This window comes from Polyodon spathula, chromosome 6 (genome assembly GCF_017654505.1).
Source record: "Polyodon spathula isolate WHYD16114869_AA chromosome 6, ASM1765450v1, whole genome shotgun sequence".
NCBI lineage: Eukaryota > Metazoa > Chordata > Actinopteri > Acipenseriformes > Polyodontidae > Polyodon > Polyodon spathula.
In genome coordinates this window covers 60,626,530-60,698,618 of record NC_054539.1, presented here as the reverse complement: position 1 = coordinate 60,698,618, position 72,089 = coordinate 60,626,530, and the positions used below count along the sequence as shown (strand labels likewise).

Genomic DNA, 72,089 nt, shown 5'->3' with positions numbered 1-72,089 from the left:
TCGTGATGTAACAAAAGACACACAAGTACAATAAACACAATGGGTGGGGCAGTTCAGCAATGCAGAACCCTAAAACCGAAAGACAATTTCATCACAAGGGGTTGGTGCGGACAATGATGGCAACATTTCTGTGTTGCTTTATTGTACAGTAAATATTTTGTATTTATTTTTACCATCAGCTGTATCGATAGGGCAACTAGAGAATGTTGTTGTCAATGTAGATTCATATTTGTATATCCTGCTACGTTAGAGCTACAATATAGAATATACAATAGAATCCTTCAATATAAGCCTTCATGTTGAAATCTTTTTTCTTTAATTTATCAATACAAGCTTTAGCAAAACTATTACTAGTTTCCTGCATTTAAGGTAAGATATTTTGGTATGGTACAGTACTTGATTTTTTCAGTAGATGGTTATTAACAGCTACTTTCCAATGCTACCTATGTAAAGCTATGGTTGAAACTTGTTTCAATAAGTACCTCGGTTATATTGGCTCACAGATTACAAGTTTGCCCATTTCCATTGATATGAATGACTCCTCGCTGACAATCATTAATTATGTGGGGGATATGAAAAAAAATAATGTGTGCTTCAGATTTTATGGAGCACCGAATTGCTACAACTAAAGAAATGAATGAGACAGCTGATGACAGGGGGAGTTACTCACTACTCAGGTGTTGGGACTGGCCAGTACAATCAAGGTGCATACTGAGGTGCTAGCATTGAAATCTGGTTTGAGTTATACATTAAAATGTTAAGCCTTAAAGAAATGTATTTTAAAAGCCCTTGGAAGATCATTATTTTTAATTATCAGGCTTCATTACCACAGAATGTCTGCCATCTATTTAATTAAAGTCTTAAACAGATTAGTTTAAATGTCAATTATGTATTTATCCTAAATTAAAAATATTTTTGAGAACATGCAAACTATCTATTCATCGCTTATTCAAATATTCTATAAGTCCCATTTATCAATTGGAAATTAAGTAATATTATATCCTAATGCGATCGATAAACATGACACATCCCTTTATCACATTAATTTGTAATGATTTAAAATGTAGTAGGCAATAACTAAAATACCAGCAAAAAATTATTTTTGTAAAGGCCTTCATCAATTTCAAGGTTATTATTAATTTGTTTGCTACTAGAGCAATCTTTGTTTTATACAATATAATGTTAATTTCCCTTTCAACTGCGAAATGTAACCATGTGGCAAAGTGGCTGGTGATTGTGAACAGGTGTAGAGGCGACGCAGCACAGAAGAAATCACAAACAATTGTAATCCAGTAGGAAAAGGGGGTTTTAATTATAATCCAGGTCTGGTAAACAAAAAGAAAACGCTCCGGCAATATACAACAATGTGTAACGCACTGAGCCAAACAAATGGGTTTACAGTCCCAAACAATAAACGTTATCCTCCCCACAATACTTAAACATGGTCACCAGTCCAGGGTGTGTGTATTAGTGCTCGTGGTGGGTGAAAACAGGCTATTTTGTGACAGTTTGTAAAGTGCAGTTCCGGCTTGTGCTGGCCCAAAAGCAACAGCTCTGGAACGTGATTAGCCGTCTGGTGATTCAATAAACAAGACAATTAATAACAACATGTACAACAAAGATACACTCACGAATATTCTTCTCACAATCCAGTTTCTCAGGCAGTTACTACTGTGGCTCTCAGTCCTTCCAGGTTTATGCACACAACCCAAGTGAAGGAAAAGATTAGCGTTTCTCTGGCCCTTTTTATGCTACCCCACATGATCCCTTGGTAAACGATTCCAGCTGCATCTATTGCTTGTAGCTGCTACCTCATTTACCTTCCAGGTCAATACATTCCTGCAACAGAGTCTCGCTTCCATCCAGGCTGACCGACTTCCCGACCTCGGAAATGAACTGTCAGGCCAGCCCGTCCAGATAATTCTCCTTTCGCTATTTAGCACCCTTAAAGGTCGAGAGGGAGATTTACAACCAGAACTCATTGTATTTCTGTCACAAACCATTACCGAATGGATAAGTGTAACAAAGTCGTTGCAAGGGCAATATTGCAGAACGACTGTAATGCTGCAAGGCTAAGCCAAGAGGCTGCCTTGTGTGTTACCATACAGAACCCCAGTAACAAGAAGCTAGGGTGGAAATTGGAAAGCCGCCCTTAACACTGGTTGAGGATCCACGATATTCAGTCTGTAGAACCCAGTAAAGGTATGGGGAGTAGCCTACACCTCTGCATTGCATCTGTCCTTGATAGATGCACCCTTGAATTAAGCCCACTAAGTTGCAGGGCCATGGTGGAATAGGCTGTGAGCATTCCTGGATGGGGTAAGTTGGCCAGCTCATAGGCAGTCCTGTCCTGATCTGCTATCCACTTGGACAGCAACTGTTAGACAGGACTTGACCATAGCAGACAAAAAATAGTTTGGGTTGCTTCCAGCTTTTGGTCCTGTCAACATAATACGCCAGGGCCCGAACTGAGCAGAGCATATGGAGCTGTTGCTGTCTTTCAGACTGTAAAGGATGTGGATGGAAAACCTCCAATTCCACAGACTGGTTGACATTGAATGCCAAGATAGCCTTCGACAAGAAGGCAGGATTGGTGTGTAGCGTGATCTTTGTCCTGGCCATGTAAAAATGAAACAGGTTTTCTCAATAGATAATGCCTGCATCTCACTCATCTGCTTTGCGGAGGTAATAGCTAGCAAGAACACCGCTTTAAATTATAAAAAAATCTGCTCAGCTGAATTCAGGGGCTCAAATGGAGGCTTCATGACTGCATGTGGCAAAGTGGTTGGTAAGGGGAACAGGTGTAGCGGTGATGCGATGCAGGTGTGATGAACAGACAACAGTGATTCAGTGAACAAGTGTTTATTTGTGCTGTTTCCAGGTCTGGCGACCGTCAAATTATAAATCCCCGGCAGTACACAACAATGTGTAAAGCGCGGGGATGGTGAAGAACACAGTACAGTCTCACACACAAACAAAGGCACGGTCACCAGTCCTGGGTGATATTCAAACGTGCAGGTGCTCTGTGCAGTGGTGCTCCGGATAGTGCTTTACGTGGCGACAGCTCCGGAGGTGTGTGTTAACTGTCTAGTGGTGCGAAAAAGACAGACAATTATAAACAAACAAAGACAACACACAACAAGTAATACGCTCTGAGAGCTCCTCTCTCAGTCCTTCTCTCCTCACGTTACCCAAACGAAGGAAAAGATCAGCGTTACCCTGGCCCCTATATGTAATCCCGCATGATATCTAGGTAAACGGTTGCAGCTGCCTTATTACTTGCAGCTGCCTCTCGTTTACCTTTCAAATCAATACGGTCTTACAACAGAGTCTCGCTTCTGTCCAGGCTGACCCACTTCCCTGACCCGGAAACGAACTGTCAGGCCAGCCCTTCCAGATACTTCTCTCGTTCTTTAGCGCCCTCACAGGTCGGGAGGAAGATTTATCACCAGAACTCATGTTTCCGTCACATATCCCACCGCTCAGAGTGGATCCGAAGGAACACTCGGCTAAATCTACCTTCCCCATTACTACCCCCTCCCGGGAAAAATAATCCGCATTTTGGTACCCGCACCTTGCTTTTCCCAGTCTGTCAAAGTTCGTCGACCCGAGGCATGAGATATGCATCGAACTTAGCAATAGCGTTCACCTTTCTGAAATCCACGCAGAAGCGGTTGGTGCCGTCTTTCTTAGCCACTATGACGATCGGACTGCACCACTCGCTCCTGGAAGGTTCAATCACCCCAAGCTCGAGCATATCCCATACCTCTTTGCGAACGCCACTTCGTCGACTTTCTGGGATCCGGTACGGTCTCTCTCGCACTGTGACACCTGGTGGAGAGATAATGTCATATTCAACTAAGTTTGTCCTGCCGGGCACATCAGAAAAAACATCGCTGAACTCCTCAATAAGTTTCCGTAGCCCTCTTTGCTGATCCAGAGCCAATTTTTCCCTCATTGCAATCGCTCTGGTGCTCCGGGTCTCCGGACAGGGACCTAAATCATCCTCCATATTGCCTGGGGCGATAAATAAGACCTCCCTTGCCTGCCAGGGCTTTAACAAATTAACATGGTAAATTTCACATTCATTCCAGCGATCGGGCTGTCTAATTTCATAATTTACTTTCCCTATAGCCCGAATCACCTCATACGGCCCCTGACATTTAGCACACAGTTTCGATTCAGATGAGGGAAGTAGCAGCATTACCTTGTCCCCTGGTCGAAAGGTTCGAATCCGTGCATTTTTGTTGTAATGCTGCTGTTGTTAGTGCTGAGCCGATCTGAGGTTGTCTTGGGCCAAACGACTGATCAAATCCAGCCGATCTCGTAGTAGGAGCACATACTTCATTACATTTTTAGACGAGCCTTTGTGCTCCTCCCACCCCTCTCTCAGCAGGTCGAGAATGCCACGAGGCTGCCGGCTGTACAGGAGCTCAAAGGGGGAGAACCCCGTTGAACTCTGTGGCACTTCTCTTACTGCAAAAAGTAGGTAGGGAAGAAGCGATGCCCAATGTTTCTGCTCCTGTGTTACGAATCGCCTCAGCATCGACTTTAAAGTCTGATTAAAGCGTTCAACCAAACCGTCCGATTGTGGATGATAAACGGACGTCCTGATGGGACGTATTTTCAATATTTTGTACACCTGCTGTAACGTATTGGACAAAAAATTGGTTCCGTGATCAGTCAAAATCTCCTTGGGGATCCCTACTCTAGCCATAATCTGCGCTAACTCGGTGGCTATTGCAGCTGCACTAGTGGACCTCAATGGAACTGCCTCCGGGTATCGCGTTGCGTAATCCACCACTACTAATATATGCGTGTACCCGGAGTCAGAAGGTAGCAAAAGGCCCATTATGTCCATTGCAATGCGCTCAAAAGGAGTGGAAATAATGGGCAGTGGGACCAAAGGGGCGGGGCGCACTCGACCCAGCGCTACTCGCTGGCAGTCTGGGGATGTGGCTACATATCTCGACACATCAGTATGAAGACCGAGCCAATAGAATCGAGCCAATATCCGTTCCCTCGTCTTCTCGGCTCCGAGGTGCCCCGCAAAAGGGATATCATGCGCCAGCCTCATGACCACGGTCCGACAAGACGGGGGAACCAATAATTGTGTTACAGGCTGTCCTGTGCCCACGGCTAGGTTTACCTTATACAGTAATCGCCCCTTGATACTGAAATGTGGATATACTAGCGTCCCAGCGCCATCAACATCCTAACCGTCAATGCACCGGACCTGCCCCCAAGCGTGCACTAGTGACGGGTTGTTATGTCGGCCCCACAATATGTACGCACTTGAGTACCACAGGTCCGGTACATCGAGAGGGGCTGGTCTAGCCTCTGCCCTAGTCGGTCCAGTAACCTCGCTCTCTTGGTCACACTGCGTTCCCACTCCCTTTGACTGGCATTTGCTACCATTACAGCACTCTCCAACCAGACTCCAGCCGTGTCTCAAAGACGCTCCCTCCCATTTCGCGATCCGTCTCTCCTTATTTGTTTTTCTAGGACGGAAAAGAGGGGAAAACATTTCAGGATGAAAAGGGAACAGATCTACCCCAGCTGGGGGCAAACCTCAGTCTCCATGGGGCAGAGGCAAGGGGGCCCAACGGGGTCGGTGGTCTAGGATGTCTGGGTGCCGGGAACGAGGGTGGTGGTGGTGTTGGAGGAGAGGGAGGGAGAGGTTGGTGACTGTGAAGGGCAGGGTCTGACAATATTCCGACCCGGGCCGACTTCAGGGAGTCCTCAAAGTTTTTGGCCAGTTCGACCGCCTCCTCCAGGATGTCGGGGTTGTGGTGCCGGATCCACGCCTGCGTTTCGGTGCCGACCACATGGCAGAATTTTTCTACCACAATGGCTTCCCCCATCTGCTGCGCGGTCTTTTTGTTGGGGGTCAGGCAATGGACCATGTGGTCTCACAACCGGAATTCCCGGAACCGCGTCCGATGAGTCTCTGTTGTAATGTTGAGGCGGCGGAGAATAGCTTGCTTGACTAGGTCATAATCGGTGGCGTACTGGTTGCTCAGGGCTTGGTAAGCTGCCTGAGCCTCCCCAATCAAGCAGAGTCCCACCTGGCTCGCCCAGAACTCCTGCGGCCATCCTGCCGCAGTGGCCAGTCACTCAAATGCCACCAAGAATGCCTCCGGGTCATCCTCCGCCATCATTTTCATCGCCCTAGCCTTCGGGGGCGACATCGGTGATGTTACGGTAGGGGTTGTTACTGCCGCCATGGCCAGCCCTACCCGTTCAATGAGCGCCGTGTAGCACTCCTCCCTCCTTCTTTCCTCTGCATCCCTTCTGCTCTCCAGCGCCTGCAGCAGCTCCGCCAGTGTGTTGCGATCCATAATCCCACTGACACCACTTGTGGCAAAGTGGTTGGTAAGGGGAACAGGTGTAGCGGTGATGCGATGCAGGTGTGATGAACAGACAACAGTGATTCAGTGAACAAGTGTTTATTTGTGCTGTTTCCAGGTTCCTGGCGACCGTCAAATTATAAATCCCCGGCGCTACACAACAATGTGCAAAGCGCGGGGATGGTGAAGAACACAGTACAGTCTCACACACAAACAAAGGCACGGTCACCAGTCCTGGGTGATATTCAAACGTGCAGGTGCTCTGTGCAGTGGTGCTCCGGATAGTGCTTTACGTGGCGACAGCTCCGGAGGTGTGTGTTAACTGTCTAGTGGTGCGAAAAAGACAGACAATTATAAACAAACAAAGACAACACACAACATGTAATACGCTCTGAAAGCTCCTCTCTCAGTCCTTCTCTCCTCACGTTACCCAAACGAAGGAAAAGATCCCGCATGATATCTAGGTGAACGGTTGCAGCTGCCTTATTACTTGCAGCTGCCTCTCGTTTACCTTTCAAATCAATACGGTCTTACAACAGAGTCTCGCTTCTTTCCAGACTGACCCACTTCCCTGACCCAGAAACGAACTGTCAGGCCAGCCCTTCCAGATACTTCTGCTCTCATTCTTTAGCACCCTCACAGGTCGGGAGGAAGATTTATCACCAGAACTCATGTTTCCGTCACGGTGCATTAAGCACCACATTTAACCTCCAGTGAGGGACAACGTCCTTCATCGGTGGCCAAAGCCACCGAGCCCCTTAAAAAAATTGCCCTGCCAGAAAGTGAGCTCCTGGGGAGACTGAGTCAATCTTAACATGGCAAGCTGAAATAGCTGCCAGATAAACCTTTAATGTGGAGGTGGATTTCCCCTCGTCAAAAATAGAGGGATAAGTCATGGGGTCGAACCCATGAGGCAGACAACTCATCTGGAAGACGTCCCTCTTGTACCCATACTGGGAACACATGGACTCTGCCCTGGCATTCTGTAGGGTGTCAGTAACCCGTTCAGGGGCCAATATGGGTCTACTAGAAGCACCTTGACCCGCTCCTGCCTGATTTTCTCCAGACACAGTGGGAGCAGTGCGAGTGATAGGAAGGCATATAACAGCTGCCTCGGTGTGCCAAAGCATCTGTTCCCTATGGTTCCCCATCTCTTATTATGGATACCTAGAAGGGACAGTGGATTGATTCCTGGGAGGCAAAGAGGTCTATCACTGCTCTCCCAATTCTCTCCCGGATGAGGCTCCACACCTTGGGGTGAAGCCTACCACTGAGCTGCTGGGGACTGCACTTGAGAGGAGGTCCGACAGACCCCAGATAGGAGACTGTCTGGGAAGATGTCAGCTGGCTCTTCGCATGATTCATCTTAAGGCCTAACCGATGGAGGTGGCCGATGACAAGTTCCGTGTGGGCCTCTGCCTGTGCTGGAGACTTGGCACATATCAGCTATCATCCAGATAATTGAGTACTCTGATGCCTTTGTCTCAATGGAGCTAAAATAGCTTCCATGCACTTGGTGAAGGCACGTGGAGCTAGGGAGAGGCCAAATGGCAAGGCATGGAACTCATATGCTGTTCTCTGAAAGACGAATCACATACAGGTTGACCTGTTTGAGGTCAAGGATTGGTCTGAGGCCACCATCCTGCTTTGGTACTAAGAAGTACCTGGAGTAGAACCATTCCACCAACTTGAGGGGTCTATCATGCAAATAGCTCGTTTTTTGTTCTTGCTACTGTGGGTCCATGACTGATGTTGTATTCATGTCCCGAAAGGGACCGGGACCTTGCTTGCATGGAAGAGAATAGCCGTTCTGAACTGTAGTAAGCACTAACTGTGGTGCACTAACACCAATAGTCCAGATGACTCCCTGAGAAGGGGCCCTGGGCCTGTGGCAACTAATTCCTAGGGCTGCTGCTTGGCCTGTAGCTTGGCCTGCACCTTCTGTCACTGCACAGGGCGGCAGAACCTATTATGGCCTCTGCGGCAAGGAGCCGTGGGCCGGTTCCAAAACTCGCCTCTTGTGCCGGTCTTTGATTCTGCTAGTCCCTAGGGTGACAGTTTGCTGCTAGTTTACATACCAGAGGTGGTCTCTTGCCATAACGTATGCCCCAGTGTGATTGGTGCATCCAAAAGTGGTGCTTGAGAAAGCCAAAGTTGCCTGTGGGCAGCTATCAGCACAACCATGTTTCTGTCTACAGCCTGTCCATTGAGCTTAGACAATTGGAGCAGGTTTTTGTTCACCAGGCGTACCTCATCCAGCTATTGTGGCAAGGGCCTGTGGCTTGTGTAAAGGGACTGCAGCATGCGACTAATAGGCTATCAAGATACTGTTGTAGTTCCCTAACCTTGCGCCAAACGCCCAGGCTAAATAGGCCTTTTGAAGATCACCTCACAATCCTGGCATTGCTCGTTAGGGCAGGAAGCGTCCTTGGACAGCAGAACCAAATTAGGTGCCTGGACCAAGGCAGCAATGGACGCCTCAATCAGCAGAAAATGGGCCAGGCCCAGTCTTTCCACATCATGCACCCTGTATAGGGTGTCCATCGTACGAGAAACAGCAGAAGCTGTTGTCGGATGATCCCAGGAGGATTGGATCTCATGGAGGAAATCAAGGTGAACTGGAGGATTTATAGGAGAGGTGGTAGGCTCCTGCGACAGAGAGCAAATTAATCCGAGTCAACAATCTCCTTCCTGAACTGTGAGGTAATGGTATAACAGGAACAGTGTGCCCCAGACTGGATGGTTTGTTGGAAGTTTGCCATCCAAAATGAGGGCGATGCTAGAAATCAGAGCCTTACTGCGGTAGGAGACATATCAGTCATGGATTGGAGGAGATGTAACTGCACTCGTTACCAAAGGGGGCGGGACTGAAGGTATATCAGGGAATGTGGGCAAACGATCTGTTTCTTTTGTTATGGATATGAGTGGACTAATAAGGAAAACCAGTGTACTAACCGTGAGTGTTTGTTTTGTTAGGTCTAGTAATTGTTTTGTTTATCCGGTTTACAAACGGAGAGATACACATTGTTGTGTAGAGCCCGCTCTTTATTATTTAACTGTTACAGGCAAGCAAGCCAGCCTATTAAAGAGCTGTTTTTCACTTTGAACTGGCTTTGTGTCCATTATTACTAAGCACCGCATCATCTCTACACCTGCATACTGCAAATCACTTTGCCACAGCTCCTCATCAAAGATGGATTGCCTTGTTTCCCCTCCTGTAGGCCAGGGCACTTGCAAAGTTGCGGTGGCCCTCCTAAGTAGTAGTATGAGCTCTGCCGGCAAGGAGAGTAGCACCACTGGTAGCATGCTATCTGACACCACCTCCTTAGACGGGAACATTAGCTCCTGTTAGCTCCGTCTCTTCAGAGCCGGCAATGGACAGTATGTCCTCCTGTGGCTAATTTGCGCCTTCAGCCCTGAGGGGTAAACTGGGCTGGTGCTGCCAAGTGCTCCTGCAGCAACTGTGGGAGGATTGCTCCCTGTTTGGAAACAGCTGCCCAGATTTTCCCCATTTGCTCAGAGTCTGTCGATCGTCTGGAATGGCGACTCTTCTTGATCTTCCAGGGGGGAGAGGAAGGAGAGCCAGAGCTCGAGAAGGATGATGAAGACCATGAAGATGGATTTGGGGTGAGGGTGCAGCAACCTCTCTATGAGAGGCTGATGGAAAAGAGTGGTGTGCAGGAGTCAGAGATGCAAAGCGCTCTCTAGAGCTGCAGGACAACCTCATGCTTGTCCTCATTAGGCAGATTAGTCTTGCATGTCACACAGGGATGGAACCTAGGCATGATACAGATGATGTTGCTTCAATCTATATATATCTCAATCAACCGCTCAGGTGAAGACCCGAGCAAGATTGGTTCAGCAGGTCGGAACCGGGTTGGTAGCAGGACATTATCAGGTCGGTTCGGTACCGATTCAGTTACTTTAGCACTGGGTGGGTTTGGTACCTGTTTGTTGGCTTTAGCATCAGGTCGGTACAGGGACGGTACTGGTTCCAGTGTGGTAATCACAGTCCCAGTTTGGTACCATTATAGTACCAGGTCAGGAACAGAAGTGGCCGTTTGGTTGCAGTTACCATGGTTGGCAATGTACAGCAATGTACAGTAAAAGCCACCGGCAAAACCACTCAGTACCAACACGAGACTGAGGAAAGCCTGCTTGTCAGAATAAACTAACAGCCTTTGCAATGGTGATTATAATAGCTGTTCACCAAAATGGCATTGAGGTACTGTGGTTATAATACAACCAACAAAAACCCGAAGCTAGTATCTCAGTCCAGTGCATCGATGCTGAGCCCAGAATCTGCTTTTGCTGTACACGTGTCAAGCACCACGTTACAGATAGGCCTGCACGTGATATCTGTAAAACAAATAAAACAAGGAGAAAAAAGGTCTCTCTTTTGATCCCTCAGGGGTGGCGTCACTACTGCGTCACAGGTTCAAAGAGCAGCTTTGGTATAAAGTATACAAGATTCAGTGATTTTTAGGAGATAAATACCCATTCGTTAATGGTTACAATTTGTACTTGAGTTAGGTAAATGTAGTTCTAAGAATAGATTAAAACTGATGAATTGATTAAACTCTTAATTTAAACATAAATGTTTATTGTGGTGTAATCGTGGAGTTCATGGGAGGGGGTCATGGCCGAAGGCCTAAAAATTACTGAATGGGAAACACCTGGGTGTATTTAATGAGAGCGTTTTTTTTTATTTCTTTGGAGTCCAGTACGAGTGTTTAAAAATATCAACAACTGCAAGAATACACCAATCCGATGATCCAGCAAGAGTAGGTGATGAGCTGATTGAAAAACTACATGTAGGTGTGTTCTTTGCGCTAACTTTGTGAGCACATACGGTGGTATAAATGGGGAAATGATGGTGCATGGGGTTAAGGGACTTTTGGATAATAACAGTGTGCCTGCTTGCTACGTGTTCAAAAAAAGTCATTGTTTCTCCTTCCTGCTTTCTCCTTTGTGTTTTATCATTTTGTTGAATTACTATAGTTAGAGCTTTTCTGTCTGACTAAACCCACAACAACCTGAAATTCCTAGCAAACAGGCTCTTGCCAGTGCCACTGCTTTACCTGTTAAAAGGAAACCAATTCAACTCAAAGAACTCCTTTTCTGTGAGCATGAAATCACCACCTTCAATCTCATTAGAAATACTTGTACACTGTCAGGGAAACAACAGGGCCTAACAAAAGAAATACAACTTTAGATAAAATTGTTTTAAAGACATTGGCAAGCTTCACTTCAGTATGTCAAATATTAAAACAACAGCAACAAAGTCATTATATTATGGTTGAACAAGGGCTTACAATAGCATGAGTCATTAATAGATTTGTGCCACAGCAACATTTTCATATTTTGACATGCGTTTGGTATCACAGTGGTATGAAAATGAGAGTCCTGTGATACATTACACTGTAAATACCGGTGTGTTCGTTGATCAATACCCAATTAAAGATATCACTAAATGCTCATTCTACACCTAAAATATACTGTAGACCTTTGTTAACAGCGACAAAATAACCTTGATTCTCCCTTTAATCAGGGATGCAACTATTAACATGGTTAAACCTGATTTACCATAGTTAACCAGTGCCAGGCCCTATATGGGACCACAACAAAAACATGATCAGTTTATAAAATTGGCATTGCAATCACTGCTATTCCATGATATTCAAACAATCATGATCAATAATAGAGGTTTACCTTTAGCCTTTAGTGACACTCTCAGACAGCAGCTACTAAAGTTAATGTATAGCTAAGAAGTAATCAATAGCTTATGTAATTGAATCTGCATGTACAATATGTTGGTATGCAGTGATAACACTGTGGAGGTAATGTGTATGATAGGCCTGTAGTAATATGCTTATGCTCTACCTTTAACAACTCTTACTATTAAAAGGTGCTCAGGTGTTAGACATCCATTACAGAGAATGTCAAAACTCTCCAGTTGCAGTCCTACTGTTTTAGTCTTACTCTTCCAACAGTATCCCTGTGTTCAGACACTGACCTTCACACCATGCTCATTCTGAACTTGTCACTGATTGAATATGCAGCTCTTTGTGTGTGGATACGTGCTGTTTTTGAAGTACTATGTTAAGTGTATTTGCTACCGCAGTGAAGCATGCCTGGTTATAAAAGTGGAACTCCAATATACGTGGACATTTGGTCCATCATGGTATGTTGGTCATAAGCTATGTATTGTATATTACTTATTGATGTAAGGCAACTTGCATGTCTCCCATTCCTGGCTGTTTTCCAAGTTGTTTTTCAACTTGCCCACCATGTTCAATAAGGCGATTATATATATATATATATATATATATATTCATATAATATATATATATATATATATACAATATATATATATATATATATATATATATATATATATATAGTATATATATATATATATATATATATCTTTATATATATATTATATATATATATACTATGTATATATATATATATATATATATATATTATATATATACTATATATATATATCTATATATATATATATATTATATATGTGTGGTGTGTGTGACACACACACACACAATTACTTTGTATATTATATTAGCTTTAATAAACAAAAAATTATTTAAAAAAAATCAAAATGAACCAAAAAAGATGCATCTCCTCTCATTTACACAAACATACTGGCAATATCTGTCAGGAACAAATGGCCAGTCTCTTTTAAATATATGCAACCTAATGCAGTGGTTCAGGCGCTGTTGAGTTATGGTGGACCTCAAGTGGGTCTTGTTGCGCCTTAGAGTGCTTTTAATGCCAAAGCTAAACAAGGTTTGTCATGTGTAAAATTATATCATTACACATAGTTTAGAAAATGTAATGATCAACCCGATTACATTTTTAAAATTTGTTTCATGCATTTAATATCGAAATTAGTACAGAAAAAAAATAGAAAGAAAAATAAGAAAAATATGCTTACGGGTGCGTAATAATTGTAATGCTTGAAAAACCCTGGAAGTCGCCATGGATAAAGGCGCGATAATATTCATAATAATGATGACTTTCTTAGCTAGAAAAAAACTAAGGAAATCTGCGGGGACAGTTAGTAAGCAAAACTGCTTTTGTGACACCGTATCTCATCTGCGGTGACACTAACCTGATTCATAAATTAGGATTATAACATCTTCTGAAATATCACCCAAAAAGAGAAATATATATTATATTGCAGTCATTTAAAATGAAACATTCTCAGAGCTATTTACTGTTCGTCTGCAAGGGGCTGACATGTAGGCTAATGCGCATTAGTAGTCTAAATATTCTCCTCTTAAGAAAAATAGTAAAATACATACCTTAGCTCTTCATTGAACTGTTGCCAGGCAACCATCTTTAAAAAGACTTGTGAAAACAAGTGAAAAAAAGGCGTGTTGTAATTTCTGGTCTTCTTGTTTCTTGGTCTGGTTGTTCATAAGCTGTGCATCAGCAAATTACCGTTATTTCCCTGGGACTAGCAAAATGTAAAAAAAAAATAAAATAAATTGTGATGCCAATTTCTGTGGCTCCCAACGGATTTCATTTCCTGTGATTATTGGGGGGTGATGCAAAAGATAAACTGGCCCGCCAAAACAAAATACTGGTGGGGCCTTGGCCCCAGCAGTTGCTACGCCTATGGACTGGGTGTAATAAATCCCAGAAGCATTAAAATAGAATCTGTTCTAATGATGGGTTACCATGGAGGCCAGAGCAGAAAAGATGGATTGTGAAGGCTGGTTGGTTTTCAGAGCTGTTTTTTTTTGCAACAGTGACATACATTTAATGCCTCCTTTGTTTCCTTAGTTCACTTACTACCCACGTGTGCTTCAATCCAGGACCCTTGCCATATTTGTGTCGGAGTGTACAGTCATGTGATCATATAAAAAAGAAACACCTTGAGAGAGAACTTGGATTATATTACTTAGTTGTTTGGTTCTAGTTTTGACAAATCAACAAACGTTTTACCTCTTTCAAAAAACAATGCATTCATTCAAGAATGCAGTAAATGCTTTGAAAATAAAACACATCATTGCAAAAGTAAAATAAACATCTGCCACCTCCAATTACCAACTCCAGACGATCAGCATCTGTTCCTATTAGGTGGGGTGAACTTCATTTTGTAAAACACAACTGCTGAAAAAGGGAGCTGTGTTACTTATGGTGCATGGTATACTGGCTTACACTCTAGGGAATTGCTCACAGTGACAGGAATAGGCCAGGATGTGCCGTGTAAGCAGAACCAAGGATATGTGTTTTAAGTGATGCAGTTTAAAAGGAATATTAGTGGATGGTTGTGTTGGGGTGCATCAACTTGGAATGCCCACACCAACAGAGGCTATTCCAACATTATGTAAGGATATTTAACCTTTAGCTTGAGGATCACGTTCATGTCAGCATGGTGCTGAAGATGCCAGTCTGGCTGAAAGAGGACTTATAACACAGGGTAAGGGAGTTTAGGGTGACTTTACATTAAGGTGGGAGGGCCACTGATAATGATTCAGAATTAAGACAGCTGTGCTTTAGAGATAGTCAACCTTGTTTATAACAGCACAGTACGAGTAAGTATAATTATTGTAACTGCATTTTGACGTGTGGAGACACATACAAATGTGTATTTTAATAACACTGTACATGCTGAACAATTTTGTAACACTATTTAATGTATGTACTTACAATAACTATTGTGATCTGGAAATACATGTTCTGAATGTATGGTGTTGCATGATAATGTAGTACCTTTTAATTATTGGTAAATACAGAGCATCTGCATAATTAGTGTTTCTATACTGTTATTTACAGTGTCAGTAAACATAGATTTGATAAAGTAAATGGGAAGAGTTGCCTGTACTCAGTTATGACACATCAGTATATGTGTATCACTTCAATTACAGCAGACAAAAAGGTAGAATATGACAAGTGGTATTGAACATGAACATAGTTCAAATCGTTCTGTAATTGAAAACCTTATCTGGGGACCATCACAACACTGGCCTCTGTTTTGATGGATAAATAAAGTAAGATATATTTTTATAACATCGTCAGCTTCTTTTACATCAATCAAGATCATATATCAAACTTTATTAATCAAAACAGACTTCTAAAAAGTCTTTAATACTGACAATCATGCTGCAACCAAATCCTGACAGACTTCTGCATTTACATGTTAAGGGTAATTTGAAAACCGCTGTAGAAAACGCTACTCTAGGGTTACAAGCACTATTAGCACTTTAGTAAATACCTTAACTGCTGAATACACAGCAGGCACTCAGCACATCTTGACGTATAGAAACATCAAGTACATTTAAATGTTGTTTCTTCCAAAGTGACTTTGAAATGGCCCTGTATCTCATTTGTTAACTTACCAATTGGATTCAACAGGCAATTGAAAGTCCTCAATCACAAGATTTACCGCAAACAAGATCTAAAATAAATGAGCTTTACAAGGAGATGTAGAGCTTCACAGAGCTTTATTTACATGCACACCATTTCTTATACAAACTAGAATACAATTCAAAATGGAATACACAGGGGAATACACCCACTAACATCAAGTAGAGAAGCAATTACTACTGAAGTTCAAAAGGGGAAGGTTATAAATCAAGTTTGACTGGTTATCTATTATTAAGGTAGTATATTCTTCTCTTTTTCGGCAGCCTGTTTGTGCCATGTTTTGAAATAAAGACAGTTCTTGTCATTTTTTCTTTTTTTAATAAACATGGTAATTAAGAGCAATGCTCTTATCATCTGCGTGAACGTGAAGCACGTCACAGCACCCTGACGAAGCTTATAGTGCATTTATTGAAATTGCTGAGGTGCAGCATCATTCATGTTAATGTTAAAATCTTCATTTCAGTTCCTGATCCTGTAATGAGAATACAGAGAGAGAGAGAGAGAGGAGAAGAGACACAGCACTCAAATCATTATATTACATAATAAAACGTTTCCTAACACCATAAATTAAACCCATGGGCAGTTTCCTTGACAGCTCTCGAGCACATCCTTAGGAACAATACACTTGGAGACCTAGAGCCGTCACCTCTGTGGCACACAACCAAGTGCAAACCCTGCTCTACTCTCTCCTGCTGCCTAAACCCGTTACAGTGGTTTCTTTAGAATCAGCTTTTAATTGTAGAACTAGGCCTAGTATCTTAAAACTGAAGTGCATCATAAACACGGCTTAAATAATTATGAATGCTGCTTCCTGTTCCCCCCTCCCCAGGATGCTTTATTGACACCCTTATTAGCAATATGTAATACAAATATCATGGAATAAAATCTGTGATAGAGCAGGGTTATGAGTTTTAGAGCGGTTGTATATTAAGATCCATCATAGTTCACTAAATAGACCTCTAGGAGTCCTGTGACTGTATGTTCAAGGCTATGTGACCATTATACATAATCAGCCTTGGTAAGAATTAGGGGCGATTTTCAATGCAAACAAATGTGTGTTTTTCTTTTTTTAAATATAACTTTGTGGAAATAAGTCCTTTTCAATATAAAAAGGTTGGCAATATATATATATATATATTTTTTTTTTATAACATCGTCGGCCCCCCTTTCCTAATCTTGACTTTTACTTGGCTTTTATACTACCTTAATAACTGATGAGAACGAAACAGATTTTTAAAAAAAATTAAAAATTCACAGTAGCAGTAAGTGTTGATATCCTATATTCTACCCACAACTTAGCACATAGAGTACACGTTCAGTAAATGGCTTGATGAAAAAGATGAAAGTCAGGAGTGGGAGTTAGGGAGAGGAGGCTTGTATATATAAAAAGGAACAAGTTTTAAAAGGTTACAAGATTTCATAAGGAAAAGCCATGATGTTGTGAAGTGTTACTTCAACGCTAATTCTCTTGGGGTCGGTGATGGAGGTACAGAGGAGTTTGGGGTGGGGGGGTGGGGGGGTATTTTCAACATCACTCAGGTAAACTGGTGCAGAGAGTAGTCATGCATTACACTTTGGGGTGCACTGCTAATGCATTTACGTACCAGCCATGCATAATGATCTGCCTCTGATTCATATTAAAACAGAATACGCATTACATTGTCTTATAAAACAAGAACCCTCCACAATCTACTCCACAGAAGTATGTTTAAAATTATTGGAATTCTGAGCTGCACTATAAGTTAAGCTGTGTTTATGTCACTGACAGCCACTGTTGTTATCAATTTCTTTATTATTTGCCTCTTACACCCGAGTTTACTCTGCGCAACATGCTAATGTCAATTCTGAAAAATTCCTGGCGGATACATAATAATGCAACCCTAAAGGACAGAATAATGTAAAAAAAAAAAAAAAAATATTGAAGAGAAATGTCTGTGGCATTTCGATTTATGCTTAATTCTGTTTGTTTTTGTCATACAGGAAGGCAGTCTGCTTCTGTAAAAGAAGAAACACAGACGGATTATGATTTTTGACTAGAATTTCTTATTTGTCTTAAAAGGAATTAAAAAAGAAAAGAAAAAAGCTAAAATCCCCACTGCTGCTGATGTCCACAGGTGAAACACCCTGAGTGGTTGCATATATGAAAGTCCCTAATTCACACACACAAGTCAACTCTCAATTAAAACTATGGGTTTTTTTTTTTTTTTTTTTTTTTTTTATATTTGGCTGCCAGCATCTCCTACATGTTCAAGTAATTTGGCAATATACAAGATAGCTTATCATTAGTTTAAAATAGAATGGCTTCCAGACGGAAAACTATAATCTAATGCTGTCATGTGACCTGTCTGATTTATTTTTAGTTAATCAGTATATCTACCTGGTCACCTGGGAAAGAACAGGCCCGAGACAGACCGAACACTGTTTAGCACCTTCCAAGGTGTAGCATCATATTCAACGCTAGATCAGGTTTTGGCTACATATTACATTGTACTGAGTCAGCAAAGCCTTGTTACAGGCAGTTCCTTAGCACTTCATTAGACCAGACAGAACCTTGACAAGACTGATACACAGTAACACACACACACACCACACACACACACACACACACACACACACACACACACACACACACACACACACACACACACACACACACACACACACACACACACACACACACACACACACACACACACACACACACACACACACACACACACACACACACACCCACACACACCACACACACACACACACACACACACACACACACACACACACACACACACCACACACCTGAATCAGTGCTTGTGAAAGATGTACCACAAAAAATCAAAAAAAGAATTAAAGAAACAATAACAAACAGGGATGCACCATTTTTTGGGAAAAAAAAAAAAAAACAACAAAAAAAAAACAAAGTCCTGCATCAAATCCACTCTTGGGTCTTGCATAACTTCATTATGATAAATCTCAAGGCGCCAGGTCTTGAAGGCTTACAAGACAGGTCAGTCCAGCCAACTAAATTTCTTCTGTCGTTTAAAAAAAAAAAAAAAGAAAAGAAAAAATACCAATGCACTCTTCTCGAAGTTGGCCGGAGTGCAGAGGTAATTGTTAAAACGCAGCTGACAACAACGTTACACATTAAACACTAAAAAAATAGGGGGAAAGTGAGAACTAAAACACCCCAGAAACCACTGTATAAGGTAATACCACAGAACAGTTTTTTTTTTTTAAAGAAATTACTGTACTGTAAAAGGCTACAATATACTTGCAATCTATTTTTTTAGCAATATATCTCTCTACTGTAGGTGCACGTTTTTGTTTCCGTTTGTCTCAAAAGTTTGCAAACATTTGAAATAAGTTGCTTTATGGATTTTTTGCTGGGAACTTCATTTAGACTGAATTACAGATTTTCTGTTGACTGTGTCTCTTTGTTATATAGGGACAATGACAAGATTCTCAGAAATAGTGTTCTGTAAAAAGACTACTATCCACATTGTGCTGACAGTTGATTTGGCAAAGGGTATTGTGGTGGGTCTTCCATTACAGTCTGGATCTATGAAAAAGAAAAAAGAAGTTCTATGACCACCACATGCCATTTTTCAAGGAACAACAGTATATTCTTACATGTCCTGCTTTTACAAAAACAAAAATGTTTATGAAAAAAAATTTGTGAAGCATCTTCTGTAACTCACAATTTTTGACAAAACATTTCAAAGTGCTAACGAGAAGACAGGGTCAACTTGCAATAAACCTCCATTTATATTAAAGGGATCATTTATGTTCCTAATGAATGAATTAATTTCATGTATATTATTATGTAAAGCAAACTGCTTCTGAAAATCCTCCTCAAGGCTGACTGCAGGGAAAGGAGCATCACAATCTGTTACCCTTTACAGTGTTATATGCTGCATTTTCAGCTTGAGGGGCCTTTTCAGAAGCAATCTTTAACAGAACAGTTAGTCATAAAAAATAACGATTAACAATACAGAATGACAGAGAACATACGACAGGATGCTAAACAGGTAGCAAAATATATCTTTAGACAATATATATGGTATAAAGTAACCCTTTCATAACTACTGCATGTTACACCAAGTATCTAGTTGCCTTTAGCAACACTGTAACACTATATGAAGGAATGTCAACGCCGCAAGAGTTTTGCATCTAAAGTCTTGAACAACAAAGCCATTGCTTGACCTTTGCACTTGCTCTCGGCCGTATTGAAAATATGAAGAGGGCCTTTCAAGGATTAAACCCTCCAGGCTGTTTGACAGGAATCAATATGTTCAGTACTACCATCAATCACAGGCTTGCTGTTGTGCTGGTTACTTGGTGTTCTCAACCTATGTATTCTACGAGACCACAAAGAGAATAAGGACAGTACTGCTATGTACTTCTTAAGGGCATCTTGCAGAACATCGCTTAAATCAATAGCATTCACTGGCTTCTACTTCATGTCAAGAAAGAAGACACACATGAAAGGCAACTGACGGATGCTTTCCACGCAGGCACAGTCATGTGAAAATGCAAGTGCTGTAGACTAGATTAGCAAGAGATGGTTTTATCAGCAAAGGTCCTTGAAATGATTATACTGCTCTGCAGCGGTGTGAGCGTGTGTGTGGACCTTTAATGGATCCATATTCGCTGCACAACCAAATCCTTTTTGTGATTAGCAGTATCATGCCAGGTATTAAATATTAAATACATAGGCAAATAGGTTTTTGCAGCAACTCCTATAACATTATCCAAATATTTACTGCTTATCCCCTTGTTTTTTTTTATTTTTTTATTACTACACTCTGCTGCGAGTCATGTTAAGAGCTGGGTGGAGACTGATCAGGAGCTAATGAAGAAGGTAATGAAGCAGCCCCCTGAGCCCTAAGAACCTGGTCCAAAGAGACGTGCGGTAATCCAAATAGTTTCCAATGTGTTGTGCTGTTGGTATAAGTACAGGACATGCAATCTTGCAAGTGTACTTAAATGGTAGTCATATAAGTCTGTCATGTGCCAATGTATCAGAACTATCCGAGCAGCATTTACAGTACTTCCAGTAGTATGATCATTAACCTGTACAGTGCACGACGGCTTTATTTAAATTACATACTTCTTTCACATCTACATTTTCATAATATCTACATCAGCATGATCATAATCATAAAGCATTTAAATAAATAAAATGTTGGTTTTATAAAGCTTCAGAAGAGGAACTGGGGAGTTCTTTATATCTCAAAGTATCCAAATACAATACAGTTTACACATCTATAATGAACTTTGATAGAGCTGTCACAAGCTAACAGATATCAGAATCCCGGAACTGTAAAAAGGATAATCAGAATGACATGTTTGAGTCTAGGATGTGCAACACCACCAAACCTACTTCAGCCATAATATAAGTTATAATCGGCATACCCTGATAACAGTGTAACATGCTTTACCACACCTCTCTTTACAATGCCTACCTATGCTGTACCATGACTTACACTTTGCTATGCTTTTACTATGGGGAAACTTTTGAAAGGGTACTACACTACGTCAAGCCAAACTTACATGAAAGAGTAGACTTTGTAGACATACAGTACATGAAATTCCATTTCTATCGGCCTTCATTCACATGCCCATGTGACTGTTTCTTACAACATCTTCGCTATGAAGTTGTAACAGAACTGTGTAAGCTGGCATTGCTCTTCCGAGATAATGCCTGTTGCAGTTAACCAGTGAATTAAGGGTTTAACTTTTAAATTGCAGACCCTTACCGATTCTGTCCACCTATCACACTCTACGTGGGTAAGAACATACGTCTTCTCCTAATTTTTATCCTACTCATAGCCTTCTACAGACCTTTCAACTGACATTAACCACTCTCACATCACAGGACTGATTAAGCCAAGTGTATTACTATTGTAATGTACTGAAGACATTGTGTAGTTACTGTATTTAGCAGATTGAAAATAATACAAATGTCAATGTGTGTAACAATCTAGTATATTGTGTTTGTAAGCCAGCCTCAGAAGCTCAAGGTTGTATTAGTATTACAAGCTGTGTTTACCCTTACAAAGAGCTGCTGTTTCTGAAAATAGAAAAGGGATTTTTATTTTTTTAACAAGGGTAATGTCATATCAGAGTGACTGGTATGGAAAGGAAGGTAAATTTACATGTGAAAAATATAGGTATTGTTAATATATCTAGAGGATAAACAGTATGGTAGTAAAAAGGTTAATTTCTGCTGGACACTTAAGTAATGGAACTTTATTGAAAGTGCCATATAATACAGCAGTATGAAGTCAATACCTCAGTGTTAGGTCTTTATCACCTGGAAAGAAAAAAAGTAATATGACCCCAATATGACACCCATCTTAGTCTTTGAGATATTGTAGAAGCGTAGCTGTTGACAGACTTGCAAAAATATTTATGCATAGTTACTTAACCCAAAATACTGCAGTATTTGTAGGGGCAGGTGCTAGCCAGATCTTTTAAAAGTTTTTGTAGGCCAAGTAATACATAATAAATGTGTTCCTCCAAGGAAAAGAGGAGATGAGCTTTATTGGGTTAAGGGAGAAAGGGTTAAAGAACAAAATGAAACAGACTAAAATCAGAAAACTGATCTGTGATGGCTGAGGTAACCAAAACAGCAAAGGAATGCACACCGCAGGGGAAATGAACGACACGGACATGCCACAATAATAACAAACCGGCGACACTATGGTGTTGGTTTGTGTAGAACCAGGTTTGTAGTCGTTAAGACCATTGCTAAGGAAGTGATGAATTCCCTTTTGTAGTGCAGAGGCGCATGTGATCTTCAGATTATGCTAGGGGAGCGCTGAATTAATACTCAAGGGGCAATGCATTTAAGTATTTTTTCCGCCCCCCACGGCTTTGCGCCCTGGGCGGCTGCCTCGCTCGCCCACCCCTAATTATGGCTCTGCTATGATACAACGTTTGTTTGGGGCTGTCATGCTTTGAATAACAGTGAATTGAGTTTTGCTGGTCTCCGTCACAAACACCATCTGAACAAAGGTGAAATTGATCTCTGAACCTGGGTTTTCTCGGTGCCTGTACCCTTACTTCAGATGCTCACAGACGATGTTTTGTTATTGAAGAACTCGTGAGACTCGACAGCTTAACCTGAACAAAGTTTGGACCAATATCCAGACAAGTGTCCAAGAAACCTTATGACATTTTAACTATTTTAACTGATTAGAACTTAATATCTTGTAGTATACAAAAGGTTTATATTGATGGATCTAAACAATGATATTGTGGATCAGTGCCCTTTCCATTTTATTAGCCTTCACATGTTGCCCAGAATAATGAACGCTCACCTGATTTGTCCAAGTCCACTCTTTAAAGAGAGAGATGTTTTTCAACCGGGAACCCAGCTCTGGGACGAGGTCTGTTTAGCACCAACGAAGTTCCCCACGTTGAGGTTGGCATTCTGAGCAGAGATGAGCGAGTCAAAGTTGAAGTCCAAGCCATCAGCGTCCATGAGCTCACTGCGGATGATCGAGTCCATGTCACACTCCAGACTGCTGTTGAACATGTCCAGGTCCAGGTCGCTGGGGAACTTATCCTGGTTCATCTTAGGAAGGTTGATGCCACTGCCGCTAATGTTGGAGTACAAGGAAGAGTCAGAGAGGCCGATTTGCATAGACTGATTACCACCACTGGGAGACTGAAGCTGGTATTTGATGGAAACCAGATTATTGGTCTCGTTAGTTAAGCCAATACCCCCATTGACTGTGTGGGACAAATTAGCCTGGCTGCCCCCTAACGACGAGCTTGGAGATTGGGGCTGGTGGAGGAGCAGGTTGCCATGGTTGACTGGGCTTTCCTGGTTGGACGGGGAAGCTGTGAAAGACATCATTGGATCACTGCGCAGCATGATATTCCGACGGGAGTTCTGGGAGGTGACAGCGGTGCTGGCCTGTGACATGAGTGGGTCCGATTGAGTCATCATAACGTCGCTGTGGCTGAGGGAGTCAGAGCTAAGAAGGTCCTGCAGGGTCTGGGAGCCAAAGTGGGAGATGCAGGAGAAGGTAGCCTGCTTGTTCTCCTGGATGGTCTGCATGGGTGCCTGGCGTAGGGTGGTGAGTGATGGAGGGCCAAAAATTGAGGAGCTGTAGCTGCCAGAAGGAGAGCCCAGAGCTGTGCCTTTGGTGCTGTAGGTGAAGCTGGAGCTCCTCTGCATGGATCCATTGCTGCTGCTATTGCTGCCACTGCCGCCATCACCTGGGGACGGCTGCTGGGTAGGAGTCAGGCTGATGTTGTCCAGAAGATCGTCCATGAGGTTGTCAGAAAGCCCGTCATTGAGGTTCATTTCTGTCAGCCGCGGCAGCTCCACGGGACAGGGCTTGCTGATGGAAGGAGACAGGGTAGTGGGGCTGGAGTAAAGCATGGGGGAGAGCTGGGGGTCGTCATCAGGCACCTCATCCAGTTCCGGGTTGGCAAGAATGGGCGAGAGGCGTCCACTGACAGTGCTGGCATTAGAGTTGGTGCGCGAGCGGAAGTCAGTCCAGGCGTCCAGCTCATCGCTGCTGCGGGATGTGGGGCTGCCAGGCCACTTGGAGAGTTGGTTGGAGGGGCTCTCAGCTCCCCCCTCCTGGGCAGCCTGCAAAGCTGCCTTCTTCTTGGCAGCCCGGCCCCGGCTCTTGGTGTACTTGTTGCTGTTGTCCATGGAGACAGCCCGTCGTCGTGGAGCCTTGCCTCCCTTCCCTCCATCAGGGTTTATCATCCACCAGGAGCTCTTCCCCGTGCCCTCGTTCTGCACCCGGACAAAGCGGCTGTGCAGAGACAGGTTGTGGCGGATTGAGTTCTGGGGAGAAAGAAAGAAATGTTTTTGAAATTAAGAATTTATGTTTCAAAGGACATACAGAATGTGACATTTCTAAAGAACCTTATGGTTTATTTAATGTGGCTATGTCACAGCCGATTGTGACCGGGAGTTCGTGGGTGTGGTACACAATTGGCCGAGCGCTGCCCTGGTAGGGAGGGCTTAGGTAGGCAGGGGAATCCACGGCTCACCGTGCATCAGGGACCCCTGTGGCCGATAGGGCGCCTGTGGTTATGCAGTGGAGCCGCTAGATCTGTGTTGTCCTCCAGCGCTATAGGTCTGGTGGCCTCGCTGTGGATCTGCAGTGCGAAAAATGATGGATTGGCAGGAGCACGTTTCGGAGGACGCATGCTCCAGCCTCCGTTCCCTGTGTCGGCGGGGGAGGAGGGGTTTGCGAGCAGTGAGTCGGGGATACAGATAATAATTGGTTACAATAAATTGGGGAGAAAACCGGGGTAAAAAAATTGGAGACGACTAAATTAAAAAAAAGTAACTCATTTTAACATTTTGCTACAGCCAAGAGATACAGTACTAAATTATACTTTATCTGTTTAAACAAAACATGGCCAAATGACAAATTCAGATACACTCTGTACTTTAAACATTGTTTTATAAAAGAGGCTATCCACATCAGTTTTTTGCATTACTATTGTAATTTGTTATGATTTATTATAGCAAGTTTCCGTTCAAGAACTGCAGATGTGTAGGAGTTTATGAAATCAGAAACTTGTGTGCCACAGCCAAGAATAACTACAGAATAATAAAAAAAGAGCAATAGTAAATAACAATTATCATACTAGTGATGATGCAACAGCAGGGCTATATTTGGAAGATCGCTTCTTTTCTGAGTTTACTGCTCTGTGTCAGTGCAAACATCTAAAACATTACACAGCAAAGAGTTAGCTGTCAGGGCTCTTCAAACGATTAGCGCGCCGGGGTTGAAGATCGGAGCAGCAGGTCCAATTGCAGGTCTGCTTGTTAGCAGATACAGCCTCGGTGTGTTGGGGGATGGGTTAAGTGTTTTTGTTCCATACACTGCAAAACTGGCTTTTCTTAAATAAGTGTAGAAAATGACTATAGACAAAAATGGGATTTAAACATCCCTAAGCGTTGAATAAAAATACGGGTGGAGGCAAATCACATACCTGCAACAACTCAGTCTATTTGTTTTTATTTATTTTAGTTGTACTAACATTATAGTTTGAGTCTAGGGTTTTTAACCTCGTCGCCATGGTTATTTACCATAAATAGCTATTATTAAAAATGGAGAAATGTTTCTGTAAGTGCAGTATTTAATAACGGAGTAAGTCCAACAAAAGAACCTCGGAGCGCTAGCCTTTCCTGTGCAATCCAATCCTGTGCTTAGAAACGGTCAATGCTAAATATATTAGGTAGCAGTACACAGGTTAATAAATATCTGACATCAAACAGTATACAATGTAAGTAGACCACATGCTTGAGTGTTTCTGAAACATAAAACTGTTCAAGAATAGTATTTAACAAAAAGGTTATCAGAGCAGCTGGCAATTAAATGGAACTAACTGATTTGTATTCTATAAAAGAGTTGTATACAACACACTTATCTCTGTTTATAACTCTTGTGTGATCAATATTATTAAATCACAAACGTATTCATACCAGGGCTAGAATTTCGTTTTTTGTTTGCTGGGGGGGATTTCTCCCTATGCGACGACGCCAATGGGGGGGGCGGGGGGTTGTTGACAACTCAAAATTTTTTGGGAAATGGCAAAAGAAAAGTTTCTTTTCCGTGAAAACGTATTTTTTTTTAATATATATATATATATATATATAATATATATATATATATATATATATTTTATATATAAAATGACGTAGTAGTATGTAACCAAAACGAAATTTTTTTCGACGAACAGTCCTCTGTCGACACTGTGTGACAGAGCTCTCGAGAGAGGTAACGAAAAACGGACTGGCGCTTCAAAAATGCAGCAGAAGAAAAAAAGGTGCTTTTCTTTTTAACCAGCGCTCCATTTCTTTTTTTAACTCTTTACACTCAGCCCTATTTCTGCCTGTTTTTCAATGTTTTCATTTATGCATGTTTACCTACTGGATAGATTGTACTACATGCATGTAACATATCAAATGAAAGGCCACAAAATTTCCTTTCATAGTATGTAAGTTGCAAAAGGATCAGGCATACTATATGTGGTAGAGATGAGAATAAAAAAAAAAAAAGTTTTCTAAAATAATCATGTTTGGTCACTGCTATATATATATATATATATATATATATATATATATATATATATATATATATATATATATATATATTGTAATCATATATACTAAAAAAAATGAGGGGGAGAGGGGCTAACAATGCTCATTGTTCAGAAAATAACATTTTTCATAATAATTTCATATTGTCATAATTTGCTAATGTTGCAGTTTTGACAGTTGGCAGTTTGTCTGTTTGTTGGTCCGTACAGCCTGTCCGTACAGCCTATAGTATTAATGAATACTAAAGGCTGTAGCAGCCTGCCATGTCAAACATATGACTTTAAATGTGGTATAAGCCAGCCTCATTTACAACCGGCAATTTGCTAATGGTCACTGAAAATGGGAGTTGTGACTGACAGGGATTCCCTAGAGAGACTAGAAATGTCAAAGTTTTCTTTAAAGAAAGATAAGTGTTCTGTGCATCCCAGCTAGGAGCAGTGTTTTCAATAAGAATGCTCATCTTCAGTTCTACCAGCATCTGTTTTTAATAACGTTTTTTGGCCTCACCTAATTCCTTTCAGGATTTTGTGCAAGAGTGTGTGTGTGTTTTTGGTAACAATATGTGCTTCAAAGAAAGATGTACTCCACCAAAGGTCCTCACTAAAGGTTGTATAAAAAAACAAAAAACAGACATAGTACCCATTAACCGAACTGGAGCCAGTTTTAAATATGAGATACAGTTCAATATTATGCAATAGGTGTCTTATTTCCATCCCTGCACTATAAGGCAACTATCTCTGAAAACAAACCAATCTAAATATGGCAAGCTTTTAAAAGCATTTACTTTTTTTGTGGGCCTGACTTCCTTGTGTGTATAATTAACCGGCTGCTGTCTCTCATAATGTTTGCATGAATTTAACAGAATTAATACCATGACAACCTCATCACGTTGGTAAATATCCAGTTATCAGTCGTGTATCCTGGGGTGCGTTCAATAGGCAAAGCGCCTCAGGGTGTTACACAACGCTTTCTGTGTTACCTGTACGCCAAGAGCGCTACATAACAGCGACTCAAGCTCAGGGCTGCCTTGTGGGAGGTTCAAAATGGCCAAACTGCATTACACTATGTAACACAATTTTTGTTCCTGGGTAGTAAGTGTTATTTCCTTTAAATACAGTATAATCGTAAATTTCGAAAAACTACTCACTTCTAAATCTTTTGTAGTCATTTTTGTATTACTTTAGTATAAATACATGTTAATTTGGATTCATATGTTGTTTTTTTCTGACTTTATGTGAATGAAAAGACACACATTTGCCCGTTTTCCCATTGGAAATAGTGATATTTTGAAATATCACTGTCCTGGTCACAAAAGCAAAGTTTGTGGGGAATAATAGCCATTTTCTATACTTTTGAGGCATAAGCAATTAGGAAATAACACTTACTACCCAGGAACAGTATGTATGACCAACACATGTGTGATAAGCAACATCTTTGTTGGTATTTTTTAAAGTGAAGATTATATTTGAAGAAGAAACTATTTATAAACTGGATAAATATAACTCGCGCCTCAAGATGCTAAACCAAAAAAAAAAAAAATGGTGTCAGTAACTTTACATTACAAAAATATATATTACAAAATTTTAAACAGTTTTAAAACTGAGATGTGAAGCTGCTCGCTCCTAACACAACGTTCAATAACTGCCACCATATGATAGGGGACACCGCAAGAGAGTGCTCTGCTATTGAACGCACCCCTGGCGAATAGGTTTTGTTACAGCAAATCGCTCAGTTCTTATCTAGAAGTAAATGATTTTAAGAATGCTAGGAAGTCTTACAATATAAACCCTTGGCGTGGGTGGTAAAGTTAGAGTTGGCCAGATGGTCCTTTCTTTCTTTCTTTTTGTACTTATTTCCATACAAGGAATTCAGTGTCAGTATCAATGCTGGAGGTAGAAGTGATACAGAGTTAGCATTGCACAAAGTCCAGGTGCAGACTGGATTGTAGTCTGCGTAAGGAACCGGCAGCAGCCCTGTTTCACATCGGAACAAGATGAGACCGTTACACAGAATTCTTTCATAGTGTTGATGGAAACGTGGCACAAGTTTAGCTCAATTGTGGCTCTTTTGTGGCTTAAAGTTGTAGGTAGTGTCATATCTTTAGTACAACATACAACTGTACAATATACCTAGTAGAAAAAAGAAAAAGGTAACAAGCAACAAACCCGAAAAAGTATGCAATTGCATTTGTTTCAACTCAAAAAGCGACAACAAATTTTACAAACTGAATAATTAAAAGGGAATATTTATTTATTTATGTATTTATTTATTTAACAGACTTTTACATGTGTGTACGACCATAGTGCTCATGACAGCTTTTAGCTCCTAAAAAAGGCAATATAAAATTCCAGTGGTGGCTGTAGATCAAACCTGAGCCAATACGGGCTGCCACATGAATGCATGAAAAAACTGTGGTTCATTAACACTTGATTTATGCGGCAATCAGGATACTTTCCACTGGCATTTTTATTGCTTTTGGTAATCAAAGGTGGTAGACCCTTAATGTACAAGAGGCCTGCAATAGCAGCATTAACCCTGAATTAATTTCCTCAAACACTGTTGTTTTAGATCATCAGCAGGTACTCATCGTAAGTGTTGAATGCTTTTAATGCTATTAATATAAACGCTTAGCGATGGGCTTAAATTGCGGCAAACTTCCTTCGTTACTTCATCTCACGCAGCTGCATGTTGAGCAGGATCAGAGACAGAAAGCTGCTGAATTCAGACACTTTATCAGAACTCCTGCAAGGGAGTGCATTTATTAACGGATTGCTCAAATATAACTCAGAACTGCTCTCCAGTCTCAGGGTAATATCAATAGATGATTCCTAGTAAAGATGTATTGTATAATACATAGCTTGGAGTCCATTACAAGAGAGTCATATAAAATGACTAAGATTCAGAGACGTTATAAACCTCAAGACTAAAGCTTTTCAAGTGATTCTCTTAATAAATGGATATGACAAAAAACCATATAAGGTGGTTTGCTACAATTGTTATCCCACAGACCAGCAGTTTTCAAACTTTTTGTACCCATTTCCAATAATCTAGTCTACCACATACCCCATCTGAGATAGGGCCATAATATAACAATGAAAAGAGGAAAAACATAAGGTAATTTCTAATTACCGGTACTAGATTAAGTACTGTAAATCGATAACTGCTGATAAAAACAAACAAAATAAAATACAGTTAATTAACCATGGTGCAAATGCACCAACTAAACATCCATCCATCCATCCATTATCATTAACTGCTTAATCCTTTTACAGGGTCGTGGTGAGCTGGAACCTAACCCGGCAGACACAGGGTGCAAGGCAGGACTACACCCTGGATGGGATGCCAGTCCATCTCAGGCCACCACCACACACAGCAATTTAGATTGACCAATAAACCTGGACAGCATGTCTTTGGGAGGAAACTGGAGTACCTGAAGAAAATCCACGCAAAACACAGGGAGAACGTTTAAACTCCACACAGACAGACCCCTAGGCTGGAATTGAACCCAGGACCCTGCACTCAGGCAGCAGCGCTAACCACCACATCACCGTGCGGCCCCCCACTAAACATACTATCTAAAATTATTTCAAAATCCAGACTCAATAGGTATGCTGAAACAAGTCCAAATTAAGAGCACAAAAACAGGTTATGCTTCTGAAAAACATAAGGTTCCAATCCAATTCCAGCCACTTTTCCCAATCACAGGGTTTAGGAATTGATTTATTTTTTGTTGTTTTTAATCCGGTGATTCCATTTTTGTAATAATAATAATATTGAGTTTGTGCTTTTATTAATAATTACCGGTGTGGAGACACAGGGTAATGCACTTATAGGACAAAGGAGTTCTTGAAGGAGTTCTTAGCCATGTGTGCGCTCAACGATCACCCACTGTCAGCAGCCAGCTAGGTGTTTACAAAGTCAAAGGAAATATGCACCACTACGGTTGTGGTTTTATTTGAAAGGAGATTCAACATTGTTGATTCGATTGCTCAGTCCTAAAGTACTACAAAAAAAAAAAAAAAAAAAAAAAAAAAAAAAAAAAGGCGTGGTCTGCCATCACAAGATTTTTTTTATCACGTACCCCCTGACGGGAGCTTGCGTACTGACAACACAAAAATAGGAGGAGTGGCAAACACTGTTGCAGCAGCAAGGTCATTCAAAATGATCTGGACAAGATTCAGAACTGGGCAGACACATGGCAAATGACATTTAATAGAGAAAAGTGTAAGGTACTGCAAGCAGGAAATAAAAATGTGCATTATAAATATCACACGGGAGATACTGAAATTGAAGAAGGAATCTATGAAAAAGACCTAGGAGTTTTTGTTGACTCAGAAATGTCTTCATCTAGACAAAGTGGGGAAGCTATAAAAAAAGGCCAACAAGATGCTCAGATATATTGTGAAAAGTGTTGAATTTAAATCAAGGGAAGTAATGTTAAAACTGTACAATGCATTAGTAAGACCTCATCTTGAATATTGTGTGCAGTTCTGGTCACCTTGCTACAAAAAGGATATTGCTGCTTTAGAAAGAGTGCAAAGAAGAGCGACCAGAATTATTCTGGGTTTAAAAGGCATGTGATATGCCAAAAGAACTGAATCTATTCAGTCTTGAACAAAGAAGACTACGCGACAACCTAATTCAAGCATTCAAAATTCTAAAAGGTATTGACAATGTCGACCCAAGGGACTTTTTCACCCTGAAAAAAACAAACAAGGACCAGGGGTCACAAATGGAGATTAGACAAAAGGGGCATTCAGAACAGAAAATTGGAGGCACTTTTTTACATAGAGAATCAAGAGGGTCTGGAACCAACTCCCCAGTAATGTTGTTGAAGCAGACACCGGGATCCTTCAAGAAGCTGCTTGATGAGATTCTGGGATCAATAAGCTACTAACAACCAAACGAGCAAGATGGGCCGAATGGCCTCCTCTCGTTTGTAAACTTTCTTATGTTCTTATGTTACCCCAGATTGAAAACCGCTGCCATAGACAATAAAATTGAAAATGGAACTGATTTTTCCTGTTATTTGCTGCTTGTTTTTCATTGAAATATATTAAAGAATGCCAAAAAAGTCATATTTTGTATTTTTTTGTTTGTTTTCATTTTCATAGACCAGCATAAAAACTATTTAATGTCTACTGACTTTAGGGATTTTCATATGTTTTTAAAAGAATGAACATATATTGTTTGAGCAGGTCAAAACTCTGACTATTCAATATGAAATGTTATCCATGTTTACTAAAATCTATAAATTATGAACAAATGGATCTTTTGCAAACAGTCATGTTATTCAACAAGTGAATTCAATGTGTAGTCTTAACAAGTTCAGCCAAATGGACAATGCGGTACTAAGTGGTAAAGCTGGGAGAGCACTATCAAGTCATGTGACCAGGTCTCATGCTTTGGATGAAAGCCCAAAAACATTGACGCATCCTGGAGCTTTAAAGTAATACAATCTGAGGAGTTCACACTATAATACCCAACCTGTATGCTCTCTTTATAACGTGCCTAATGTGTTTAACTCTAGTTAATATTATTCCATCCATAGTTTAGTCTATCCATCACTTTATCCAATAAAGGGCTTTATGTTTGAGTAAGCTGCAATTTCATTCTCATATTTTTCATATTGAAATTTAAAGACCATGTGTCCCAGTTATTTTTCAACTTCAGTGCAAATATCCCATGTAGTGTACTAAAAAATGTCCTGGTCTTGTTAACCCCCCAGGATCACCAGGAATTGAGTGGTGGTTGTTCAAATGGTTTCTTCTTAAAATACATTTAGAGTGACTCAAGTATCACAAGGAAACTGACAATTTGGATAAACAGATCCAACCTATCAGTACATTTTAAAGGGTTAAACACTGTGGGGTACAACCAAGTTGCCATGTACAGTAGTCAACTTCATTCAAAACACCCAAAACCCATTTTTACTGTTCTTCTAGATTACCTGAGGTACACAAAACCAAACAACAGGTCTGTTTATATTCCTGATTCCTGATAATGCAGCTTTAGACAGGAGGACTCTGCTCTGTTCCAATTACAAACCTTCTTAGTACTACAGTACTTCACTTTGTGAACTAGATAGGCATGCCCTACTACTAAATGAAGTAATACGAAATTATAAGAGGACCTCCAAATTCTGTTTTAGCACAGGGAGAAAAACAGGAGAGAATAACTTGTATTCATTCATTTATTATTTCTCTAGAAGACCTGCTTTACTGAAAGGGTGTGTGTGACTATAATATATTACAGCATGCAGCGTTACTAAAGCCTGTTTACCTCACTCCTTCGGCTTGGGCAATCCCCAAAACCATTAAGAAAAATCTGTCCCAGGAGAGAACAATTCATAAAACTCTCTTAGTTTCTGTGTCTGTCTCGAAAGTGTCTTCAAATGCTTCTCAGGGATGATAAAAACTGTTGTTTTCACCTCTTGGTCAGCTCAGGCAAAACTTTTTTTTTCTCTTTACCTTGCCATCCAAGCTGTGTTTACCTTGCAGAGTCTGACCATTAACTCAGACACCAGCTGCAAAGACTTGCACTGGAGTACAGAGGTCTTTTTGTCTGAAAGCAACATGTGGTATCAATTTATCACTGTCAGTAATGCAACCAGGAATCCACTCCCTTTTTTTTTTTTTTTAATGAGTGTTTGGGAGGGTTGTGTAACAAGAGTCTTTAATCCTGGGCAGGCACTGAAATTTTGCAAGAGGTGCAGCTGCCTCTGTTCTGGTACATCGTGGTCCTAAAAATGGGAGGTATGAACTTCAAGCTGCTGTTTCCGAAAGGAACTTGAATGGAACATTGGGCGTCTTTTTTTAATTTATTTTTTTATTTTATGCAACTTGAGAGGTTACTATTTTTCTTAAACACTAACACTTTGACCCTACTTTATTTAAAGCCATGATGGGGTGCCATGGTTACAGTAGTATGGGGAACTGGCTTTCCTTTCTCTACAAACTGTTTTTTTTGAAAGCTTGTTTTGATAAATGAAATGCCAGATTTGCCCTACTGTTTTATGTCATTTTCCATCATGCGTAGCAGCTGTGAGTTCTCTGACTTCAGTATTGAGTTATTACCATGCATTTCTAGATCTGTCTTTACCTGGCTGTGCACTGCAGGGCACTGACAAGACCTATGTCCCCCTTTATACATAGTTATGCCTTAAGTACAAATAATTGCATTGAGTACCAGCACTGTCCTTCCTGCTTCAACTTCGTTTTATACAACAAAGAGTGCCATTGAGTACACTTGTTTAGTGTTTCCCTGGTCATCCAGTTCAACTTTAAAGAACCCAATAAAAAAAAGATATGCTCTCATTTCACCTTTTTAAAGTGATGCATCATCTTCTAGTGGATCCCATGACACCTTGTAGACAAGGGGATTTTTCAGGTTTTACTTGCATTACCTTCTCATACTGGTGCTACATTCTTAAAACAATTAAGCCTTTGGTGAACTCTATCAGAAAGCAGATATAGATGACTTAAAAGTCTGTCTGTATTCCATAAGGACTCTAAGCTCTCCCCCTCTTATAAACCTGCTTAGCACTACAGTACTTCACTCTGTGAACTAGATAGGCATGCCCTACTACTAACTGATGTAATAAGAAGTTATAAAAGACTTCTTCAAATCTGTTTTAGCAGTTTTAACAAACAACATTGATAATTTCAATATGCCACATTTCCACACACACACAGATGTGCATCCTGCCAGCACATGCACACAAACGTCAAAACACTTACACATGCAATCATCCTTACACACACACACACACGCGCGCGCACACACAGTGGTTCATTGCTGAAGTGTAACTCAATTTATAAATAAATCACACAGAGGTTACGAAATGGCTGAGTAAAGTTATTTTTACAATGACTCTACTCACCAGCCTCATTCCCAGCTGTTGTGATTTTTGGACAGTGAGAAAGAACATTCCATTCCATTCCATGCAACCAAACGTGCCCTTCCAGCTCCTCACAGTTCTGTGTTTTTGCAGTAACAGCAGCTCCCTGCCAGTCACTAAACTACCACTCTCAGGAGTCCATTTCCAGTTCAAACACAGCACTGCTGCCATCGCTGCTGCAGAAATGGCCTCCCTCCCCCATAGAAATCCGACCCAGATACACAAAGAGACAGTGCCCCAGATATAGACCATCTCTCTCCATACAGAAACAGATACACACACACACACATTGAAGTTGTGAGGACATCCCCCAGGGACAGTAAAACAGCGAAGAATTCCAAGTAGTATATGGGGAATGTTTTGTATTCATGAAGTACAGCACATGAAAAATGGGTGTTGTTATAAAGTACATTTGTATATATGAAATATGAAGTCTGCATCTGAAACGGTTTCTGGAGATACGACTGGAGGCCAAAAAGAAGGGTATTGATATAATTTGCAGAGGGGTTTCCACAATACTTAAAATATGAAGTCTGAATCTCGAGCGATTTATGGCATATGAGCTGTAAAAAAAACAAAAAACAGTTATGATGGTAGATTTACAAATACATATAGAGCTTTTCTTAAAAGGATGGGTAGATTTACAAATACACATAAAGCTCTTATAAGATGCTTAAAGACAGAGACGTTTAAAGCAGTCACCATATATTTTCTTACAACACTGAAAATATGAAGATTTTATCTAAAGCTGGTTATAAGATCTGTGCAGTCGGAAAAAGTGCAGACAGCTGATTGACCATTTTGGATTAAGGAGTACTACCATAATGCAAAATACTGTATTCTTGGTGGTGCTTGTTTTCAGTTTTCCACAGTTGCTTTAGTTGTAAAACCAACATGGCACACAAAACACAAACAGACAAACACAAACCACAGACATACACACAAACATATTTCTGAGGTCTGAAATCCTTGTCAGAAATGAAGAATACCATGTACAGCAATTAAGTTTTGCAATTGATATTTGGTAAGTGAAGAAAATTAATCATCATCATCACTGGCAGATCTATTTTTCACAGCGAGTGTTATAATAGTTATGTGATACCTCCTTAAATTGAACTGAAAACCAAAACTTGCCTAAAAAAAAAAGTGTGATATGTGGCCAATTACATAGAATACTTAAAGGCATTGTTCAGAAATAAATATATCATTTGTATGTGTTATGTCTGCAAACTATTTCAGCATGATGGGTGTGTGTGTATGTACAAGGTCTGTTTTCTAACAGGAATAATCACAAGTCATGTAGCAATCCAATTTCAAATACAGATGAATGGATGCTTCACAACTGCATAACTGTGTTTTCTTATTTTATCTATTATGTTCTACAAAACTCTGTTAAACAAACACATTGCTAACTAGAGATCTCCGTGCAATTTTTTTGATTACAACAGTAATGTGCTTGGCCTGGTAAACATTCTAATAAATAATAAGGTTTTAACATAATAATATTGTTCTTTCTCCTAGTAGGGAAAGGTACACCCTGGAGCATTACACAAAAAGATATATGTTTTACTGTATATTTATTTAAGAACTTGATGACATTTGTATACATTATAAATTGACATATTTTGTTAAGGGAACATCAGCAATACTTTTTTGTTTGTTTGTGTTTTGAGGGCATACAGGCACAAAATATTTTTGCCTGCAGGCTCAGAGTAGCTTTAATTCGGCCGTGCGTGTGGTGTGCTGTTTCCTGATACCTACAGTAACTGCTCCCTGTTGTAGTTCAACTGCTCTGATTGAGTTAGACTGCCCATACAGTACAGCAGTGGAAGTGATTTGGTATCTGGGAGAAACCATACAAAGCAGGTGGTATTCATTTTTATCCCAAGCCCATTATACTTTACAGTGCCCGTCTAGTAATTGGGGTATATCAAGGTAACTGCTATGTCCCACAAAATGAGTGCTCAATAAACTATACTGAACTAAATTAAACTATATTCACATAGTTGTGTTAATGTATCTAAAACACTGTCACGCTACACAGATTTAAAAAAAAAAAAAAACACAACAAAAAAATCAAAACAAAAACAGACACAGTTAAAAAAAAGAAAAAAACAAACAGACAAAGGAATCCCAGGCAAGTTTTTACAAGTACTGTCTGTTTGTTGAAAGACAGTAAATTACTGTATTTCTAGGTTTATCCACAAAGGAAATAAACCCTCTATTTTTCCAGGATTGCTGGTGGATTATTTGTGAGTGCTAATGCTTTAATGGTAGTCACTTAAGCTCTGCTCACAACAATTCCACCTCCAGATACTGAACCGTTTAATGCTACCCAGTCATTGGATAAAAGACTCTCTCTCTCTCTCTCTCTCATGCTAGGAGGAGGGGTGGGGTCTACTGTAGCTCAGCCTCTTTACAATATTAAATTAAGCAAATGCTCTTTACAAAGCTGAAGAGGCTACAGTTCAGGTTTTAGACAAGCTCGTTGTATAATATATTGATGTCAACATTAGGTTCTTGGCACCAGTTAAGTGCAAAAGTACATAAATATAGAAATATACCCAAGTGTGGCAGAGCAAAGCTCTGCCGTTTAGAAATTGGCAGGGATGGGGTTAATTTCCCCTACCTGCCTGGGTTTATTATGTTCAGGTGGCTGGGGTTGATTAGTTGATTAAATGATTAACTTAATTAACAATCAATCAGTGCCCAGCCACCTGACATAAAAGGAGGCCTCTACTTCTCATTGGGGAGGAGGGAGCTGAGGAAGCAGGTTGTTTGTTTTGTTTGTATTTTTGAATCCAGTGAAGGCACTGCCCAGCCTGGAAACCTTATTTTTTTTTTGTAAGTTTTGCTTTTTGGTCTTGCTTTATTTGTGTTTGAACCTTTTTGTTTTGCCCTTGTGCACTTTATTTTTGCGTTTATTTATAATAAGTATATATTTTTTGAACTGCAGTCTGTCTCTGGGCCTCTATCCACTCGCCAGCCTGCCACACCAAGTTAGAAAGATTATTTTCAGAAAGTACATTTTAAAAATAGAACTACGGGAATGTGCTGAGCTGCCATGCAGCCCTAGTGCTTTTAATTATCTCTGCTGAAACATCAACTTCCCTATCAGCAATTGTACTTTGTTGCTGGTCATAAGGATTGTTGATGGGAATGTTACCTTCAGGGTTAATCCATTATTTACCCACTTGGTTAATCCAAAATACAATGTTGAAAAAACAAAATTATTAAACAAAATTATTATTTTCTAGATCAACTGTGTACTGTACATTTTTTTTCTGTTTCAGTCATCCCATCCTGGAGAAGGTTAAAGGTTAGAGCAAGCTATTCACCTCACTAATGTTTTTAAACATCAGCACTGTATTCAATAAGCCTGTTTAAAATGATCAGTAATCACAGAGTATCTCCAGAAATTACAGCCAAATCTGTGTAACACAAAGGAATCCCATATAGATCCCATTTGGGACAATGAGATGTGTGATTTAACAGAACATTTGTAATCTGGGTTATAGTGACAAAATAATATGACAGAACATGAAAGGCTCTGTGTAACACTTCTGTGATGAGCATGTCAACAAGGGAAGTGTGGTGATGCAATTGCCGGTTCATTACTGGTGAATCAATTGAGAAAACAACACAACAGAAAAGCCAAGATTTACTACTGCACAGAAGGCGTTAATATCACCTGGAGAAGTTTAATGGACCACTCACAATAAAAATATAAATTTATTTTGGTAACTGTATGTACTGCCCCTAATATTGTTACTCTTCATTTTTCAATTCTATGCAGTTTTAAAATACAAAAGGCCCTACTCAGAAATTCAAATGCAAATTAGATACTGATATTAAAAGTGATTAATGCTTGTTGATTGATGGTTGTAGCTTTAGGGAGTGACACTCAATCAGATCACATCTTAGTTCCTGATCCCTTTATGTTTTTTTGTATTTCAATATTGAAATAAAAGTGGGAAGGAACGTTGGGTTGTGTGGAATCTTCCTTGGCATCTGTGTGTAAAAACTAAAAGCTGCTTTGAAATCTGCTGCTGTGCACACTGCCTCTCTAGAATCGAGAGCGGTTTAATCTGGATTAAGGATTTATATAAAGAAACGTATGTAATCAAAGGGAGGAAGAGCCTTGTGATACATTATTTTAAATACATTTTTAAAACCCACTGCCAAACTTCGACTGAGGTCGCACCCACACCACTCTTTAAGCTGTTTTTCAAATGGTAAAACACTAATATAAAAATAAAGACACAAGCTCCTTATACCGCCATTTCGTGACTGTAAAGGGTAAAGGGGCAGGAAGTATGTGAGACTTCCAACTATGGTGGGTTGGAACCTGGACACAGCGAAGGAACAGCAAAGAGTCATTTTTATTGGTTGATCGCCACCCCATGACCTGCCTCCCAAATCACACCCTCACCCAACCTCTCTGTGTCTTTGCCGTAATTGACAGAAGGATCCCACGGGACTCCCAATCTCACCCTGCAGGATCATGTATGCACCTGATAACCACCACAGGTCTTCCCTATCACATAGACTCTGCGACCTTTCAATACACATTCTGTAATTCCTAGCACACACTCCCCCTTCCCCCTCTCAAACTCTAGCCCTTATTGAGTTCTTGAATATTTACAGAAAGACAGCTGACATTTGTCCCTGGCCTTGCCCACTATCCAAGCACACCCACCCACTGCCATCTGCGTGCTTTGGTTCCATAGAATAAATGGACTGCTTCACTCCATGTTGGGGGCTCTGCCAAACAGAAGACAAAGGATGCAATATTTTTAACACTGAGAACATAATGTCCTGGGTAGGGACTCAGAACCAAGAGAGGGGGGTTATGCTTCTGCAGCTAGCTAAAACACACTATCTCTATCACATGGGCAGGAGACACATTCATTGGCTTTAATTGCTCTAGATTTAAAAGAGAGAGCGAGAGAGAGAGAGAGGAAATAGCGCGAAAGCTTAGAATAGCAAGTGCAAGCTTTACCACAGTTTATGAGTCTAAGCATGTTTGTAATGGTAGTAATTGGGCATGTCTCTAAGCTTGTAAACTGAACAGACAGTACTTCCCAAAGCAGTACGTCTACCCAGATCCCATTGGTATTACAGTAGGCAGGTTTACATTCACCTATTTGAACATATCCAAGTCTCATATTAAAATAGTATCACTGAAAAAAATTAAACACAATTCCAGACCGTGGAATGAGATATGCGACAGTCTGAATAGACGCAGGTGTCTTCAATAAAGGTTAGGTGCTTAAACATAAACATGTGCATGTTATAGGTCCACTGATTTATTGTTGTACTTTTCATTTTGCAATAAAAGCTCAAAATAATTCAGTTCAGTTGAAAACTCCAATCATACAGCCATTTACTGGCGTTTAACACTTAAGTACCTTAAAGGTTTCATGTGTGCCGCAAGAGTGGATTTTACCAGCTCCACTGATCGGTTTAGAAAGCAGCACTATAACAACACATGCAGAGCCCCAGGGAAGGTTGCACTTGGCATGCAAGGGCTCAGCAGTACAGAAGCAACTTGAATTAATATCGTTAATGTAAAGTTATCTTTAGATCACTTACGTTACATTTAGAAAGGGGAGTGTAAACGTAATCTTATATTTCACCTCTTTTCGTTTTAAAAACACTTTCATTTTTGTTACTGTACACAGCTGCAAATACGGTAGTTATTTACATTTCAGTAGAGATTTCACCTGCAGTAAACTACAATGGCCTAGCGTAACCCATTTGACACTTAATATTTTCTCTTGCTTAAAGAAAAGAGTTTTGTTTTTTGTTTTTGGAATGTTTTGTTTACAAAATGTCTTGTAATAAAAACCAAGAAACAAATAATGATTATTATTATTATTATTATTATTATTATTTAGTTCTGTATAACGTTACTCATCAGTGATTCTGTTATTATATCCACAGGGGCTTGAATTTAACCTTTCCACAAGGAGTACATTTCAGACCCATAAAAACACAGCCATAAATTAAATGCCACGGTGAGGTGGTAAAGTTAGAAGTAAACACAACTACACTATATTCTGTGTGATACATGTTTGACTCACTACTGCTCTGCTGCCTTCTGGAGTAATAAAATAATTTAACAACTTCTATTTAAAATCCGTATTTATTTTTAGTTATTTGGTAAAAGCGGCCTGTGGAGATTTGGATGGACTTTATAGACGTCATTGGAATTAGTTATTTTCATCATCACTGATTAACTGCAAAGCGTAGGTGTGAAAACACATTGTTTTATATTTCTTTATGTGTAACAGAAGCCTATTTACCTGGCTTTGCATACAGACCACAGATATTTCTCAGGGTAATACTTCAAATTTCTTCTGGGCCAGTTTCTGTTGGCACACCATGTCCAACACAACATAGTTGGTACATTCTGTGGTTCTGAAAAGTGCCGCAAATTATTTTAGCAGACCAGTAATCATTTACTTCTTCGTACCCAGTAGGAAAGCAGCACCCCCTCCCCTCAGGGAAATGAAACTGCAAGTTTAACTCAATGAGTTGCTCTCTGCTTCTCTGCAACCATATCAGCAGTTCTCAAAAAATACAGGTAAAAATTCAAGTGGGACGTTTGGATATATGTACAGACGCCAGAAATGTCATATACTCTCACTGCACTGGGATAATAACTAGAGAAAAAGAAAAAAAAAAAAAAAAACACACACACACATACATTCTGGAGTGCATACTGCCCAGTACTGTTCATGCGCTTTAAATGTATAAGCACAAGAACTAACATTTGCATTTGTGATCTCAGTTTGACCTTGCTAGCTATTTACTGCAGAGACTTTAAATTCCCTCCGCTTTCCAAATAGGGCAGCAAGCTATGTTCCCTGTAATTACCCTGATTTTATTAAGTGTCTATTCCAAAAGGGCTAGAGCACCAAGTTCAGAAAAGGGCAGAGAGTTTCAACATACTGTAGTCCTTTAACATTGGACAAAGCTTCCTCAGAAATTGGCTGTCAAAAAATTACCACCACATTTACCTATCACAGAGGCAATACAAGTTAAGAGCCTGGGGGCATATGTGAAAAGTAAGCATGGTCGCCTAACTTTATTTTGGTGCCTAATTAGTACAGTACAGAATATTTATTTGAGCACGCACAGGAAAATTAGAGACAGGACCTAAAACTCTCAAGTTAAAAGAATGTACTGTTCACTGCATAAGGGTTGTTATTGAAGGTATTCACTGTTCCAAAAAAATATGAAGGTTTGGTTTTGGGTTTTATTTCCTCACGCATCCTAGAAAGCCACAGTGCATAACCTTGCTCGCTAAGAATAGTGAAGGACACACACTTAACGTGTGAGCAACATGACATGTTCTATTGAATGCATGAGAAATATTAGTGCTTGTATGTTTCTTTATGGAATTTCCAAATCACTGGGATAGCAGGTAATAAGTTACAAGCAACACTAAAACAAAAGCAATCAATACATCTTGAATATAATACAGTACTTAACATATCCATTCTTTATCACATTTTATTTAAGTTTTTATAACATTATACAGAGATAACAGGGACACAATCTTATAGAGGATATGCACTTTGAACATTTAACAGAATCTGAAACACACTTAAACTCTGACTGTTGACCATAACATGACACAAGGACACAATATACTTCATTAACTACAGCACCACCATAGCATATACTGAACAGCACTTCACAACATATTCTCCACCATAGCATGGACATCACAAAATATTAATATGGGTCATTCTAACGTCAACTCAACCAGAGCTTCCCACCTCAATACTGCTTATATTTTGTGTAGTGGAAGATACAGGTAATTTTCCTGGATTTTGGTTGATTTGACACAGAATGACACATCTACAACAGCATAAACTTCATTAAATCCAACAGCACAATAGCATATACTCTGGTATCTCTCAATAGTATATGGTATATGAAAATACAAATATTACAACAGTCCTGGGACAAATACTCAAACATCCTAATAAAACACTGCTTGAAATGTAACCAAACCAAGACAAATTTGTTCTTGTACAGCAGTTGTTAAACCCAACAGCTGTGTGAGATCTTTAAGTTAAAATAATGAGTTTCTTCCTTCCTTGCCTGGATGCATGCCACCCAGCACAGTGCCTAATCTAACTTTAGTACACACTCTGCTGATTAGGATGCAAAATGGGGAAATTCCATGCAAAGCTGCCTACTCATCTGTTTTTTTTTTTTTTTTTTTTTTTGCAAACTCACTTATGGGCAGGGCATTGTAATCTGATGAGCAGCAGTATCTTAGCCAGCCTACTTACTTCTAAATGATGCAAGGAGAAGGGAGTGAAAACCATGGAGAGGGGGTCTCCTTTTCTGCCAAGGTCTCCTCAGCTACTTCCATCAGTAGTATTTTCCACAGTGCAGCTATGCTCAGCAGCATTAAATACTGGTTGGATTTCATGCAAAAAGACCACCCACAGTGTATTTTCTGTGATTGCTCCGATTGGGGCAGCGGGGCTACTATTACTGGTATTAACAACAAGTTGTGACCATTGTTCTTCAATCCTATGAAACTGAAAGCAGATCTCTATAGTTTCCTTGTATTTGAAGGATATGATAATGGTCATTTTGAATTGTGAGGTTAAAAAGCCCACTTCTGTGCACACAGTTATATCAGAATTTTATTGTACCCTTGTCTTAGAATTTATGGCAAAAAAACTGAGTCTTGCATAGAAATACATCATATGAAAATGATATTCAGGCATTCACTTGAGTGTTTCTGGTTATTTTAGCAAAACCTTGAGGCCTGCAGTGGTGAAAGAGTTAAATTAACAAATTTAAAAATAATAATATACAGGACAGACTTTGTCATTTCGTTATACTTTAAAATGGTTTGTGCCAGATTACAGAAACATACCACATTCCTTGGAATCTATTCGTTTTCATTTCACAAACCCGCAATGATCAATTAAATTCCTGAGATGGCAGATTAGGCCTATGTGAGTTGGTTCCTTAGAAACGGAAAAAAAAAAAAAAAGATAGAACACAGGTTTTTAGATTTTCTTGATATGAATTATTAATGTATTTTTACAATGGACTAATGCAAATTGCATCCTGGTTTCTAGCATGACAGGAGACCTGCAAAATCAAGTTGCCAATTTAAAAACAGACATTTACTGTAGATAGCAACAACAAAATAAAATAAAAACTATTCAATGCATACTGTATGAGCCTCTCTGTGAACAAAACGTAGCATAAAAAAAAAAAATGTTGCACATAGATGCAGGTCCTTATATTGACGATTCTAGGCACCATGCACATAAGAAGCTTTGCTTTGTCATTCTCTTGCCGAAACGAATGACAGCACAGACACGATCTGAAGTAAGTTCTTTAGGGTTAAGGTCATCTTGTGAATTCTAATCCAGGGTCACAGCCCAGCTGGGATTCAGCCTCTCACTTCCAGTGAGGCACTGCACTGCATGTACTGGACACATTTGTTTACAAATGGGTGGAGCGGGAGCAAAGGGAGTTGAAGTGTAGTAAATTAATTGCCAAAGGTCACGTGGCACAGCTGGGATTCAGAGCCAAGTTCTTCTGGCTCATAGTTCTGTGTTTTAACCAACCATTAAACCACGTTACCACAGAAAGCAGCTGCTTTTCGCAGACCAGATCTGTTTTGTTTTTTGTATTATTTTTAGTTTTGTTACTATTGCAGTAGCAGCAGGACATAGGTTAAAACATCAGAGGCTGTACCAGGATCATAACGGAAGAGCATCAACCCCTTTGGAGCAGAAACAAAAGGATGAGAGGTTAAAAGGACACAGGGCAGGAAGGCATAGCGTGAGCGAGAGCGTGTAGCAGCAAGAACACAATGGCACCAGGAATAAAAGGTCAGACACAGCCTCGAGGCAGACACACTAATGGTTTCGGAACATGCAAGCTTGAGATGAGCTTTGGGTGGTCAGAACCAAGTGCATTGGAGGGGACTAGATTGGTTTTCTTGCTGTTGTGGTTGCTTTTGATGTTTCTTGTTATGTCCTTGCATCAATCTCTGTGGTCGAGACAAGCCAGTGGTTCTTTTGGCATCCTTGCTTTATTATAACCCATCTGCTGTGCTTGTCTGTTTGGATAACACAACAGGGAGACAAATATACAGAGAGATATATTGTGTGTCATGAAAAAGACTGAAATTGAGAATTATTTTCAATTTTTAAAAAGTGCTCCACCACATTTAAAAAAAAAAAAATGATGATATATTTATTATTAAAGGACAGGAAAGTGTATTTGGCTCTACCTTAGCGTGCTCCACTTGGAAACTATTCAAAGTCACTTGTAACACACTGGCATGCTTCTGTTTCTGTGACCTATTTTCCTTTTACTCTGTAAGGAGGATTCCCTAGGGGACATTTTAGACCACAGACATTTAAACATTTGCCTGTAGCACGGCTCTACTGATTTACTAAGCTACTGGAGAAGAGCAAGAAAGAAAAAAAAAAAAAAAAAAAATTAATTCACCTCCCCCTGACAGAACATTTCTGGGAATTAAGCTGAGAAACAGGAACACAGACAATTTTATGAGTCTCTCTGAAGACGACTGTGGATCAGCTAGGCGGCCTCACGCCTCCCATCTGTGAAAGTGGGCACAGCCAGGATCACCACTGACACACACATGGAATAATACATTGAACATTTTACCAGGTGATGTTGTAAACGGCTAAAATACAGGGATCGACTATACTGGACTGTATAGCACCCAATTGTACCATTACTTGCATCAGCTTGTACTTGCATCTGCTTCATAGCTTGCCGTATTCTACCACTGCTCTTAATTATAACTACTTCCTGCATCTTGTATTTGACTTTACTCTCATAAGGGGAGTTTCCATGTGTGTTCTAGTTTTCCTCAAGACGCTGAGCGCGAGCCAAATGAAAAATGGCCAATACATTTTGGGTTTCCATTGGCTCTGTTTATTTTTACTCAAGGAGACCCTCTTCACCGCATGCAAATGAAGGGAAGGAGGCGGTTGATATGCAAATTAGCCATGCATAGAGTGGTTTCCATGCACAGAGAACAGGTACACCAGAGAATCTCACCTAGAAATCCATAGTTGTCAGGTGACATCTTGTTCGAGTGAAATTCTAAAAGCACAGTGTTAAGCTCATGTAATAAAGCTGTTATTTGTAAATAGAAACATATTGTGGTTTGTTCTTTTTTTCTGCTCTGTACTGTACAGTGCTTTGCCATACTTCTGTATAAAAAGCGCTATATAAATGCAATAAATAAATACCTCGTGTCTGGTCGTTTAATAATATGTTTTACTGCTCTTGCTCATTTATTTCAAATGTCGACTGGTGGAGTGACATATCGTTAGTAGTGAATAATATTTCAATTAATTTATCATACGACTTATTAAAGAAAAAAGAAAATAATTAACCCGAGATATATAATGAAACTGTCCAACCCAGCTAATGCAGATCACCATGGCTGAAAACCGGCGAAGACATTGGATTGTAGAGATCTGTGCCAGACACCTTCCATGTATGCTCCTAAGGCTGTCTGGATTGAGAGCAATGGATGTTTCCATGTGAAAATGTGCGTGTATTTCCTGTGTTTTATGTCATGCTCACGGGTAAATGAAATTTACCCTATCCCTCTCTACGGCAGTTATTTCATGGCAACAAACCAGATTCTGTCGAGCGGTTCTCCCAAACATGCACGCGCATCGCCACTTCACGTGCAAATAACCAACGTGCACGCGCATCGCCACTTCACGTGCAAATAACCAACGTGCACACGCATCGCCACTTCACGTGCAAATAACCAACGTGCACGCGCATCGCCACTTCACGTGCAAATAACCAACGTGCACGCGCATCGCCACTTCACGTGCAAATAACCAACGTGCACGCGCATCGCCACTCCACGTGCAAATAACCAACGTGCACGCGCATCGCCACTCCACGTGCAAACAACCACACACTGAAACTCCCTCATAGGTATTTGTATTCACATTTATTGCAATTGCACTTATTTGAAATCATTCTCATTCATTCATTGTACTTACTAGGTGCTCATACTGGGCTTTACTAGTATAAGCAAATATTTTTAATATAAGTTAACTGCTCTTGGTCAAACACGGTCTTCCATGTAATTATTTAGTGTGATCTCTATTTTTTGCTCTTATTTGAATTTGATCTTTTGTTACTGATTTTATTGTACTTTGCAACTGCTCTTACCTTTAATGTGATATTCTGTAATGTGATACTTTACAATGTGATACTTTGTAATGTGATCCTTTGCACTGTAATATTTTGTAACAATTGTAAGTCGCCCTGGATAAGGGTGTCTGCTAAGAAATAAATTCATAATAATAATAATAACAATAATAATTTAAGAAGCATTTAGATACTGCCCTGGACCTGACATTGTGCTACCAATAAAATATTACACAAGACATTTTGTTTAAGCGTTTGTCTGTTTCCTACAGTGCTATCAAGGAACAGCCTCTTACTTGTTACTCCACATCTCTACAGTTCATATTCACACAGGCATCAGGGAGGTTAGATGGCTCATTTAGTTGGAAGGAAGGGTGGCAGGCTTGGTTTGTGTACTTTAATGAAGCTCAGCTGTACAGGTGCTGAACAGCTGTTTATATATGTTGTGCAACTAAGAAAGTCTTATGATGGACCTTGACCAATACTAGCAACAGGTAAATTACAATTAATGTGTGCATTGGGAAGGTCCTAATGATTTCCAAAAGTAATGATAATGAAATGTCATTACTATTACACTGGTTCCCTCAGTAAACATGCATAATCACAGTGATAACGACTCCATTAACTTTGACTATCATATTTAGTATTTCATTTAGTTTTTATGCATTAATATGTCTAGTAAATGACAGACAGACACAAAAATACAGCCACCCTTTTGGGATTTCTATTTTAGACCGAAACAGTGGAAGCTCTAATACCACTGCTGGAACATTTCTAAACCTGTCATTCTGCAGACCTCATTTCACTGTATTTTTTAAAAATTGTATTTAGTTATGCAATCAGTGGGTCAATAAATCACCCTTTGATTAACACAGCTAAAGAGTGACTCCATCAGTACTTAATAGTCTCACAACCATTTCCGGTGATGATGGCATAATAGTTGAACTACCAGCAACTAAACCGAAAATATGTGGGCCTGTGTTTGTTGTCACCATCAATTTTTCAATAAGACTTGTTTTACACAACAGTGTTTACAAAGTACGTTAGTAAAACACCACAGAAGACATACAACAGTGATTCCTTAAACCCTACTATAAAACTGAACTCAGTATGGTGTACTATAAACATTTAAGATAAACAAGCCTACATACTTAAACTGCTGAATGTTTAAACATAGGGGAAAGGTGAATGGGGTAATGAATGTTTCCCTAAACTCACATACTGCACACACATATTTTGAATAAAACTGTCTTTGCAAGCTTTCAGTCTTACACAAATTTTCAACTTGGCTTTCACACTAAATTAGGCTTTTGGAATCTACCTTAACAACAACTTAAGACTTACCAAAACCAAATGTCTTAAGACCATTAATCACAGCCACATGATTCCAGATAAGGTGGCGTGCTGCATATGTAAATGCCAAGTCAGCTTATTTATGTCTGCAACTTCCACCGTCGAGCAGACTGATACTGACAGACAGTAAAGCGTGCATCTGGTGAGTGAGGCAGCGCTGCGGGGAGTCCAGATCCTGTTACACAGGCTGCGTCCATACACTCCTACATGCCTACGAATAAACGTTCTACCCAAATGAAGCTAACAGCCTACGCAAAGTACGTCTACAGAATTTCAGGCATGAATAACAAAAATATATTTCTCTCTTTCGTTATATTATTTGTAATACTTTGACATGAAAACACACTAGAAACAACTCAGCAATTGAGCAGGAAAATAACTTGTTGCTAAATCACTTCATAGATCACTGAAATAGATTTGTTAAGGTGATTATATATATATATATATATATATATATATATATATATATATATATATATATATATATATATATATATACACACACACACACACACACACACACACACACACACAGTGGCTTGCAAAAGTATTCAGACCCCTGACCAATTCTCTCATATTACTGAATTACAAATGGTACACTGAACTTTCATTCTTTTCGATATTTTATTTTAAAACACTAAAAAGTGACAATATTAAGCTCTGCTGTTAAAATGACCTTTAAAATAGGCAATCCTGCATAGTTTGTCATAAAGTTTCTACCAGGTTAACTTACAAAATAGCACCTGTAGTGATCTGGCTGGTTTTTGTATTTTTGTACAGTGCTCTTTGCCAAATCTGTGCCATATCTATGACAGATTACAGACTCTCTAAATGTAGTTGTGGCTAACTCGGTTGGATCTCTCATGCCACAACTCCCTAGAAGCATTGTTCTTTGTTTGGCAGGTGTATTTATTTGAAATCAAATAGCAGTTAAAGCTTGATTACATCCCACCACAGAAACCAAAGAATGGAAATGACACTATGCACTATGAGCAAGATTTAAAGAAAATGAACCAGTCCTCCAATGTGATGTGGAAAAGCATCCAACTGCAGGTGACTGCAACAACTCGTGTACGTATCTAAGATCTCAACAGACGAAAACTGAAAAACATCCAGATGTTAGGGAACAGAAATCTAAGAGCTGGGTGCATGCAGCACTGTAGCTCAGCTAAAGTAGGTTCTGTCAGGAGTTAGTCACACAGTGGTTAACTCAGCACAAAAGAGAAGTGGTAGTCTTCCAGAATCATGCGATGTATCGGGGCTCTAGGTAGCGAATTCAAAGCTTCCAAAGCGTATAATTTTTATCGCCAAGCCTGCACTAAGCACCTCATAAAAACGCAAGGCTGCTGTTGTGCTGTATCCAAGGGCATGTATTGTTTGCCTCCTCTGAAGCATTGAGAGATGTGCATTATGGCTTTGTGCCACTCCTTGGCTCTTTCGCTGTTCAAACCTGCACTACTTTAGAAACCACTCACCCTAGGTAACTGGGACTCCTATTGCTTTTACTGATAGCTCCCCTCCAGACATCACTTAAACACGCTGGTTTATTAATGTTGCCTCTCCCTCATCATAGAGAGAACTGGTCTTCCCAGCAGCAGATATGTGACTATTTTATCTGGGTATATGCAAACCCCTTTCTGGAGGTTGCTCACAATAGCTGCGCTGATCTGTTTACTCAACTTACCTAGCACAAATTATCCATCTCTTCTCCGCTACCCTCCTCTCCCCTCTCAACCACCTTGACCCTCCCTCCTCACGCCTGGCTGTGCACCAGTGCACTCGCGGGGCTACATCAGATGACTAACCTCCTGCTCAAGCCAATTATTGGATTTAAACTAATAGCTATATTTTTGGGACCTTACAAGGACTCAGCTGCTTCTATAATGCTACTTATTGTGGCTTTTGATTTCCAGGACTCTCCAGACACAAAGAAAGTAGTACCTTGAAAACATTTGAAGTTATATTTTGGAGAAGGTTTACGTAACCCAGGCTTGCCTAAAATGAGTGGTTGATGCAAACCAGGTGGACTGCCTGGTATTATAAAATGATTTAAAATACCCAGCTGTGGTTGATCAAAACCAATCCCTAACTTTCCACTTTCACACAATTTTGCTTTACAATTTAAAATTTTTTTTTTTCTGAAAGAAACACCTATCGGAAGTGTGTCTGTGTGTGTGTGTGTGGGGGGGGGTTTAAAGTGCTTCCCATGCACTTTTAATAAATAAACAAAGAAACAAGATAATTAAAAAAAAAAAAAAAAAAAAAAAAAACACATCCAAAATAAAGTAATGAAGCATCCAAACAAAGGCTATCTTGATGCAGCACAGAGAGCACAACCTGCTGTCCTCACAGAACAAAGGAAATGGCTCTTGTAAACTGTCTGGCCAGGACTAATTGATAATCAATAAATCAATCAGCACCTGGCCACATTCCTCACCCAGAAACAACTAGAAAAACAAGTGCAGGGCCTCTCTCCTGCCACAGGCCCCCACAACTATATTCCTGTCCACATTCTTTAGACATTAAGCTGAACCTTAAGTGATCACCACTGGCATTACTACTGCATTTATATTGTAGTTTCCAAGGCTGACAGATATGCTGCAGTGCTGACAGGGTTGACATCAAGCATACAAACAAAAACAAACCCCAAGATAACCAATTCACATTAAACAGTTTAACTCATAGTGAATATATTGTATACCATGTAATCTCTCTCTTTTTTTTTTTCTTTGTTTAACTCTGGCTGACTCATGGGGGCACTGTTATTTCGGTAAATAAAATTAAAAGGCACAGTACTTGATCAAAGTTTAGCCAATACCAGTTTGTCAGGCATTATGCTAATGCTGCTTCAATTTCTCTGCTCACTTTATTATCCTCAATTAATGATTAGACCCAATGTATAAAGCAGTGTTAAATAATTCATTAGAGAACCACTGGTCAGTGTTTTTTTTCTTTCCTTTTTTTTTTTAAAGCAATTCTGCTCTTTCAAAAAGGCCCTTATTCAGTGAGATCACATGACAATGGGTTTGCAGTATATATCGTGCAAGCCCTCCTGGACTCAGTCCAAGTTCTACACAGCACTGCCATTACTCCAACAAAGCAAGCCTATTTGGGCAGCCAGAGTTCATCTTATTTTGGCACTGATGAATGGGGAGAGCACAGAAACCCAGGGCACAATAAACGAGTTACAAATCTCCACTTTCAACTGCGCGCAAAAAGAGAGCTGAGATGCACTGCCATGGAACGATTTGCAGAGTGTCCCATCTCCATTAAGAAGTCCACTTTTGTTGTGCTGGTGCCTCTTGTGTGTAAAAAGAAATGCCTTCTACTAGTCATTGGCAATCAATTAACACGTGTATGGATGGTGAACAATCCAGAGCAAAAGAAAAAAAAATTCTTCTGCTGTTTCAACGCATTGAGATAAAGGATTAACTTGGGAGTCACGCTACAAAATGTGCCCATGTGCTAATGTAACGTGAATCTTCTCTGCAAAACATAGACTAAACGGAACGAGGTGTCAAGACATTAACTAAGTGATTTCATCTGTCACACAATTAACAGAAATTACCTCTAAATTTTTATGCTGTATAGCATAGACATCTGTAATTGTTTTTTTTAATGGTTATTTCCCATGCCCCTCCATCAACCAACCATACCATGCAACTCAGTTGATGCAAGTTGTTCACAACCCTACATGTGAAATGTATATCTCTCAGATCTCACTAGATCATGGATCCCTAAGGGAAAATCTGAATTTGACAGGTTATGAGGGCCAGGGACTGTAGTTGAACAAGTAATAAATTTGTGTACCCGTTATATAAATATGTTACTTGTTCAACTATATAAATTTCACGTAAATTTAAATTCTAAAAGGGGTCGACAATGTTGACCCAAGGGACTTTTTCAACCCGATAAAAGAAACAAGGACCTGGTGTCACAAATGGAGATTAGATAAAGGGGCATTTTTTTACACAGAGAATTGTTGGAGTCTGGAACCAACACCCCAGCAATGCTGTTGAAGCTGACACACTGTGATCGTTCAAGCAGCTGCTTGATGAGATTCTGGGAACAATAAGCTACTAACGACCAAATGGGCCGAATGTCCTCCTCTTGTGTGTAACCTTTCTTATATTCTTATGATTTTTTTTTTTTTTTTTTTTTTAAATAAGCAGTGAATACTATGCACATCAAATACAATATCCCAATCTTTGCTTCTTATAAAAAACTGCATATGTGAAAATGGAAAAGAAGAGCATGAAAGTTATGGAATTATTTCATTATCATGGTTTATGCAATGAAAAAATATGAATTACGCATGATATTTCTATATAATGCATAAAGAACATGCATAGCAGCTTTGGTGCACAACTTAAGCTTCATTGGTTCCCAGCATCTCAATGGTCAATTGTTAATAAGCTGCAAGCTGTAGCTAGAGATATGGCGGAACGGCTTGCAGCCTGCCTGGGAATTATTAGAAACAGGTGACCAGTCTGGGTTTTCAAAAAGTACAGCTGAATCCACAAACTTGCTATGATGTTTGTGACTGTTGAATTATCGACTGGAATCTTGGATTTTGGATTTCTTGGTGCCATCTAGTGCCCCTCAAACTAACCTACCAATTTACTTACTGTCATTCATAATTTTGGAAGGTAAATCTATATGGCTGGGGAGAATAGTATAATGAATAGAAACTTCCATGGGCTTCAACAACAGTTGAAAGATCCCTCGATCTTCAGGGTAGAATGTTGTCATGTACTGTTGCTATGGGAGATGAGTAACAGTTTTGTTGCAGCTGATAGTTTAAAAAGTAAAACACAGCAGCACTAATAACAGAAGGTAGGGTAGAGATAATAATAAAAAATAAACTCAATTGTGCACTGATACTGTAGGTTAAAATGTATTAATTACACTGAAATTCAAAGCCTTTGATCTCATTCAGCATCACACTTTGCCTGAATAGTTGTGTTTTCTTTGTTAAATTAATTTATTTTATTTGATCTCTTAAAAATGCATTCAGTTCCTTTACAATTTAACAAGTACATAACCGTGCACATTGTGATTTGATGCACTGTATAGATAGTACCATGAGATTTGATGCACTGTATAGATAGTACCATGGGATTTGATGCACTGTATATATAGTACCATGGTATTTGATGCACTGTATAGATAGTACCTTGTGATTTGATGCACTGTATAGATAGTACCATGGGATTTGATGCACTGTATAGATAGTACCATGGGATTTGATGCAGTATTCCCTGGAATCGGACTTTAAAAAAATCTTATTTTCCCTGCATTTCCAGCAAAAGCCCTTCTTCAGCTTTTGTGTAAAAAAAACCTTTTCTTTCATATGCCTTCAATTTTGTACACTGCAGGTGTGTGTGTGTGTGTGTGTGTGTGTGTGTGTGTGTGTGTGTGTGTGTGTGTGTGTGTGTGTATATATATATATATATATATATATATATATATATATATATATATATATATATATATATATAGCTAAAACTGATAAATATTAATGGATGAATCACAAATAAAAAAAACACTGTGGCCTATAATTTTCTGTGGGGAAAAAAGTAGAGTTCAATCAGTTGTTTGAACAAGCATTTTTAAGCAATCCAGTGCTCTACAGTAAAACACATTTCCAAGAGACCATGTAAGGATTTTTGAAAGACGGATATGCACACTGCTGTAATAGACAGAACGTGCTGTTAAGAATTCTCATGGATAAATTACAATCGCCAGCATAATTTAGGATGTGTTACAGTCAATCTGCAGTCAGTTGTTTATGTTATTAGAACTTGAAGTCAATCTTTTGCAATAATAAAGAAAGCCAGGGCCATCTCTAGCCTACTATCCCAGAAGGCCTATTTCAGTTAAATGACAGAAGAACAAGCAAGTTTAATAGAATTAACTGCCATGTTATTTAATCTGGGACAGTGCGCCTTTATCATAAGGGAGTTCAACAAAAAAGCAATTAGACTGTAAACTTTGTCCTTCCCTCCCCCATTCCCCTCACGTTGCAATTTCTTTCAGAGTATTTAAAAAGAGCTGGATTTCTGCCAGTTTACACAAAGACTATTCAGGGAGTAGGAACAGCCAGCTACTTTCACATTGCTACGCACTGACCTACATAAGCTTCCAGTCACCTGATTGATTTTTCTACCAGAGCTGGCAGCCAATGGCACGAGGGGGTGGAGAACGCAGCAACCAATGGCAGCATCTCCGATGAAGGCACGCTCAGGGTTTCCGTACAGTTTTCAACAATCACTAGGCACAATCAAATAAGTGCAAAAGCTGTACAGCTTAGACAAGGGCTAATCTAAATTGATAGTTATCTTTAGGCAGCTGGAAATGAATTGCTAAATGCTGCTACCTTTCAACAAAGGGATTAAAGGGAACATTTAGACAAGTTTTATTTTACTGATGTTACTGTCCTTATATTTAAAAGGAAATAAACAGAAAAACACTGTAGTTAATCAAGCATTCAGTAATTGATGCAGCATTTAATATACAGTAACTACTGTACTTTGATAAACACCTTTTAATCTACATCCAGTCAATAACATTCTGTATTTGACGATCATTAAAACAAGGTCCAGTCTCACAATGCACTAACAGCACTTAGAAAGCTGTTAGCTAGCTAAAAAACATAAATGACTGGACATAATAAAACATTGATATTACCACTACTCCTATTTACAGTCACAGCAGAGATTAAAAGTACACATTAGTTATTAGTTTAACTGCAGAAAAGGGAAAATTCTACACACTGTGATTTTTTACTTTTTCAACTTATTTTTCATGATGCAGTGTGTGGAACAGAGAGAAAGTAAGGGATCTGCTGTACAGGATGCATGAGCTGGTTAAAAACAGCAGAACCTCTTATTCACAATCCATTGTGATCTATAGATTTCAGGGTTGGGCTCAATTCCTTTTTTTCAATTCAAATTTTTTGAAGGACTTGGAATTGGAATTGAGAATGTATTTTAAAAAGGAATTGTAAATGGAATTGGAGTTGAAAAAAAAGCTACTAGATCCCAACCCTGCTCCTGTTTGTGTTAAAACGGATTCTATTATTCCAATTTAGCACTGGAACAGTACTCAAGAGATGCAGCACCTCGGCTTTCACTGGTAATTTTCTTGTACTTAGTTTTATAGCTGGTCTGAGACAAAAGAAGCCTGATCCAGTGCACAAAGCAGCCCAAGGGCACACATTACAGTATGCAGGACAATGGCTAATGTTGTGCCCAATACAGCTTCAAAATAAGATTCACCATAATTAAGAAAGTTACCTTTATAAATCCATGATGAAAATATAAACATTTTAAAATCATATATATATATATATATATATATATATATATATATATATATATATATATATATATATATATATATATATATATAATGTATCCCTGAATAGATGATAATCTCCTTTTAAAAAAACATATTTTAATGAGCAAGACCTCTCACAAGTAGAACGGTACCCTAAAATGTTCTATTTTTCTAGGAAAGCACCACAATTGGGGATGGGCAGTTTATTGCCGGACAACTTCACTCAGACTACTTGCTCACTAAATATCTTCAAATCCCTAAATAGAGAACTGTCTCCTCTATAAATGAGCAATCTGTCCCACAAGTTCTGTGGTACGTTAAATAGGATTCACTTACTAACAATGCTGAATGACTGGGTGGAGGATGTGTACTCTATTTTACCCAAAAAATTATTTTTCTGAGTGGTGACTGTCAAGACTGGTACAGTATATTCAATGTAGTGCAGTCCTTAGCCAGAAACCTATTTTTGAGGGTGAAATTATATTTTTTCCGTACCAAGTCATTCTGAATTAGTATTTAGGGTGCAAGTAGTTTGAGTGAAGTTATCTGGCAATAAACTCCCCATTCCCAATTGTGGTGCTTTCCTAGAAAAATAGAACAATTTAGGGTACCATTCTACTTGTGAGAGGTCTTGCTCATTAAAATATTTAGAGTTACAGTGTATTTTAGAGTCAGTCAAATTTCCTAAAATCGTCAATTAAAAAGTATTTTCTGCAAAGAACGTGTCCAATTCTGCTGCAATTACTTTTCAATGAAAGATAGTGTTAATGAGTATTAATAAATAAGAATAAGCACATCAAAGTTAGTTAGTTAAGTAAACAAAATCCCAAAACAGGCAGCACGATAAAACATAGGCCTATCTCATGCCTGGGTGTGTTGTGAGGCACAAAGCCATAGACCGAGTGCCTTCACCCACCTAGAAGTCCAGCAAGACATGTCTTAGCCCACTCCATGCAGTGGGTTATTGTGCTTGTAAAATGGTTCTATGTATATTTTATAAAAAGCAAACAAAAAACTATCACATTTAAAACTTTAAATTAAGTTGCACGTAATGTATCCTTCTGACAATGAAAAACAGTTCCTATACAAGTGTTTATTAATTTGATTAATTTGATTGTAGTCATGTTTTATCTCCAGGGTTAAAATGCTATTATATTCAATAAAATGTAATCTTAAAAAAAAAAAAACATTAAAAAATTATATATATATATACACACACACACACAGAGAACGAAAATATAAACGCAACACAAAAGATCCCAGAAATTTTCCATACGCACAAAAAGCTTATTTCTCTCAAATTTTGTGCATAAATTTGTTTACATCCCTGTTAGTGAGCATTTCTCCTTTGCCAAGATAATCCATCCACCTGACAGGTGTGGCATATCAAGAAGCTGATTAAACAGCATGATCATTACACAGGTGCACCTTGTGCTGGAGACAATAGAAGTACAGTTTTGTCACACCACACAATGCCACAAATGTCTCAAGTATTGAGGGAGCGTGCAATTGGCATGCTGACTGCAGGACTGTCCACCAGAGCTGTTGCCAGAGAATTGAATCTTCATTTCTCTACAATAAGCCGCCTCCAACGCTGTTTTAGAGAATTTGGCAGTATGTCCAACCGGCCTCACAACCGCAGACCACGTGTAACCACGCCAGCCCAGGACCTCCACATCCGGCTTCTTCACCTGCAGGATCGTCTGAGACCAGCCACTCGGACAGCTGATGAAACTGTGGGTATGTACAACCGAAGAATTTTTGCACAAACTCTCAGAAACCGTCTCAGGGAAGCTCATCTGCGCGCTCGTCGTCCTCACCAGGGTTTTGACCTGACTGCACTTCAGCGTCATAACCGACTTCAGTGGGCAAATGCTCACCTTCGATGGCCACTGGCAAGCTGGAGAAGCATGCTCTTTACGGATGAATCCTGGTTTCAACGGTATCGGGCAGATGGCAGACAACGTGTATGGCGTCGTGTGGGCGGGAGGTTTGCTGATGTCAACGTTGTGAACAGAGTGTCTCATGGTGGCAGTGGGGTTATGGTATGGGCAGGCATAAGCTACAGACAACAAACACAATTGCATTTTATCGATGGCAATTTGAATGCACAGAGATACCGTGACGAGATCCTGAGAACCATTGTCGTGCGATTCATCCTCCGCCATCACCTTATGTTTCAGCATGATAATGCATGGCCCCATATCGCTATGATCTGTAAACAATTTCTGAAAGCTGAAAATGTCCCAGTTCTTCCATGGCCTGCATACTCACCAGACATGTCACCCAATGAGCATGTTTGGGATGTTCTGGATCGACGTGTACTACAGCGTGTTCCAGTTCCCGCCAATATCCAGCAACTTCACACAGCCATTGAAGAGGAGTGGGACAACATTCCACAGGCCACAATCAACAGCCTGATCATCTCTATGTGAAGGAGATGGTAAATTGTGGTCTCACCAGATACTGACTGGTTTTCTGATCCACGCACCTACCTTTTTTTTTTTTTTTTTTTTTTTTTTTAAGGTATCTGTGACCAACAGATGCATATCTGTATTCCCAGTCATGTGAAATCCATAGATTAGGGCCTAATGAATTTATTTCAATTGACTGATTTCCTTATATGAACTGTAACTCAGTAAAATCTTTGAAATTGTTGCGTGTTGCGTTTATGTTTTTGTTCGGTGTATATGTCATCTAGTTGAAAAAGGGATATTACCTTTGACATTGGACTTTGGGTTGTACACATAAGTAATTGGCGTGCCACTTTTAAAGTCTTGAAACTTCTGGGAGATACAGGAAATGCGTTCTGAATACTGCCTTTAGCATCCGTAACCAGTTTATTACCAGCAGTCTAATCTTGGAAAGTGTCCTTCAGTACAGTACAACCCTACCAGGTATGAACCCCTACTCAGAAAGGTGAGATAGCTATTCTTTGTTTAGTCACACTCATCCGTTTTGTGTAGTTTCGGTTATCAAAAAGAAACAATCCTGCCCCCTGTGCCTGCCATTCAAACCTTACTGGGCCTGGTTAATCTATCTGGCAAGTGATTTCATTTTAGTTTTGAGTATTCCGCTATTCTGGATGATTTTTATCATTGTTATTTTTATAATAATAATAATAATAATAATAATAATATAATAATAATAATAATAATAATAATTGAAGAGAGCATAGTCTCAAGCCTTCCTCCCTCTCCATTTGTACAGAGATGTGTTTTTATATGCATTTTGTTTCTTTTGGTATTGCACTAACAGCCTATCTCCCGGTCATCTGTAAACAGTTACAAAGGATTAAAAACCTATTTACTGGTTTTTGGATTTTTTATTTTCCCTCCAAAGCCTCAGCTTTCAATAGACATGGTGCTCCAGTGGATAAATTGGTTTTCCAAGCCAAACTAATCCAGTGTTAAACAAAAAAAAAAAATACTTGCATAGAGACGGTTTGTGTTTTGCTTTTAGCTACTAAGCACGCTGTGTGCCACTAATGCACTGTGCCATGCGGCACACTCAGTGTGATTGTAAAGAATGTGTGCACTTACTTTAATGAACCTGATACAAGAAGGTTCTGGACTTCTTTAGCTAAAGTAAATCAAGACAGGTACAGTACAGTAGGTGTTCACTAAACTATATAGTGCATATATTCTAGCTTGGAAATGGACACCCAATTTCCCAAACACTCTGTCAGGAGGTGCCTGTCTTAGCCGACGATACTGCAAGGTACATAGGGGCACAGCTTTTCTACCCTTGAAGCACAGATGAATTTACACAACCCATTTACAATATAAAACCCTGAGAAACATGTCTGACAGCCCATTGCTGTCTTCAGTCACAGTGTATGCACAACAATTCAAATGTTAGTGTACACAGCAGTGAATGCCCAAAAGTAAAACAGACAAAAATGCTTGCTTTATTTTTCTTTTACAAAAGAGAAATGAAAAAAAGAAAAACAAGCAACAGGCTAGACAGCCCGGCCTGTTAAACAAGCTTCACACTGCAGTATTCTTCAGTATTCTTGCGTATGGGTTTTTACTTTTTTAATTTTTTTTATTTAGTCAGTCGCGTTATTCAAAAAGGCCTTTATTTATTTGATCAATTATTTTTCCATTGGTCCTCATGAAAGGTGACAGACAATGGCACCCAGGTGCTAGAGTTTCACCTCACATCTGTGCAAGCACACCTCAGTCATGGCCTCAGCGGCCACTGCCATTCAGTCCTGGCTCTCTGATAGTTGGTTCATCCACCAGGAGCTAAACTGTGCCCACCAAAAACTCAAGCTGGATTGAAACCCAAGAAAAGCACAGAAGTCTAGGAAATGACGTGCACCTAGCTCCCTGGCTTTTGTTAACTAAGAAACTGAAAGTCACTGAAAGGCCGTACAATACTCAATAAAAAGACGGGGGTTATTTTTCAGTCTCCTTACTATTCAAAGCTGGTCCCTCTTGGAGGAATTTGTAACTGAAAACAGCTTGGGGTAGTAATGTGATCTCCAAGAGGAAAGATGCAAATCAATACATTTACATGAGATCAAGTTTTCAGAAAACTAATGTACCAGTATTCGAACTGAAACAGAAACTTGTTTTTCTGAAAACGACACTCTTCTGCATTTGCATGACTTGGACTAAATAATCCAAAAACATGAAGTGGTTCCCATTATGTGTCATGAGTCTGCGTTTCATTTCTATCCTTACACAAGACGCCATTCTGTAACTTGCCAAGCAAAACTGATAAAAAAAAAAAAATCACTTTTCTTTCTCCTCATCTATGCCTTGTACTTTTTATCTTTTTATAATCAAATTTTTGCCGTTGAGCTGCAATATTTAGTACTATTCTCCCTAACATTTTGATCTATGCACATTGGAATAGGAATGTAACAAAACTCCTTCCCCAAACACCCACTGTTCAAGTACTAAGTCTCGTCTCTGTGAGTCCAAAAAGTTGAAACTGTTTTTCTTTCTTTTTTTTCTATTAGAAACATGGACATAGTTGCTTTAATAATCACATGTGAGGGAATGATGTCAAAGTTTGTACACGTGGAGTACACTTATGTATGTTTTCTGCAATGTGTGTTTACATGACATAAATTATGTTCTTTTTTTTTTCAGAACACTACTGGAATATTCTAGGTGGTGTTTTTGGAAAACTCACTTTTGTAATGTTTCGATACATTTTCCGAAAGATGTGTTTACATGACTTTTGATATCGGAATTAGTTTTTGGAAAACTATATATTCTGAAAAATATCAGAAATATGTTCACATAAAAATTAAAAGGCAAACAAACTCTCAGAATATACAGAAGAATTGATTTCTCTCAGAATCTTGCACTTTACATTTTCATGAATTAGCACATTTACATAATCTGCATGGTTCTATTTTTTGTTCAGCGAGCTACAGTACACAAAGAGCTACTTCATCTTCCCAAAGTCCTTGATGTCTTGGAGAGGCAGCTACTACATAAAGAAGCAGGATTAGAAATGAAAGCCTGATTTCTAACACTCTCCCTCTCTCGCTCTCCCTTAAACAATGATAGCGACAAACAGCTTCTGTGATGCAGCTCCAAGTAAGCCAGCTTCATGTAGGGGAAACACTGGTGCACACATACCAATCAGGCTAAAATTAGCAAAAGGGACAGCATGTACACCGACTTGCCTTTTCTAATCCTGCAAATTGAAATAAACCCAAAACTCAGCTGTTTTGGGTTACAAAACATCTGCTCCACTTGCTTCCATGTCATTGGGTTACTAGAAGTTCTCACTAATCAGTGACAGATTTGTAGCACAGTTGCATGGGGCCACCATTGACTTCAGGATGGAGTCCTCTAGGTGTTTCAATTTATTTTGGTGGGATACCTGGTCTTTCTTTAAGGATTACTGCCTCCAGTTCTTTCAGTAAGTGGAAATGGCAGCTGTTCTCCAGTGTGTCACATAAGCATGATTCGTGCAGGACTAAAAATCAGGTGTCCCTAGAGCTGGTCAAAAGCAGAAGACGTCTAGTAACCTCCCAGACATGTTTTCATCTAGGAAAGTCTGGTTTGATTTAAAATTAAATGCAATGTTGTGGCCAGAGAAGGTGCTTTTGTGCATGATTTGTAACCAATCGAATTAGTTTAAATAACTAATTTCATTATACCTTGTTTTCCAAACGATAGACTAACCATTTCGTCCCTTGCATATATATCTTCGAATGCACCACTCAAAGCATCAATTTTTTTGGCAATTATGTTAGTATTTTCGCCCATTCCCAATTTGGTTATGCCCGATCGTTGCATTTTACTGAACTGTAGAATCTCAGAACAGATCATACCAATTTGAATATTATATTATGGTTTATTGTAAAGGCTGGTACTCCTTTGAGGCGAACACCCTGGAAATATTGTATTAATTCTAACATAACACAACACTGACATATTCGATTTGCACGGGACTAAAGACACAGGATGTCCGAGTTTGGAATTTTACAGAAGGTCCTAATGTTCTGTAAATAAAATAAATAAATAAAATGGAGGACCTCTGAGAAAATTATCTGGAAATAAGTTCACTGGCTTTTGGAAAAGAGCTGAAGAGAAGGCAAAAGGTGAAAATCTATTAGAAATCCACTTACAAGGCGTAATCTTTATCAATGTTACTGTCACAACTTACTATGCTGATGTATAGTAATGCAGATTTTTAAACATCTTAGCCCCAGTGCTTTGCATTTTACACTAATTTTCAACCATGGGGGAACATCTAGTTACCTAAAGGAGTAACTACATTTGCACAGTAAGTTGGAATGCCTTAGATATAAGAACATAAGAAAGTTTACAAACGAGACGAGGCCATTCGGCCCATCTTGCTCGTTTGGTTGTTAGTAGCTTATTGATCCCAGAATCTCATCAAAGCAGCTTCTTGAAGGATCCCAGGGTGTCAGCTTCAACAACATTACTTACTGGGGAGTTGATTCAAGACCCTCACAATTCTCTGTGTAAAAAAGTGCCTCCTATTTTCTGTTCTGAATGCCCCTTTGTATAATCTCCATTTGTAACCCCTGGTCCTTGTTTCTTTTTTCAGGCTGAAAAAGTCCCTTGGGTCGACACTGTCAATACCTTTTAGAATTTTGAATGCTTGAATTAGGTCGCCACGTAGTCTTCTTTGTTCAAGACTGAACAGATTAAATTATTTTAGCCTGTCTGCATATAACATGCCTTTTAAGCCCGGAATAATTCTGGTCGCTCTTCTTTGCACTCTTTCTAGAGCAGCAATATCTTTTTTATAGCGAGGTGACCAGAACTGCACACAATATTCAAGATGAGGTCTTACTAGTGCATTGTACAGTTTTAATATTACTTCCCTTGATTTAAATTCAACACTTTTTACAATGTATCCGAGCATCTCGTTAGCCTTTTTTTTTATAACTTCCCCACATTGTCTAGATGAAGACATTTCTGAGTCAACAAAAACTCCTAGGTCTTTTTCATAGATTCCTTCTCCGATTTCAGTATCTCCCATATGATATTTATAATGTACATTTTTATTTCCTGCGTGCAGTACCTTACACTTTTCTCTATTAAATGTCATTTGCCATGTGTCTGCCCAGTTCTGAATCTTGTCTAGATCATTTTGAATGACCTTTGCTGCTGCAACAGTGTTTGCCACTCCTCCTACTTTTGTGTCATCTGCAAATTTAACAAGTTTGCTTACTATACCAGAATCTAAATCATTAATGTAGATTAGGAATAGCAGAGGACCTAATACTGATCCCTGTGGTACTCCACTGGTTACCACACTCCATTCTGAGGTTTCTCCTCTAATCAGTACTTTGTTTTCTACATGTTAACCACTCCCTAATCCACGTACATGTGTTTCCTTGAATCCCAACTGCGTTCAGTTTGAGAATTAATCTTTTATGCGGGACTTGGTCAAAAGCTTTCTGGAAATCTAAATAAACCATGTCATATGCTTTGCAATTATCCATTATCGATGTTGCATCCTCAAAAAAATCAAGCAAGTTAATTAGACATGATCTCCCTTTCCTAAAACAATGTTGACTGTCTCCCAGGACCCTGTTACCATACAGGTAATTTTCCATTTTGGATCTTATTATAGTTTCCATAAGTTTGCATATAATAGAAGTCAGGCTTACTGGTCTGTAGTTACCTGGTTCAGTTTTGTTTCCCTTTTTGTGGATCGGTATTACGTTTGCAATTTTCCAGTCTGTTGGTACCACCCCTGTGTCAAGAGACTGCTGCATGATCTTGGTTAGCGGTTTGTAAATTACTTCTTTCATTTCTTTGAGTATTACTGGGAGGATCTCATCCGGCCCAGGGGATTTGTTTATTTTAAGAGCTCCTAGTCCCTTTAACACTTCTGCCTCAGTTATGCTAAAGTTATTTAAAACTGGATAGGAACTGGATGACATATGGGGCATGTTGTCAGTATCTTCCTTTGTAAGAACTTGTGAAAAGTAATAATTTAATATATTTGCTATTTTTCTTTTTTTTGCTATTGCTCTTCATCTACGATTTTGCCATTTAATCTCCTCTTTGAATGTTCTCTTGCTGTTGTAATATTGGAAAAACAATTTTTGGAATTTTAGCTCCCTTAGCAATGTTCATTTCTATTTCTCTCTTGGCCTTTCTAACTTCCTTTTTGACTTGCGTTTGCAGTTCCGTGTACTCTTTCTGCGTACTTTCTTTTTGGTCCTTTTTTAATGCTCTGTAAAGTGCCTTTTTTCACTGAATTTTTTTTTTTTAATTGATCTATTAAACCATTTTGGCAATTTGGTTTTACATTTAGATTTGTCTACTTTAGGGATGTAATTGTTTTGCGCCTCTAGTACTACATTTTTGAAGACCAACCATCCTCTTCTGTGGGTGTTTTCTCTATTTTACTCCAATCTACTTATGTTAGTCTCTGTTTCATACCTTCATAGTTTGCTTTTCTAAAATTGTAAACCTGAGCTTTAGTCTTTACTTTTGGGGTTTTAAAAAACACTTCATGCCTCTATCAAAAAGTCTGCCCATCAAAACTGAAACTGAGAAGCAACAGGGAGAGCAGTTATTTTTAAACCCCTGCAGTTTACTCATGACAGAGACACATTTCAGTTTTCAAAAGCTAGCAATGTTGACAGGCATGCTGGGAATGTGAACCTGGGAGCTTTGAAATGACATACATGAGGCTATCACAGCATCAGGGAGTAGACCTGGTCAGAGCAGAACAAAGAAATTAACTTCTTGCAGACTGACGCAGAGGCTATAAGACGATTAGCACAGGAATCGGCTTGAATTTGGGGAGGTCAATTTGGAACAACTGCTGAGGTGCAGCAGCCTGTCCATAGAATTGGAGATAGATACAGATTGTTGCCTCTTATTTAGCTTGTACTGAAACATAAGCATGTCTCAAAGCATCATATCTTCCAATGCAAGAGGTGATGCTTAACCTAATATTTTTACTCTTATCTGTATACACAAAACTAAAAAGAAACACACACAATTTTGTCCAACAATATGCATATTAACACTTCAAAGGTTATAAGGTTTACTATTGTGTTCCTTAAAACTTCTGCTGAGTTTAGCTGATATGCTTTCTTGTCTGTATGGTGGAAAGCACAGTTCTGTTGTCATAATAGGGGAATAAAGGCAACAACTGCTTAATATAGTTATACAGTTACATCTACATTAGTGTAACCACAAGAGGGTAGTCAAATGAAAGCCATGTCTCACAAACCTCCAGTAGGATCTCCACACAGAATTCCTTGGCGTGTCTATACTGCAATATTCCAAATGTGGTTTAGGCTTTGGGGAGACAAGAGGAATCCTCCGCTTTTTAAATCAGTTTGCCACAACATCAATCTTTAGACCAAAGACGGCAGTAGGACATTGTAAATAACACAGAACCATTTTTTGTAATGGCTAATTAAATTGTCAGTGTTACAAGGTTAGTCACCAAGTTTTTTATTTCTACTTTTGTAAGACTAACCTTTTTCACCTTCACAAACAATGGTGCATATTGCAAATACTTTTGTTACAAAGTACAATAAGCACAAGAACTGTATCAAATGACATGTCGATATTGAATTATATAAATATAAGGAGTTGAGTAAAATCACACACTGTTCTATCGCAGTAACATAATGTATACATTTGTTTTCCCCTCCAGTGGTTAAGACTGTAGTGGTTTACCATAAATTATCTAAAAACCGTTTGTATTTCAATAAAAAAATAATTTGGCTAATTAGGAAGTAGTTACTTCTTAAATGCAACAGACACACACACAAATGAAAGAAAAGCCAAGCACATCTCTGAGAGCTTTTCTGACCTCGTCCAGCCTGTGTCAGCCCAAGGATGAATATAGGAGGTCATGTCTTATCAGACAACACACACATGGCTTCTGTTGACACACTTAGAAGACAGAAGAGCAGCCGCTCAGTATTTTCATATTAGTATGTAAGTGGGATATGAAAAAAAAATTAAAACCAAGGAACACATAGGTACTAAAGGGCACTTTTTTTTTTACTGTTCCCTTTACCTTATGATATGTATGCTGTTTGTGTTAAGGTGTTTTCTTTTGAGTTGAGTTGCTTGCCACATGGCATATGCTAGATCAGTCCAGGTGTTATTTTTGTTTTTTGTTGTTTTAGAAGGGTCAGTGCCATATAGTGATCAGCTACTTTGGATAGAGTTTCCTTTTGTATTACTGACAATATACACAGCTTATTAATATGAGGACACTTTGGCCGATATAGCCTTTGTGACACATGGCAGACAACTGGAGCCAAAGAGCAGCTCCTGAACTCAGTCAAAGGACCTTGACAATGACTTGCCAAAAAAATTAAGAAATACAAATAAAAGATAATACTATTTTAGTAATTTAATAAGAACCACTCTGAAATTTTACAAACACCAAAAAACAAAGTGACAGAAAAAAAAATGATTTAAACCTACATACTGTTTAAATACACCTGTTGTGAACTGTAATGGAAGGGTTATATATGTGAGTAGTTTTTAGGGGCTGTCTTTGTAAATTATTGAAATGGCACATCTTGTCTCTTGTGGTACAAAGTGATGTTCTCTACAGGACAAGCATCAGCTAACCAGTTATGTCTCATAAAGACACCTCTGTACATCTTCACTTAGTTTGAATCAGCTGCTGTCAACTGAAGAGCCAGCTATATTTATTTTCTAACAAAGGTTACTATCATCCCTCCATTGAACAATGTTTTTGCTTGTAGAAACAGCTGAAAGTTTGCCTTGCACATATGGCAAAAATAATGACACAATTATAATTGTCAGTTATGTGCTTAACGAATTACTAATAATATTATAATTGTCAGAGATGTACTTAATGAATTACTAATAATTAGGTGTTGCTGTTTTGGTTCAATTAATGTATAATTTTTCTAGCAAACATTTTTACAGTACTGGTATACATATGTATGCTAATAAAGGTGATTTGACACTCCAAACATTATATGAAGCATAAATGTGATCCCAAGGTAAGACCACACATTTTGCTCAAACTAAAAAAACACTCTTCTCCAAGTACACAAAAATAAGTCTTTATTAAATTCCCTGCTGACTGTATGCCGTGTGCCTTGAAGACACTCAAAGGTAGTACTGAAGCTAAGAAATGTATTTCAGCATCAGTATTGTTTCCCTTTTATATATGTTACTTATTGATCTATTTGTTTATTTTTCCATTCAGTCATTCATTTATTTACAGCACAGACAAACATTTAAAGGCTCTTCTCTGGCAGGTCTTTTATTGTATTTGATGTGATGCAAAACTGTGATCTCCTGATGAAAAACAATTAAACACCAGGCTCCTCCTACTACCAGCTGACACAGGGGTTAGGAACATGAGCTCCAAGTGCTGATGTAGTTGAAAACTAAAAAAAATAACACTCTCCCTTTTTAAATGGTGTTTTTGTTTATATTTATGACATTTTACACGAAACACCAAGAAAGCTCAACATGGGCTTACAATAACAACAAAGGTATTAAAAAATAAATAAATAAAAAAACAAAACATATTGGGCACTACACCTCTAAATCAAAGTAATCCCTCACAATGGTACTAATGAAGACTTTACATGCCACAGAAAACCACTGATGTTAACTTTGTGACAGATTTATACAGCTTGATTCCTATGGTAAGGTTCACATTTTCTTTTTAAGGCATTGGTGAGTTTAACATGACCACTAGGGCAGGGAAGCAGATTGTGAAAGGTTAGGTTTTTGGATTAAGAAGCAGCTTGATGTGATAAACATTAAGATAATAAGTGAAGGCATATGCAGCTGCATAAGAGACAGCAGTTTATGATGTCACTGTATCACACAGCCAGCATGTACTGTATCAGAAGTTCACACTGAAATACACTTTTGAATGCCACATGCACAATACTGTAGTGTTCAGGGGCTGGCACCATTATGTTTCTATGTACTGAAGTGTTTAATGGTTTACTGCAAGTTGCTCTTACTTTGTTTTGTTAAAGGCACTGAAAGATATGTAACTGTACCATTGTACACCACAAGGATAAATGTGTGAAAGCTCTCATTTTACCTCAAATGTTTTAAATATAAAGTGGTTTATTAAATGTAAAGTCCTGTATAGCAGTACAATAGTGCAGCTTATTTATCCATACTGTATATCCGCAGATTATGATGCACTCAAGAACTTGTGGTAATGAATGTCACAATTGGATAAGCAGTTCTTTTGATAAGAGAAAAAATAAAAAGATGACTTATGCTCAGTATGTAGATAAAGACAAAGAGACAGGCATCTTCTTATATCAAACACTTCAGCTAGTGGATGACTTTTATATCCTCAGACTGACATACTCAATAATTTACAGTAATCTAAAGAATGTCATATCTAAAATTTCATTACAATTGGATGGATGTACAAAACAACTGAATGCCCCAGACCACTTATAATTTAATTTGGTGTTAGTCAGCCCCTAATGCACTGCTTTATAAAACCATAATTAAATTGTTATGTGAATAGCATGTTCCTATACTAGTTATATCTGTATGTTAACAACAGATTGAAACTCTATACAAGACTTGAACTCAAGCTGTGAAAGCAATTCTCCACATGAAGGACTAGCACTGACATATGAGCAGCATACAGTCAAAATGCAACATGTGAAATGGTTGGGTCATGCCACAGAATCTGTTTTCGTCTTGCCTCTCAAATGCCAAAAAAAAAAAAAACACAGCCCTTGGTATTATCAAACCATTTACTAATCCAGCCATCTGCCTTGGTTAGAGAAGTCCTGAACTCAAAATATTATTTCATTATAAAACAGGAGGAGGAGGGAGGAGGGTCTCACTTGAGGTACCTTCACCAGGCTGTCACTTTGAGGCAAGTGCCTCTCAATATTAAAAAAAAAAAAGAAAAAAAAAAATTACTAAAAATGATCAACACTTCCCTATATAGTAACAAACAAAATGCATAGCTAAAGGATATTGGATGCAAGAAAAAAGTGAGGTATTGGTATAGGTATTGCCTCTCACTGAGGTCCTACATCTTTTACTTTGTATATTCAGTGACTTGCCAATCAAACTCAAGCTTTCTAGACAGTTCGCTGTTGTGTTACAAATATAATGCGCAGAATATAACGGGATGCATTGGTCTTATTGACCACAGCATGAAAGACAAAGTATTACAATTGTGCTGGAGAAAACCACACATTCTGTTCACCCTTATTGGCAAGTCAAGGGCATAAAAGACCAGCTGCTGTAATATTTATTATTTTGTGTTTTATCATACACTGAAAAGCAACATTGTGTCAACAAAGAATTAGCTCAAGTGCATGACTAACAGCAACTGCTCCACTGACTCGAAAATGCATTATACTTAAATCCACAACAATTTACTCTCCACTGGATCACAACCTTTGCTCCCTTGGCCCCGCGTTCACATATCTCTTGCATGCCCAGGACTGACTGCTGTGACATGTTCTTTAAACCAACGTTTCTGTCCAGGGCATAGAAAGCTAATTGTTTCGCAGTACATTAAAATTCCGGGAATTTTTTTACAATATTGTAGAATTCTGTTTTCTTTTCAGAATGTGAAGGAACATATGTTATAAAATAAAAACAGAACTCATAAATACAGCACGAGTCAGCAGCGTCTATTGTCAATACAAAATCATAACAAATATGAGCCTTTTGCAGTACTAAACTTTACATCCATACGGTCATGATTCACGCTGTAACAATTAATCTTTTAGGAAAACTATAACGTAACGCTGTCTGACTAAACAAAGTAAAACACATACATTTAAAGTACCATCGGCTTTTGTTTATATTAGCACTGTGTTGTGTTTTACTTACTACATTGCATTGGTGTGCTGTGCTGGCAGAACAGTAAATTTCGGAAATGCAATAGCGAGGGAGACCCAAGCCATGTGGGTTTGTTTGTTTGTTTGTTTGTTTGTTTGTTTGTTTGTTTGTTTGTTTTGGTAAGCGACACCACCTAGTTGTCTTACCTTCCACCCAGCAGAGCTGTTGCTGTCGCCTTTATCCTTGAAGTAAGGCACGCACCTGACCATCCAGTCATAGATTTGAGATAAGGTGAGTCTTTTATCTGGCGTGCTTTCTATGGCTTTGGTAATCAGATCAGCGTAAGACAAGTTACCCCAGGCATTCCGACGAGAAGATACCTTCCTCTGCTGCTGGGACACCCCTAAGCTGCTGGTACTGTTTCCAACTGCGTTGGGTGAATGGGACGAAAGTGGGGAACCTGAATTCTCTAGGCCAGACGACTCTGCCCCCATTCCTTCCACAAGGAGAACACTGGGGCTGTGTTGGTCTTTCCCGTTGATGCAGGTGTTGTTAATGATCCCGTTGGCATTGATGGTCATGGAATTGGTAGTATCCTCTTCGTCATCTTCCTCCTCCGGGATGGTGGAATTGTCTGTGGATTCGGGTTTGCCCGGATTGGACTCTGGTCTAGGTAAGGGCCAGGTGCAAGACCTCGGCCTGCTCTGAGGCTCAAAATCTGGGTCTATTTCAACATCTAGGGAGTCGAGAGGGTCAGGGGTTGCTTCTGCCATTTTCGTTTTCAAACACCGGTCTGTTTCTTAAGGCAATACTGATCTGTCAATTAATTACTGTGATATTCCTATCAAAGTCACTTTCCATGAATGCGCTTCCAAAAGTAAATTAAAATAAAACAAAATCCTTTTAAAAGAAAAAAAAAAGAAAATTTCAGTGCACCAAAAACTTGTTTTTATATAGTTAAAAAAAAAACAAGCGTGACATTACTTATTGTCAACATGAATGTAAATATACAGGTATTTTAACACGCGAGTCATATTATTCCCGTTTCATTGATGTGACTTAAACCAGATAAGGTAAAGTCGATTGTGTCCAGTCCAATTGGAAATCAAACGTATATTCCACTATGACAAGTATTTAAGTGCTTTATGTGGTTAATTCTGCCAGCTACAATACTACTTCTGCTGTAAATTGCACTACTTTGTAACCACCAGCCCAATGAATGAACAGAATCCGAGATGTAAAAGCTGAAAATCCCACGCCGTACTGATGCAATGCAACTACAAATCTAAAAAAAAAAAAAAAAAACTGTGCAGAGCTTCAGCATCCAGAAATATGTGCTTGCAGCTTTTGTCTCTCTGGTGGTTCGGGTTTATCCAACGATCTGAAATAATGGCTTCCACGATGCCTAAAGATTGCAAACTGTTCAGGGAAAAAAAAAAAAAAAATGAAAGCAGAACAATTACAGCCAGCACATTACTATTCTCTTGCTGCTGCCATCTTGACAGTTTCTCCTTTCACTCAAGTCCTTTTAATCAGACACGAGAAGGACACAAGTGCCCAATATAACAGCGTATTTACAAGAAAACGAGGATCTTGATCAGTTTCCCGATTTGCATTTCATGTCTACCACACAAAATACACGATGTCACTGAGGCAGTATCTCGCACGACCTATGCAAATAAACTCATGATCATCCTATTCCACATTCCTTCTGACAGACCGCAGTAGCAATATAAACTTATACAGTATGTGGTGAGACTCAGCCTAACCCCATCTGAAAAAGCCCCGCCCCCTGCATTACACAGAACGAATCGCCTTTTAAAGAGACAAGATCTCTATGCACTGAACATGTTGAGGCATATACGGTGTAGCCTGGTCTCTGCATTAATAGTTTAGCTCTTTTTTTATATATATATATATATATATATATATATATATATATATATATATATAGGGAGAGAGAGAAAGAGAGAGAGAGAGAGAGAGAGAGAGAGAGAGAGAGAGAGAGGATTAACAATACAGTAGGTGTTTTTACAAACAATTGTTCATCCGCCTATGCAAAAGCGCGTTAAAAAAGGTCGCCGTTGTGTTTGTTTTCTAAGAAAAACACTTTAGGAACATGCCACAGCCCATGTTAGTCTACAATTCAACAATATTTATATATTTCATAACAAATTTATTAT

The 72,089-nt window shown here is 39.2% G+C and overlaps 1 protein-coding gene across 2 annotated transcripts; it reads right to left on the bottom strand.

Annotated features, from left to right (window-relative positions):
- Positions 1–18,553: 18,553 nt before the first annotated feature.
- On the bottom strand, positions 18,554–71,630 carry foxo3a (forkhead box O3A). Of its 2 annotated transcripts, none has more exons than XM_041253330.1 (3): positions 70,113–71,630; positions 23,075–24,564; positions 18,554–19,308 (listed from the first exon to the last, which is right to left on the bottom strand). In XM_041253330.1, the coding sequence occupies exons 1-2, from the start codon at positions 70,677–70,679 to the stop codon at positions 23,116–23,118; spliced, it is 2,016 nt and encodes a 671-aa protein (XP_041109264.1). In that variant the 5' UTR covers positions 70,680–71,630; the 3' UTR covers positions 18,554–19,308; positions 23,075–23,115. The 2 variants fall into 2 exon arrangements, with proteins under 2 accessions (XP_041109264.1, XP_041109266.1); XM_041253332.1 differs by lacking the exon at positions 70,113–71,630 and adding an exon at positions 34,721–34,924.
- Positions 71,631–72,089: the final 459 nt, after the last annotated feature.

Excerpts from the sequence above, each read along its gene's own strand:
- foxo3a (XM_041253330.1), bottom strand. The coding sequence starts at position 70,679 with ATGGCAGAAGCAACCCCTGACCCTCTCGACTCCCTAGATGTTGAAATA. Across the intron at positions 24,565-70,112 it reads ACAGCTCTGCTGGGTGGAAG|AACTCAATCCGCCACAACCT; the intron begins GTAAGACAACTA and ends CTTTCTCCCCAG.